General features: G+C 33.1%; 6 protein-coding genes and 2 pseudogenes across 12 annotated transcripts; 3 read left to right on the top strand and 5 right to left on the bottom strand.

Annotated features, from left to right (window-relative positions):
* Positions 1 to 12,567: 12,567 nt before the first annotated feature.
* On the bottom strand, positions 12,568 to 14,892 carry LOC110412958 (uncharacterized). The gene is made up of 2 exons (XM_021423623.1): positions 14,169 to 14,892; positions 12,568 to 13,036 (listed from the first exon to the last, which is right to left on the bottom strand). The coding sequence occupies exons 1-2, from the start codon at positions 14,814 to 14,816 to the stop codon at positions 12,878 to 12,880; spliced, it is 807 nt and encodes a 268-aa protein (XP_021279298.1). The 5' UTR covers positions 14,817 to 14,892; the 3' UTR covers positions 12,568 to 12,877.
* A 933-nt stretch (positions 14,893 to 15,825) lies between these two features.
* On the top strand, positions 15,826 to 18,153 carry LOC110412325 (uncharacterized). The gene is made up of 2 exons (XM_021422858.2): positions 15,826 to 16,560; positions 17,780 to 18,153. The coding sequence occupies exons 1-2, from the start codon at positions 15,913 to 15,915 to the stop codon at positions 17,936 to 17,938; spliced, it is 807 nt and encodes a 268-aa protein (XP_021278533.1). The 5' UTR covers positions 15,826 to 15,912; the 3' UTR covers positions 17,939 to 18,153.
* Positions 18,154 to 18,524: 371 nt separating this feature from the next.
* On the top strand, positions 18,525 to 19,429 carry LOC110412326 (Photosystem II 5 kD protein). Its single transcript, XM_021422859.2, has one exon. It carries the CDS (start codon positions 18,976 to 18,978, stop codon positions 19,297 to 19,299), a length of 324 nt encoding a protein of 107 aa, XP_021278534.1. The 5' UTR covers positions 18,525 to 18,975; the 3' UTR covers positions 19,300 to 19,429.
* Positions 19,430 to 20,157: 728 nt separating this feature from the next.
* Positions 20,158 to 25,097, bottom strand: SIR (sulfite reductase). Its single transcript, XM_021423528.2, has 8 exons — positions 24,747 to 25,097; positions 23,471 to 24,256; positions 23,077 to 23,373; positions 22,670 to 22,867; positions 21,458 to 21,592; positions 21,042 to 21,158; positions 20,798 to 20,956; positions 20,158 to 20,630 (listed from the first exon to the last, which is right to left on the bottom strand). The coding sequence occupies exons 1-8, from the start codon at positions 24,915 to 24,917 to the stop codon at positions 20,424 to 20,426; spliced, it is 2,070 nt and encodes a 689-aa protein (XP_021279203.1). The 5' UTR covers positions 24,918 to 25,097; the 3' UTR covers positions 20,158 to 20,423.
* Positions 25,098 to 33,988: 8,891 nt separating this feature from the next.
* On the bottom strand, positions 33,989 to 49,068 carry LOC110411935 (uncharacterized). 6 transcript variants are annotated; one of them, XM_089782823.1, is made up of 2 exons: positions 48,301 to 49,068; positions 33,989 to 37,580 (listed from the first exon to the last, which is right to left on the bottom strand). In XM_089782823.1, the coding sequence occupies exon 2, from the start codon at positions 37,549 to 37,551 to the stop codon at positions 35,560 to 35,562; it is 1,992 nt and encodes a 663-aa protein (XP_089638949.1). In that variant the 5' UTR covers positions 37,552 to 37,580; positions 48,301 to 49,068; the 3' UTR covers positions 33,989 to 35,559. The 6 variants fall into 6 exon arrangements, 4 of the variants coding, with proteins under 4 accessions (XP_089638949.1, XP_021277976.1, XP_089638948.1 ...); XM_021422301.2 differs by lacking the exon at positions 48,301 to 49,068 and adding an exon at positions 44,654 to 44,713; XR_016350971.1 differs by lacking the exon at positions 48,301 to 49,068 and having other exon boundaries at positions 33,990 to 34,916; positions 34,994 to 39,846.
* Positions 41,171 to 44,635, top strand: LOC110411937 (uncharacterized; annotated as a pseudogene). The gene is made up of 5 exons (XR_016350992.1): positions 41,171 to 41,185; positions 41,324 to 41,384; positions 41,478 to 41,597; positions 41,980 to 43,522; positions 43,610 to 44,635. The product of XR_016350992.1 is annotated as an uncharacterized LOC110411937 (transcript).
* Positions 49,069 to 49,210: 142 nt separating the features above from the next.
* LOC110411936 (calcium-dependent protein kinase 8) lies at positions 49,211 to 54,801 on the bottom strand. The gene is made up of 10 exons (XM_021422304.2): positions 54,661 to 54,801; positions 54,006 to 54,089; positions 53,044 to 53,607; positions 52,235 to 52,358; positions 51,898 to 52,041; positions 51,520 to 51,672; positions 51,315 to 51,430; positions 50,991 to 51,158; positions 50,334 to 50,564; positions 49,211 to 49,685 (listed from the first exon to the last, which is right to left on the bottom strand). The coding sequence occupies exons 3-10, from the start codon at positions 53,557 to 53,559 to the stop codon at positions 49,539 to 49,541; spliced, it is 1,599 nt and encodes a 532-aa protein (XP_021277979.1). The 5' UTR covers positions 53,560 to 53,607; positions 54,006 to 54,089; positions 54,661 to 54,801; the 3' UTR covers positions 49,211 to 49,538.
* A 6,490-nt stretch (positions 54,802 to 61,291) lies between these two features.
* Positions 61,292 to 61,854, bottom strand: LOC149527439 (F-box protein CPR1-like; annotated as a pseudogene).
* Positions 61,855 to 72,089: the final 10,235 nt, after the last annotated feature.

The raw sequence follows: 72,089 nt of genomic DNA, 5'->3' as shown, positions 1-72,089 counted from the left end.
TAACATAAATTAGTATAATATAATGTAAAGCATATTTTCACTTGAATTCTTCATTTTAGAACATCCCCAACCCATATCTTCTTTCCTTTTTCTTTATTTCTTAATTATTTTTCCTTTTTTAAAAATAAGTTTTTTACATTAAAATTGAAAATGAAAAGTATACTTCTTAGAAAAAAATAGTAATAATCACATAAAAAGAGTAAACGATAAACAAAGACTCCAAGTGAATGTTTATTAAATGATAATAACTATAAAATATGGTTTAGAAGTAAAGGACAAACTTGTCGTTTATCGTAGGAGTCGAAGCTATTGTCTTTTCTCCATTCTCGAATTATTCTTCCGAATCAAGTTGTTCAGTTGTATTCGAAATACAAAGATATAAAAAGAGTGGTTTGACCAATTCAAAATGTATTGTTTTAATTAGTTTAATAGTTTGCAGGATCAAGTGACTCAAATCTAACTCATTTCCGATTTAATGTCTCCTCACATTTTTCTTTTTCATTTTTCTTTTTTGGAAAAAGATATAGTACTTGTAAGTCCACAACCGCTTTCACCATGTTGAGATTAATAATTCCCAAATACTATAACATGATATGGGATTAAAATTGGTAGAATATGATAGAATAAAAAAATAATTATTATATAGTTTATTTCATAAGAATGAAATAATTAATTATTTCGTAGGAATACAATAAATAAGGGATAGTTATAATATAGTTTGGCTTATGGAAATAGAATAAATCAGAAATTGTTATCATAATTTATTCTAATATTTAATTGGCAATAATAATTTTAAGAATAATCAAAGAATAAGTAATAAATTATAAAAATACCTTTTATTGTAATATATGATTGTTTTATTTTTTATTTTTATTTTTATTATTAAAATATTAAAACATTAAAAATTTATACTTAAAATTTTAAATATGAATTTTTTATAATTTATAATTAAAATTTAATTTAATTTTAAAATATTAATTTTTAGCTTTTTTATTTTTTTTTTCATTCTAGTATTTTCATTTTTTTTTTATTTTTTCCTTATCACCAATCAGCCATTGGAAATGTGGTTGATGTTATGGAGCTTCGATTTGGCGCTCCTTGTGGTCGAATATGGTGGGGATCACGAATAAACGCTTCTTGTAGCCAGCATCAATGCTGCTGTTGCCAAACCTAGTCACCCTCCATTGAGGGACTTTAAAGAGAGAATGAGAAAGGTAGAAGATGCGTACAGAGAGAAAGAAATTGTGAAAAATGAAAACAAAAATCTATTATATATAATGGTAATTTTTAACTTTATTTAAGAATAATTGTGTCCAACAAAATTTTTGACTTATTTCCACACCTTTGGAAAAGTTATTACTGAGGTTCCCTTGATAATGACTATTTAGGTTTATGTAGGAATGAAAATGACCATTCCTGTAAAACAAACAAATTATTAAAGAGAACTTAAAAATTATTAAAGAAATTATAAGTGTTTATAAATCGCGTTAAACTCAAGTGATACTCTTAAAATTTTGTCAAAAACTCAACCCAATCCACTCAATTAAATTCCTTTAATAATATTAACAATTTTTTACTAATATTTAATATTTTAAATATATTTTAAAATTAAATAAAATAAAAATTTATATTAATATAATAATATCTCTAGTCGAGTCAAATCTTAAAAATTTTACTAAGTCTTGGCTCAAGTCAAGATAGGCACATGACCTATTAAGCTGGCTTATCTATAGACAAGTCTAATTCAAAATAATTTTGATCTTTTTTAATGTCATTGTTTCTAAGTATATTTTTTTTGTATAAATATCTAAGTATACCTTAACTTTTAACTATTTACTAAATACCTCAACGGTTGGTGAAGACATAATACACCATACTGCTTTAATCTTGAAAAAAGCTATGGACACTTGGGAAATGGTAGCAAAGCTCGAATAATTCTGTCAAGGAAGTAAGGACTCGTTGACAAAAAAATTTTTAGTGTGAAAGGAGAAGAGGCAAAGGTCGAGGCCAAGTTAAGTGTTGAAGTTAGCTTCATTAGTTTAGGGGTAAGTTTATATTATTTACATGATTTTACCTACATTGAATGTTAAAAGTCTTGACAAAGGAGAAGAAAATAGAGTGATTAGAAACTTGATGGCCAAAGCCAAGTCGAATTTGGTGTTCCTCTAAGATATTATAGATAGTTAATTTTGATTATTACTTATTTTCTTTAAGAGTTATTTTACAAAGTGCTATACATAGAATAATGAGAACAATTTAAACAAGTAAAGCATTACTTTACGCAAAACAACTAATATAAGCAAAACAACTAATTCGTTTAGAATAACCACTTCCTGCAGATGACAGTGAAAGTAACTCAAAAAAAGTGGTAAGGTTCATGAGTTATTTTCATCTTAAAATGTTTCGAAGCGTATGGTTTAGTGGCTCAAAGGTGGAGGTAATTAAAAGGTTTTTGTTTTAACTGTTTCCTGAAATACAAATTTTTCCACTTTTTACTTTGTTCTCGTGTACCTGTTCACATATACATTCTTCTTTTATACTTATTTACATACAACTTATTCTCTTATACCTATTCATATGCAACTTCTTCTTTTGTGCCTTTTCATGTATACCTTTTTTGTTACCTTCTACTTGAGAACAAGTCTTATTATACCTAATTACTATAACGATCACATAATGGGTTTCTAACTGCTACTCAACATTAATTCTTATTAATGGTTACTCAACATTAAAACTCTTTTTAATAATGTCATTCATTACGTATATTAAAGCTTTTTTTGTAACTGCCATTTTTGGCACTATATACAAAACTTTCACAATTCATTCAAGATGTTCTCTTCCTTCCAAAGCTAACACATTTTTTTTAGAGCTTCTCTTTCGAATTCTCTTCTACTTCCTAACTCTCTTCTTATTTTCTTCCACTTGCCACAACACTTAGTACTTTAAGAACTACTTCGATCTTTTTCTTCGTCACCTCCGACACAACTTTTTACTTGTTTGCAATTCTTACTCTCCCTATCACAAAAATCCTTTTTAGAGTTTGACGACTCCGTTGGGGAAGAGTGACTACATTAAGTAAAACTCTTACTACCACAACTTTGTATTACCAAAAGAGGTGGAAAGTTCCACTAGAAACCAAGATATGTCTGTTCCCACCTACATCTAAAAGCTGATAAAAATGATCCAAGTTTCTTAAGAGAGAATGCAAACATTAGATGAAACAATAAATGGATGTTGGAGACCATATCTCAACTTGCATCTTCTTTTGCCACCATTTCTCAAGCTCAACCTGTACACCTTAATGGAGTTGAGAATGCACTTGATGGATCCACTCCCTTAGTTGTAAACACAAATAAAAATGGATAAAATGGAGAAAATGCAACTAATGTTATAAGTATTGGAAACCCTAATCCGATCAACTCCACTATTGCTATTACACTAGTAGCTACCTTTACTGCATTAATCCCACCTGTTCCTACCTATGGCTTTGAGACAATGGAAGAGCTCCAAAAGTTACTAGGTCAAAAGAATAAGAGCTTGAACTTTTTTGAATTTAATCTTAAGTTTCCATATCCAACAAGAGTAACCATTAAGGCATATCCTAAGGATTACCTTAGTTTTAATTTTAAGCAATTCAATGGCAAGACTGGTGATACGCGAGAGCACGTTATGAAGTTAATGGAAACACTCGAAGTAGTGGGATTGGATGATGACTTGAAGTTGAAAGAGTTCTCTACATCTCTTACTAAAAAAACGTATACATGGTATGTTAATCTCACCCCTGGTTCTATTGAATCTTGAAATCAAAGGTGCAAGATGTTTGGGAAGAAGTTCTTCTCCACTCAAAAGAATGTTACTCTTGTTGATTTAGGAAAAGAATATCAAAAGTCTGGAGAAAACCTTATAGAGTACATCTAACACTTTAGAGAAAGGGTGTTAGACATAAAAGAGTCTCATGAAGAGAAAAAATTGGTGAAAGTTTGCATTCAAAGGATGTTCCATGAGTATAGGCTACACTTAAAGAACTTATTCTTTCAACCTTTGCCACCTTGGTGGAAGCTGCATAAAGAACCAATAATACTGTTCTTAGACAAAAGAGTTACTAGCTTTGCTAGATGGAATATCGTAACAATGAATGCTATTCAAGGAAGAGGTAGAAAACCAAGAGTTTATTTACAATCAAATTTATGTCCTAGAAAGGATAATTAAGGAGAAAGCCATATGATGAAGACAATTCTTCTCCACCATTTTTAGTTTTGCTAGATGGAGTGACAGCACTTCTTCATGAATGTATGAAGGATGGATAGGTGAACTAGCCTTATATTAAACGACTGCTAACAACTGAAGAGAATTCTAACCTAAGATATTGTAACTTTCACCGAACAGTTGGTCATTCATTTCTTAAATGTAGAAACTAATGCAGAATATTTCAGAATAAAATGGAAGCAGGGAAAGTTACTAATTGGGAACAATAAAGTCCAAAACAACTCACTTGTCGCTCATGTATGATAATTCTATGACTTTTACTATTCATCACTTTATATATTGAAATTTGACATTTGAAAAGAAAAGAAATTCATATTCAGCCGCTAGCTTTATCGTTTATACTTTGGATATAATTATATTATACTATTACTTGCAAGCTTTATCACTTATTCTTTAGCCATAGTTCATCATTCTTATTTTAGTCGAAAGCTTTGATTATAAGTCATCATTCATATTTTTGCCATTAACTTTATCGTTCATAATTTGGCTATAATGATGGTATGCTATTGGCTGTAAGCTTTATCACTCATTTTTTGGCCCTAGCTTATTGCTCAAAAATTGGTCCCAGTTTTTACACTTATTTAAAGTGTTGAACTAATCTCTTTCACATCAGGTTAAGAGTTAACCTCCTTGATGTAAAGTGAAGATTCCTCTTTGGCCATATATAGTAATATGAATTGTGAGCATGTAACATTTATATAAATGGCATTACTCTGAATAGTCTACAAAGCTAATAAAAGACTAACCAATTATAGAGTTACATAAAGAAGAGTCATTATTTTGATCTAATTATTCTTGAGAAGAGCTGCTATCAAAGAAAGCATCTAATTCTCTTCGCAACTCTTACTTAAAATTCTTCAGTAAAACAATCTTTACTGCAATCTCTCTCAACGTATTTAATTATTCTTGAGAAGAACAGCTATTAAAGGAAATATCTAATCACCTTCGCAGCTCAATACTTCAATATAACAATCTTTGTTGTAATCCTTCTTAACTTCAATCTTAGCGTTGCTAGCATCATATATGAATTGTAGCATCAGTTCCCATTTTTGGAGAAGTATTTGCTCATGGAATATTAGCAATCACAACTCAGCCTTCGAATTGTTCTATTATATATGTGTTAAACAAGGGCTAGAAGCACTACTAGTAAATAGAAATCTAAATATGAACAGTCATATAAGCGTAACTCTTAAGTTTAACCAAGAGTACGTAGATCCTCTCTAAAAAAAATAATGAAACATAAGAAGAAAAGTAACTAGGAGAAAAAGGCTCATGCAGTTATCACACTCAAATTAATACACTACTCTATATGAAATATGAGGAACTTCACCAATTTTGTAAACACCATGCCAAAATGACATAAGTCCTCATAAGCAATATGATTATCTTTATTTCTTTATGTATATTATTACAAATTTGACATAGACCTACATATTTTTAAAATGTGTCAAAAAATTATTAGTCACTTTTTTATAGCATTTTTATGCATTAACATTACAAAGAATGCATACAACAACAAAGATTACATTTTTATATTACTATGAACATGTTATTAAAAGATAAAATAGTTGTAGTTTTTATTACATAAAGAAATATGTTATCTAAAGAAACATCAAAATTTATTATAATTTTTATTACCATTTTTAATGTTTTTGTATTGTTATTTATTTATTAAAAAATGTAATATAAAAAATTTAAAAAATACAAATAAAAAATTGTAATTATATGCCGTGAGCTTCACTCAAAATAGCTGTGGCAAACTTCAATTCAACATGCCGTGAGCTTCAAATCAAAAGGGCTTTCTTCTAAAGTTTTCTTTCTAAAAGCAAGACAAAGCCTCAATTTCCAAAAGCTTTCTTTTAAAAGCAAGTTAGACAAAATTCTTGTTTTGAGAAGAATATAATTATTGTTCCAAAATATAGCTTTCTTTTAAAGGAATAAAAGTACCATTCCAAGAAGAGTTATTCTTCTTTTGCTTATCAAAATAACTTTCTTTTAAAAGATAGATACTCTTTGCTCTATCTTCTTTTTAATTTTTTATTTTGATGTGTTCTTCTTTTAAATGAAACAATTTGTTTGTCTACTTGAACTTATATATATATATATATATATATATATATCATTTAATAAAAAAATTCCATCTCATTCATGAAAAATTTCTTGTTTCACATTTTAAGTTTGTTTTAAAATAAAATTTATGCAGAGGGCAACCAACAAGAGAAATACAAATTTTTTTTAAAGGCAAGAAAAATACAAGTTTACTATTTAAGCATTACTTCCCAAAGCGTTAAAGCCTAAGGCATTATAGCCCAAAGTGTTACAACACAAAGTTTCATAGTATAAGGTGTTACTATATAAAGTGCTACAGCACAATACGTTACATTGCAAAATTCAAAACACAACTTCTCCTTTGAACAATGCATAAGAACTTCTTAAATAAAAATTCCGATGTAGGGGGCAAAATGTAGATAGTTGATTTTGGTTATTACTTATTCTCTTTAAGATTTGTTTTACAACATAGTGTTATACATAGAATAATAAGAACAATTAGAACAAGTGAAGCATTACTTCATGTGGAACAATTGGAATAAGCGAAGCACTACTTCACGTAGAATAATTAACACAAGTAGAACAATTACTTCGTACAAAATAACCACTTCACATAAATGACAATGAAAGCAACTCGAAATAATTGAGAGGATTCATAGGTTACTTTTATCTTGGAATGTTCTGAAAAGTTTGGTTTAGCAACTCAAATGTGGAGGTAGTTAAAAGGTATTATTTTTAACTTGTTTTCTGAAGTACAAGTGTTTCCCTCTCTTACCTTGTTCTCATGTACCTACTCACGTACACCTTCTTTTCTTATACTTGTTCATGTATAGCTTCTTCTCTTATATCTATTCACATATAATTTCTTCTCTTGTGCCTTTTCATGTCTACCTCTTCTCTATTACCTTTTACTCGAGAATAAGTCTTATTACACTTAATTACTTTAATGGTCATGTAATGAGATTTCTATATTACTCGACATTATTTTTTAGTAACAGTTACCTAACATTAACGCTCTTCTTAATGATGTCATTCATTACATGCATTAAAGCTTTTTCTTGTAATCGTCACTTTCGACATTATATAGAGAGCTTGCACAATTCATTTGAAACTTTCTCTTCCTTCCAAAGTTAACAAAATCTCCTCTAGAGCTTTTCTTTCTAATTCTCATCCACTCCCTAATTCTCTTCTTATTCTCTTTCACCTACCATGACATTTAGTACTTCAAGAATTGCCCCGATCTTCCTCTTTGCCATCTCCATCACATCTCTTTACTTGTTTGTAATACTTTCTCTCCCTATCACAAGAACCACCTTATAGAAACTAAACTGAAAAATTAGGTGGACAGTAAAATAGTGGGTGCGTCGAGGAGTTTGATTAGATTATGGTAGAAATCATTCTTTAACATGGAGACTTGTATCGTAAAGCAACACTATATCCTAATTACAGCTTCGATGAGAAAAGGGAATAAAAGGTGTGGTTTTGATAATATTTATCCACCCAACGATAAAGCTAGGAAGAAAGAACTGCAGGATGAACTAGTATAGGTGATCAAAGGAATGGACATTCTAAAGTGTTTAGGGGAGATTTTAATGTGAAGTATTTGGACAAAAAGGTGTGATGGACAAATAATTGGTGGATTTTTTATTAGTTTGTGCAATTCATCAATGAATTGGGGTTGATGGGTTTACCATGGTAGAAAGTACATATGAAGCACAATAAAGTGGAGGTTACTTTTAATAGACTTAACAGATTTCTTATGATACAAAGTTCATGGAAAGGAATCATGATTTGATTCAAAAGTGTATTTTGAACTCACTATTTGATCATAACCTAATTGTTTTCGGCAAATGAGAGGTTGATTAGGGTTTGATACTGTTGAGATTTTTTAACCATTGGCTTGATGGGAAAAGTTTCCAAAAGTTGATCAAGAAAGTATAAGAAGTATATAGGAGTAGGTGGGCCACAACAAGCAGGCATTTGGTAGAGATTAAGGTCCCTAAAACCAACAATAAAAAGTTGACAGCAAGAGACTTTTAGCGCTATCAAAGAAAAAGTGTCAAACTCAGAGGAGGAGCTCCAAGAGAAACTCATCATCTTCCAAGGTGGGAATGCGAATGCAACACTAAGCTAAAGGTTGTAAGAATGAAGACTGAAATTTGATCTTTGTACAGAGTAGAGGAAAGATCTTAGAAATGTAAGTCAAGAGTCAAATGGTTCTTTGAAGGGGATAGGTATACAAAATTTTTTCATGCGATGTCATCAGTAATAAGGCAAGGAAACTTTATTGAAAGAATTTCAATTCAAGGGAGAGTAATTGAAAATCCAATAGTACTTAAAGAAGGAGGTGGCCAAATACTTCGACCCTTTATAATCACAAGTCGGTGGCGAAGCTTGAAGAGCAATATATTGAGCTATTGGAAAAACCTTTCTTAGAAGTCAAGGTATGGGATGTGGTAGCAAGTTGCGATGATAACAAGGCACAAAGGCCAAACAATTTAAACATGAACTTCTTAAAAAAACCAATGGGTCGATAGAAAGGTGATGCTATGGCCATTTTTATGAGTTTTCTTATGCCATCAGGATTTGATAATTCTTGCTTCCTTCATTTTGTTTATCCCAAAATATGCTAGTCTAAGAGCTTTGAATGAATAAAGGTTAGTTAGTTTCATGAGCAATGTTTATAAGACTGTATCTTCTATCTAAGGTCCTAGCAAGTCGGCTAAAGAAAGAAATTGAGAAAGTAATAGGCCAGAACCATTTCGCCTTCACTAAAGGCAAACAGATTGTGGCTAACACTCTGATTGTTAATGAAACTATTGATCATCTTCGAAAGGATAATGAAGGTAAGATTTTTTTAAAGGTGGATTTTAAAATGGCTTACGACAGTAGATATTGAGACTTTTTCGATTTTGTTATGTATAAGATGAAGTTTGGCAATCAATGACGAAGGTGGATGAGGGCATGTATCTCTTTAGCCTCGATTTCAGTACTTGTCAAGAGCACACCTACTAGGCAACTCAAATTGAGAAGAGAGCTAAGACAAGGGTGCCCCTTGTCACCATTTCTGTTCATCCTAGTGGTGGAAGCCTTTTAGGACTTTAATGAACAAAGTTGTGGACATTGGGTTGTGCAAGAGTATCAACATTGGAAACAAGAAGTTTGTCGTCTTTCACCTTCGGTATGTGTTTCTACTAGCATTGCCCTCATGCTGCGTGAGTGTCTTTTGATTCTGCTTGCTGTTGTGGGCTTTTTGATGGTTTATGTGTAAGTTGAGTTGCTTCCTGAATGAAAATTAGAGGCCGTCGTTGTGGTAATTGAGCCTTCATGCTGCTAGGTGAATTATCGTTGTAAACAGTTGTAGTATTCCCATATGATGCTTGCTGTTATCCACGCACCATCAATTCAGAGGTGTTGTGCTGTTGATGTAATATTCATATGCCGCGTTTAGTGCATCACCTAACTTGGTGTATGCTAATTTTCTTACACATCAATGAAACTCTTATGCTATTCAAGAACAAAAAAAAAAAAAGACCCTTTTAACTATCTATGAATAAAACAGTAATTACTATAAATGTTTTGTTTTGTTAAATTAATATAATTTCATCAAATAATAAAATATATATAACATTCATCAAACAATAAAAAATTTGATATAACATAATTCTATCACACTAATTAAAAATATAAATTTATAAAAATACATTGACATGATAAATCGTATTTTGATTAATTTTATTTATAACGAAGGTGGTGAAAAGAGTCTATATATAATTAATCGATTTACAAGATTTTCTGGACAAATTACCAAGTTAATAATCTTTATAAAAGTCAATAGTTTAAGTTTTAGTATGTTATGAATAAATATATATATATATATAGTAGAATTTTATTAATAAATTGTTGACATTGAAAATCAAGTCAATAATTTGAATATTAGATGTTATAAAGTAAATAATAGGAAGGAGATACATTGTTTCTTCCCTGAATTTCGTCTCCGAATAGTAGCTAGCAGGGAAGATTGTCAAACCACTCCTCCTGTCTCCTCCCTAACCCAATCCTTGGAATCTTTCGGGATCACATCTAAAGATGGGGCTTGTGAACTGACTTGGAAACAAGAAAACAAGACAGTGGTGATGTGGAGACTGCTGATACTCACGTGGATTCTGAGGTATGCAAGAGTTGCAAGCTCCAAGGCGCAGAGCTCCAGTTGAGGTCACTTATGTAACAGAGTTGCCGTTAAATAAGTTACAAAGCATTATTGTTGTTGTTGTTGTTATTATTATTATTATTATTATTATTATTATTATTATTATTATTATTATTATTGAATTGAAAAAAAAATATTTAAATTTTATTTTTTAAATAAAAAATTATTTATTAATTAATAAATTAAATATTTCGATGTATTATTATTATTATTATTATTTGGAGTTAAGTTCAATTGATGCCTGAATTTTCCCCTGTCCTCTCTTCTCTGGTTAGGCATTCAATGTTGTTGGATTATTCTCATGGGCATGGGGCATGGGTCAGTCGTCCTTTTTCCTTTACTTATAGCCATTTTTCCTGAACAATCATACGAAGAAGGTACAATCAAACCATGTGAATATTATTCAATCAATTTTAGCCATGTTGATATTACGTACGTGCTCATATAGTACAGTAATGTGAGCAGGATTTTAGAGAGTATATCCAAATTTGAATTTGATTTTTTTTTTTTCTTCAGCGGTTTCAACCTCTTTTATCTCAATTGTAATTATTTTAAATCTTATATAATTGATAATTGTATTAAAATTTTATAATTAAATTCAATTACGGGAGTTTTTTATTGACGGCGTAACATATCAATCTGAATTCTTTTAATCACTTAGTACACATTATGCAAAAAAAAAATGTCTAATAAAATATATTAAAAATTATTTTTTAAAATCTAAAATTTTTTAATTATTATTTAATTAAAATAAAAATATAATTTCTTAAATTGATTGATATGCTCCACATGGCCATGGTAAATATTGTAAAACTTAAACACCGTTTTCAATGGTCTTAAATCTAGTTTTAATGAAAGTACAGGACAAGGACTAAATTAGAATAAAAAGATTAAATTGGGATCGTTGAAAGACTAAAATCAAACTACCATTATAAGACTAACAGTGACTAGAAGAGTCAGCCAGCCTCATCTTGCTCCCACAAGCCTTCTCTATTTTAAAGTTATTGATCCCATCACCCATTTAATTATTATTCTATATTTAAAATTAAGACTTAATAAAAAAAACTATACAACCTTTATTAATAAAATAAGTTAAATCGGGGTCAAACTGAGCTACACTATGCCTAAACCCTGCCAATGGACTATAGCGGGCCAAGCCCACCTGCATAGGAGTATACCTATTCAAATTGATATTCTTTTTTAATTTAAGTTTTGAATAATATTTCTTAATTATACAATGGAGAGACGAAGAGAGTCGTTTACAGTAATTCGATCTTTCAAATTTGCTTTCTATTAATAATTTGGATTATGAAATTGCATTCGATGCTACTATTAGGAATTGTGATGAAATCCCTTTGGTGCTAAAATTTGCTCCTCCTTATGCATGCATGTGTGTTAAGCGTATGCTAATTTTGAAATTAAAATTTTATAATTTTATTTTTCATTTTCAAATAAAAATTACAATCACAATAAGATAATTATATATATTTATATCACATAGTAACATCAATAAATTAACAAATCAAACAAAATCAATATACTGCATAATTGACACATAATAAGAGTTAATAAAATATAAAATATCAAATTCAAAACATGTAGCAGTATTAGTATGTATGCTTTGTAGTATAAACTTATGCAATCATAATTAGTGATGTACTTACTTTATTTTTGTGAATTTGAAAAGAAAAATATTAGAACCTGAATCACCTAAGAATGCCCAATATTGGTGTTGTGAATAGGAATACCACCACAGCCTTACATCTCAAGCCCCATGTTGGTTTTCTTCGTATGGGCTTAACAGAGAAATCATGTTAACAACATTTCAATTACTGTCTGTAAGTATCATCCTTGTACTGTTCCCTAACATCTCATCATCTTGACTTATTACTCTTTGAATTATTTCATTTCAATCTTTCCGTTACATTATTTTATTCATTCATGTTACATCATAAACATTACCTCTATTTTAACAAAAAACCAAACGCAAATAAAATACAATTTTGAAACGACAAAATCCAAATAAAACAATTAGACCAGAATGAAATCGAAATAGCACAGGTGAAATTATCCCACCATTTAATCATAAATTCAATCCAGCAAGCTGGCATAATGCATGAATGCATGAATTCACAAGCAGCACATAAAAGTAAAAGACTTTGAAGAAACTCATGAAACCACAATCCTATAAAGAAAAACAAAACTTCAGAACAAGTACTGAATATCTCATGACAAACCCATACAAGCAAAAAGTTGAAGATACCGTCCTCTTACCAACATAAAAAGAACCTCATTTACTACACCCTAAGCATTAAAGTGTCCTCTTAATGATATCTCTCTTTCATCTCTGCATCATACATCCACCCTCTCCACATCTTCAAGTACAAGGGGCTTCACTGCCTTTCCCAACAGATCAGTGTACTCCTGGAATGGAGACCTTGTGAAACGAGTCTCTTTCCAGAAATCAGGAGTCAAGAATCCGTATGTTTTCAGAAGACACTCAAAGGTAGCCTGCATTTACATTTGCAATAATAAAACAATAATCAGATATCAACACTAACTGAATAACCATCTCTAAAAATCATACAAGCAAATAAATCAGCTATCTAGCATGAAAGCACACTAATTTACCAATAACCAATAACAACTATTTTCAGGCATTAGTACGCGACAATATGCAATAATATCATAGGGATAGCACAAAAAAAAAATCCACAAATTCAACACCAACTACATAGTTGCCCTGTCACCCAAAGAGTATAAAATCTACAAGCATATGTTTAGGTGAGTTCTTAACAAACACATAACACAGTTTGCATCAAGCCAAAACACTAAGCAAACATAATAAAAGCATAAATCACCAAACCGTAAAGCATCCCAAGTTTATTAGTGTGGTTGGAAATATTAGCCTAGCATTGTTGTCAAGGATGGAATAATGGCTAATCCAAAAAACCAAAACCACCATCACAGAACATCAATTGTGTCCATGTGGACAAGTAGTGTTATCCACATCAAAACCATACCTTCCACTGGCTATAATTCATAAACTATATTATTTTTAAACTAAAAATATAAGAATGATATACTACTTAAAGAATTAAAATCCAGCTAATAACATCTTACCTACTAAATTAATTTACTACCCTCAAAAATACCTTTGATAAAACCCAAGAAAAAAGAATCATAAATTCAATTACTCCAACCGGATCAATAAGAGGCAAATTGAAGCCAAGAGTAGCACAGTCAAACAATATTTATACAGAATAAAAATATACTTTCATCAAACCAGTACTAAAAACCAATATCATGATACTAAAATGTATACATAAAATCATGAATAAGTAAAATTCAAAACATGAGAAGAACCATAATGCATCGGTAACCACTTAATAGAAATCACAATTTCTATCCACTTGATTCCTCTTCATTCATGTTAACAGCTCAGATCAACAATCTATTTCAAACAAATCAACTATGCTTCAATAAATCACATCAAACAAGCAAAGAGCAAACAATCCCAAAGTTTGGAAACTAAAACATTAACATACTTATTAAACAACCAGTTTCCAAATAGATCTAAGCAAATCCGCAACCAGTCTTAAATAACAAAACCCAACAAATAATTCTAACGAACAGTAAATACCTTGACAAAGTTACCAAGAGTCTTAGTAGAACCCCTAGAGGAAGTAAAAACATCTTCAATACCAGCAAACTGAAGCACCTTCTTGGGCACCCTAGCAGCCACAATCCCCGCACCTCTAGGAGCCGGGACCATCCTAACAGTAACGGACCCACATTTCCCAGTAACCTTGCACGGTACCGTGTGAGGTTTCCCGATCTTATTACCCCAATAGCCTCTCCTCACCGGTATCACAGACAACTTAGCTAATATAATAGCCCCTCTTATAGCCGTAGCCACTTCTTTGCTACACTTCACTCCCAATCCCACGTGTCCATTTCCATCGCCAACGACGACGAAGGCCTTGAAGCGCGTGCGCTGGCCGGCCCTTGTCTGTTTCTGGACCGGAGTGATCTTCATGACCTCGTCTTTCAGCGAGGGGCCAACCAGCTGGTCGACGATTTGGTACTCTTTGATGGGGAGAGAGTGGAGGTATATTTGTTCGAGAGATGTAATTTTTCCGGCTTTGACTAAACGGCCGAGCTTTGTAACCGGCACCCACTTCTCTTCTTCGTCTTTGCGGCCGCGGCGTCTGCCTCTTGGGCCACGGTCGGATCTGCCGCCGAATCCACGCCTGAAAGCGCCGCGTTCTCCTCCGCCTCTCTCTGCCATATTGTTTGGGGCGTAAAAGAGAAAGGGCTTTTGGGTTAGAGATGAGATGAGAGAATGGGAGTGGCGAGGGCTAGGGTTTTATATGTTCGAGGGGAAGTTTAGGGTTTCTTTTGTGGGGGAAGGGTCAAGGATTGGATATTTCCAAATGGGCTTTTAAGTTAAACCCACTGCCTCTTAAGACTAACCTTACTACTATCACGGAGGCTCTTTGCATGGGAGCCCAAATTGACTTTTGACCTCATATCACTGCCATTTACCAAGTACCAAGGGATCCAAACTATAACCCAAAACCCTTGCAAATGGACTTTACCTGCCTTCTTCTACTTTGGCTTAATGGGCCAAGCTGCCCAGGACTTAGCTTCTGAAAATAATATTTCTTTTAAAGCAAAAGTTTTCTAAGAAAATATGAAATAATAAAAGGAGCAAAACATTTTAATGTGAAACTCATTTTATGTTTTCCTTGCTTCTTTCTTTTTCTAAATCTCTTTTATTCACTATCATTTTTTTTCTCTCAACAGAACATTATTGACTATTTTCTTTCAATTCTTTGGAATACTATAAAATCATAAGAGTAAATTAGATAATAATTTAAAGTATTATCTTCTATTGTATAATAAAAAAATTATATGCATCAAATAATAATTTAAAATAAGTAATTTTATGAAATTATGGCAAAAATATCATTTACTCGAATATTTTTTATTTATTTATATTAAATTAATACATTTTGTGGGATATGTAAAATTTTAAAGTTAACATTGGAGTATTTGATTTAATAAATTAATAAAATACTAATTAAGCTATTTTAGCATTGCAAATGGTGAATGTGTAATATTAGCATATAAACCCATGCTTTTTTCTTGTGATATTTTTACTTAACTCTTTTTTTTTTTAAATTGTCGATGCACCATACCATATAGCATAGCCTATACACAATTCTTCCCATCTATAAACCTAACCCCGCAAAACCCTAACTTTCAATCCGACTCCCGCATATAAAGCCCTAACCTTAGCCGCTCTTCTTTTCTACTCCCTTCTCCGTCAGGAAGACTCCCTCTCACTGGTACTCTCTCCATTTCTCAAACCCTAACAAAAAATGGCAGAAAGAGGCGGAGGAGAACGCGGCGCCTTCAGGCGTGGCTTCGGCGGCAGATCCGACCGTGGTCCTAGAGGCAGGCGCCGCGGCCGCAAGGACGAAGAAGAGAAATGGGTACCCGTGACAAAACTCGGCCGTTTAGTCAAAGCAGGCAAAATCACATCCCTGGAGCAAATCTACCTCCACTCTCTCCCCATCAAAGAGTACCAAATCGTCGACCAACTCGTTGGCCCTTCCCTAAAAGACGAGGTCATGAAGATCACTCCTGTCCAGAAACAAACACGTGCCGGTCAGCGCACGCGTTTTAAGGCTTTCGTCGTTGTTGGCGATGGAAATGGACACGTGGGATTGGGAGTGAAGTGTAGCAAAGAAGTTGCGACGGCTATAAGAGGGGCTATTATATTAGCTAAGTTGTCTGTGATACCGGTGAGGAGAGGCTATTGGGGTAATAAGATCGGGAAACCTCACACAGTACCGTGCAAGGTTACTGGGAAATGTGGGTCCGTTACTGTTAGGATGGTCCCGGCTCCCAGAGGTGCGGGGATTGTGGCTGCTAGGGTGCCCAAGAAGGTGCTTCAGTTTGCTGGGATTGAGGATGTTTTTACTTCATCCAGGGGTTCGACTAAGACTCTTGGTAACTTTGTCAAGGTATTGGCTTTTTTTAATAGAAATTTTTACTCGTTTGGTTTTGTTGCTATATAAGATTGGCTTTGGATTTGTTTAGCTCCATTTGGAAATGGATGGTTACTTGCGCAGGTAATTTTTTTTTTTTACTTTCCTAATCCTTCTATGTTTTTTTTTGTGAAAAGCCTAATCCTTCTATGTTGATCATTGAAATGATGATTTTTTGTTAAGTATTAGGTTTGTTTGCTTTTTTTAATGAGTTATTGTATGCTTGAAGTTATTTGCATTACACTTGGGATGTAGGCTATTGACATGTAGCTGGATGTGCTTCATTATTTGGATATAAATCTTGTTGATTGTGCTGATGAATTCCCGGATACTGTTACGTTCCTTTTAAATTTGGGAAATGGATTATTGATAAGTAGTTGGGTGTTTTGTGGGTGTCGTTTTTTCCATGACATTTTGATACTGATTTAATAGAAGCATATTTCATGATTAATTATTATGCTTCAGTTGTGGTGTTATTGTCTTGAATTTGCCTCCCTGTGATTGTAATGAATTGCTTAAGGCTTCTTTTGGTATGACAGAAATCCGTAATTGATGTATTGGGAATTTTGTGGATCTTGTGTGACTTGAATATTTTAATTCTGGAAGACTTTTGTTTCTCTGGTGGTATAAATGTTCAATAATTGTTTTTGTATGTGGACATGGATACATGTCAATGTTTGTAAAAAATGACCTTTTGTCCTGAATTTAGCTTTCTGTGATTCTAATGGAGTTGTGTTGAAGGTATTACAATGTATTCTACTTGTGTCATGATCAAAGTTGATGGTTTTAGATGTATTTCAGTTTTTCTGTTTTAATTAATATTGCCACCTTGATTTCAATGACAACCAATATTCTCTACCACCTATCTGTTAAATCTGGGATGTTTGACATTTTCATGCTATATGCTGCCTATATCTTTGTCTAGTGTTTTGACTGGGTGAAGATGTACTTGTAGATTTTGTATTCGTTGGTGACATGCCACCTCTGTATTTGATGGAAGTGTGGGTTTTTTTTTTATATATGTTTGTGACTATTACGTATTGTGCCAACCTCTTATTCTTGAAATCATTTGTTCTTGATTATTGAAAAATTAACATGCTTTTGTGTTAGAGCTGTTTATTTGCTGTATGATTTGTTTTAAAGGAGCAATTCCTTATAGCTGATCATCTTTTGCTCTTGGAAATGTCAATTGCAGGCCACCTTTGAGTGTCTTCTGAAAACTTATGGTTTCTTGACACCTGATTTCTGGAAAGAGACACGCTTCACAAGGTCTCCTTTCCAGGAGTATACAGATCTGTTGGGAAAGCCTGTGAAGCCTCTTGTACTTGAAGATGCAGAGAGGGTGGATGTATGATGGTGATATGAGTTATTGATAAGTCATGGCTTTAGTGCCTAGGATAGTAATATGAAGTTCTTTTTGTCCGCTATGACAATTGCAATGATTACTGTTTTGCTTATTTGGTTGTCATCAGAAATTCAGTACTTGTTCAGCAACTTAAGTTTTGTTTTGCTTCAATCTGGATTCTGTATAAGCTTATGGTTACATGAGTTTTAAAGTTTTTATTCTTATGTGTTGGCTTGTGCATTTGTGCATTATACTAGCGAGGAATTTGTCATGAGATCAATTAATCAAGAAATAGATAAGATTGTTGATCTTAAAGATTAGAACAAAAATGAAAGAAAAGAAGCCCAATCTTGTGGGGCATGCAGGCGTTAGACCTGTGGTTGCCTAACTGCATGCCAGTTGCGTATGGTGCTTATGTTCATTGATGTAGGGCTGAGATGTTCAGTAGCTCCCTAAGGAAATTTTTACTTAACAGGGTATCTGAAGAATAAAAGAAATTGACGCATGGTTTTGGTTTAGTTTGATGTTTTAGAGGCTTACATTAGGTGAAAGACTTCGCTGCTCTATCACCATCTGTTTCGCTTGTCACCCTTGTTGATTCAAGTTATAGGGTGCTATTTTTAACTATATAGCGTATATTCTTGGATATATGCGTATTTTGTTTTGTTTAAAGTTACAATTTAACGTTTTCTCAAAATTTGCTATGAAACCTGTAGAGGAACCGGAACGTTCAATCAAACTCGTGCGAGCTTCACAATTTGTCACTGAGGGTAAGACAAAATCAACAAAAGCAATAGAGGCTTGGGCATCCACTACAACGCAAGAGTTGGCTTAAACACAGCCTTTGGCCAAGATAAACCCACACGTGGCAACGACCCATTCGTCCCAGCATTTCTCCGGATAAGGAAATGGATGATGGGTTACTAACAGCATGCCCTTCTCATGCCATTTCCACGTCTAACCAATAATAATAATCAATTCCAGCTTTCTGAATCAATTGTGAAACAGAAACTTGCAGAAAATAGCAGAGTACCCCTGCTGCAGACATGGCTTCAATGAGCATGACAGCTTCTCTCCTGCCGAGCTCCAGCTCAACTTTGACCAGACTTCCTTCGACAACTGCCCGCAGAGGGGTGATTGTGGCTAAGGCCTCAGGAGCTGCTGAAGGAGAGAAGGGGAGCATGGAACTGAAGCAAGAGAGCAACAATGGGAGGAGGGAGCTGGTTTTTGCAGCCGCAGCTGCTGCTGCTTGCTCCATTGCAAACGTTGCCATGGGTGCGGGAGAGCCAAAGGCTGGGACACCAGAAGCTAAGAAAAAGTATGCTCCTATTTGTGTGACGATGCCTACAGCTCGTGTGTGTCACAAGTGAGCATCTGATGTTTTTCTAAGATTTAATGTTGATTTTAATTGAGATTCATGTAAAAGCTTGCATCTTTTTATTGGAGAATCCTTGTTATGTTTCTCTTCTTCTCCTTGTACACATGTTCACCAGTTAGTCATGAGTCTAATCTATATAATATATAATATTTCTAGCTTAAACTTCAACTACATTGGGTTGGAATTAATATGTCAAAGAATGTGAAGAACCATCAATCCGAGCCCATACTTAGAGATCGGGAAGAAACTCTAGCTCCAGGTTAAGATTTAATTAGTAATAATTTACAAAGTCAATGATTTGGAATTCGGAAATGTGGTCAATCACTGCCAAATGAAAATAGAGGCAGCCATGCATGTAGTATTGGGACATTTGTTTATATTATTTGGATTTAGGATAACCTTGATGACTACTCTTAAACCTTAATCACTGCTGTGGGCACAACAATCCAAATATGAGCAACCCACTTCCTCAAAACTACTGTCTGCTTCTTTGTGGGGTTTCTTAATTGAAACAGACTTCAGTTTTGGTAATAATTTGCTTCTTTTTTATTTATTTTTGATGATAGTAACGCGTGAGTTTCTTGGTAACTTTATGAACAAGTTATGATACTTTCGCCCCTCAAGTAGGCTATTTTAGTAACTATAACCATTCAGTCAACGACGTTACCAACATTGGGTCCTTGAATGTAAATTACAAGCAAATCTCGAGGACTTATGTGGAAATTTCAGTCAAATAAATTTTAATATTTATAATTCATGAGACTGACTTCAAAGGCGTCTCGATTCTCTAAAACCAATTGATAATCCATTGGCGAGGTTTAGACCATCAAATCTCAATAACAAATATCTATAACTAGAATACTGGGGATTATAATTTTTATTAAAGTAAATAGGATGAACACTACATTACCTAACAACTCAACACAATAGGAGAGAATAGAGAACCCAGATCCTGTATAAAGCTGAAACAATTGCAAAACTTGAAACCAAAATGATTTCAAAAAACCAAAACTCTATCCATTCCAGATGTTACCGAATTGTAATAAATCCAGAAGAGACACCTACAATTTGTTCAGTAGGCAATGCAGCAGCAGCAGCAGCAATATCTCAAATGACTCATTCACTTTTCCCATTTTGCTGGGCAGCAACAAAATTGCGAATGACTTCTATTGCTAGCTGATGAGCACTCTTGCTCTGCAGCTTTGCAAGCTCGTCCATGGCTTCATATGTCTCCTTATCAGCAAAAAGCTTCAGGTTATACCTTGCTGGTGCTTTCTCTGGACCTTCCCATTTGTCCACCAGCTCTTGAAGTTTTTCAAATCCCTAGAGACAAATCAACATCCTCATCAGTTGCTGGACCATGAGTTCAATTCCTCATAAAAGATTTTTTCAGAGGAATGCAGATAAAAATTTAGATACTACTAGATTATTTCCCCACTACTGCCCAAAGAGAATAAGAATGGAAACATGCTAGTTGTTCGAGTACTTACCATGCGGGTTGTGAAGTCGCCAAATGATTCTTTGGGTTGTCTTTTTCGTTTCCAGTAGTAGAACAAAGGTTCAAAAACTTTTTCAAGGTCCTGAACCTTGACTTTATTCATAAAACTTCTCGCTAATTGGGTTTGATTGGGTGTCCCTCCGAGCCAAATCTATTTTTAACATGAAAGCAGAATCACCACGTTATCCTACTAAATCGTTAAGATAAAAAGGTATCAAAGCGAATGACTGAACTACCTGATAGCTGTTGGGACCATCACCAACCAGTCCAAGCTCAGCCATGTATGGTCTAGCACAACCATTGGGGCAGCCAGTTATTCTTACCACTACAGATTCATTGTACTTGAGACCAACCTGAAATTAGGCAGTCCTTATCTGTTTATTAGCGTTCCAAACCCTATTTAAATGAATTCAGCTAATAGATATGTAGGAGAATTTGCACAATTGACCAGACTACAAAAATTCACACACAGAAGTGACAGTAAAAATTTGAAAATAAAATAAAGGCCGTGCACAGTACATCATCAAAACCATCATGAAGAAGTTATATTTCAACTTGCAAAGGAGGTGAGAATTTAGCCGACTGTCATGCTAATGTAGGTGTTAGACCAGTCTTGTTGGTGGATAAGGGCCCATATATGTGGTAAACATACCTTCTCAAAGACAGCTCGGACCCGCTTGAGGATGTCAGGTATGCCACGTTCAGCTTCAGTTATTGCCAATGGGCAAAGTGGGAAAGCTGGGCATGCCATAGCAGTCAAGTTCAGGGGATCCACATATCTAGGATGCTGTTCACAGCAAGAACTAGTCAGCTGTTCATCTAATTTAAAGTAAAATATAACATAATAAAAGAGAGTAAGGTAAGCAAATTCTGGGATGAAGATTGAGAAGCAAAGGAAACACTTCTTAACTAACCTTATAACATTATGACAAATCAAGGAAAATATAAAAATAAAAAAGGAAAAACAACCTAAATATTAATTCCAAAGTGCAAACTACATCGATAGCAAGTTCCTGAAAAAGTTATTAACAGACTACAAAGCCATCATTCCATGGTTTAACTAGGTGAATCCCGTGTTTCACACAAAATGAGAATTTCTTGAGCAATTGATATAATTAGGCAACCTGAACAGACATCTTAAATATTAGGATTTTGTTTGATAAATCCAATCCTGCATTGTGGTTTTGTAACTAAAGTTTAGAGATAATAATGAATAATGTCCTTTTAGCTTTACTTTTGAGGGTTAAAGTGATCTTACTCTTACATGCACCTAATTGTTTAGCAATGATTTAGCAATAAGCTACTGATCATATAAGAACGTTATCCTTAGGTCAAACAAATATGTTCAACACATTATAACTAACTGATAGCAGGCACTCACAAGATGCTAATATTCCCATATTTACTTAGAAATTTAAGCTGTCATCGCACTCTTACTATGGCTATGACTTCTACTCAGCCAGCATCCTACTTGATCCACCTTTAAGTTTCTTAACTTGAAAGGGAAAAAGAAACTGAAAAATATACAAACTGCAGATTCATAATTTCTGTCCAATCTTTTTGGTGGTATTCTATACAATCCAGTGGCATAACTGGTTCTAGTGATTCCATATAATCCGACCAACTTGTCTAGCTACTAACATGCCACAAAATAATGTAATTTTCAAGTACACTACCCATGCCAGTAACTAATTCTTAAAATAATCTGAATCATATGTCATATTGGCAACCACCCTTAACAAAATAGGTAGGGTAGATATTCTTAACAATTTGATTAAGATGCTCAACGCTAAAACTTTTGCAGACATGGTAGACATCAGGTTCAGAAAAGATATGTAATTACAGCAAGACACGAATATCTTACCAGCAGGCCAGCCTGAGCAAGAACTGTAGTAATTGGACGCCTCCATGCACGACAAATGTCACACAAAATAATGTTTTGGTTTGGGGTTATTCGGACATTTAAATTATACTTCTCTATTACTTCCCTCAATGTCTTCTTCATTTTACCTCCAACACGACCATTATCTACATGGAGCCCGCAAAATAAAGCACCATCACCCTGCCAAAATTCTTAACCAGTCAGAAAAGTGACCAAGAAGGTCGAACTGGATTATAGGCTAAGGATCATGTCTGAGTTGAAAACAATCTGATCCAAGCATAAAATCCCAAGATTACAAGAAAATGACTAATTAGACAATTCGAGAGTTAACAACCATGGGCTCAAACCAAAGACAATATACATGATATCTCCAAATTAAAAACACAAACCTGCTCATGCCATCCCAAGTAACTCTTAAATTCCCACTCAGGCAACTCAAGGAAAGGCTCAAATTTCTTTCCATAATATTGCTCAACAACACTTCTAAACTTTTCAATCCCCCAGGAGCTGATCAAATATTTCATTCTACTATATTTACGGTCATCTCTTCTGCCATGATCTCGTTGTGTAGCAACAATGGCTTTAATAGCATACAAAATGTCCTCCTTTGGCACATAACCCAGTGGTTCTGCCAATCGTGGGAAAGTGGCCTCCAGCCTGTGTGTTCTTCCCATGCCACCACCAACCTGCACCAGCAATTACAATAAATAGATGCTTTTAAGTATAAAAGTATGTAAGAAAAAGGGCAAAAGATATATTTCTTCAGTCATGTGGTAGTCTTACATATATGTTGAAACCCTGAGGCTCCCCATTTTCATCAGAAACTACCACAACCCCAATATCATTTGTGAGAATATCCACCGAGTTATCAGTTGGCACAGTAACAGCAATCTTAAACTTCCTCGGCAAGAACTGAGTTCCATATATTGGCTCAGGTGAATCAGGGAAATTCGTTCCATGAGAATTATCATTCCTGGCCTTCACTACTTCTGGAGGTTCAGATGTCAAGAATCTCTCCCCATCAACCCACACATCATAATAAAAGCCCGACTGAGGAGTTAACAGCGCCGCAATGTTGTCAGCAGTTTCCTGTGCAAACAGGTACCCTTTGGTCAAGAAAGGGGCAGCAGGAGCAAGCACGTTCCTATTGAGATCCCCACACGCACCAAGAGTCGAACCCATGTTTTTAATAATCGTGCTCATTACGGTCTTGAGGTTCTTCTTCAAAACACCATGGAGCTGAAACGTTTGTCTTGTTGTCAAACGAAGTGTTCCGATACCAAACTGGTCAGCAAGATCATCCATGGTCAAGTAGAGTTGGTTCGGGACTTTCCCACCAGGGTTTTTAGTTCGAAGCATGAATGAATAAGACCTTGTACCGCGCTCATCTCTATTATACTGTTGATAACTTCCATGGAACTTAATTAATTGTGTTGCAGCCTCGTTGATATTGGGTGTATCCGTCAATATCTCCTCATTAAGAGGGTATCTAATGAAATTGCTTTGTTCTTTGAATATTTCAACTTTACTTCGCTTTGTCTCTGTCGTAGTAGTCTCAGGCTTCACTGGCTGCAAAGGGTTTCAACAAGTTACTTGAAAGAAACAATTTAAACAAAAATTTTGGCATTTTAGGTTAGAAAAGACAAAAAATACTAAAATTATTTCAGCATAAATATATACATTAACCGAATCTCATTTCACTGAGGAAAACATGCATCATTTTTTTTCTTTTTTCTTTAAGACGGAAAATATGATACGCATTCAAATAATTAAAATTGAAAGAGAAAGAAAAAGGAAAAAAAAAGTCTCAATTGATCATTTGAAGCTAGAATCTGGAGAGAGAATAAAGCCATAAACAATGGAATGTAATTTCTGATTTTTTTTAGAAAAAAAGGAATCTTTTTTATTAAGAAAAAGCTGAGAGAAAAGAAAGTGAAAACGCATATAAGTCACGCAAAGTTTAAAAATTTCTAACACTTTCTTATCTCCCAAACAACAATAAACATTCAAAATGAAATTAAAAAACTTTCTGAAAAGAGAGGGGAAAAGTAAAACCGACCGTGGATACAGCTCTAATAAGAGAAGGACTGGAGAATTGAGCCGGAAACACGCGAAGATTCCTCGTCAAAGCGAGCGAATGCGAAGACTTCAACCCTCTAAAGCTCTGCACTCGAATCTTCGGATCGTTCGATATCACGGAACTCGCGGCAGTTCCAAACGACGTCGCCATGGCTTCAAACGAAAGCCAAATACTAACCTCTCTTTTTTTCAACTAGGGTTTTTCAACCTTCTTTTTGAACGCAGGACTAGAACAAGGCAGGGGTGGAGCGACAGCGAAGAAGAAAGCAGAGCGTTTGATGGAGAAATGGATTTTATTTGTGTGAAGTGTGATGAACAGCAGAAAATTAAAAAAAAAAAAAAAAGAGAGAGAGAAGAGAGTGTGTGCTAACCGGCGCTATTTTGGCTAAGGTGCGCCATCACGTGCCTGACACGGGACCTTTTTTTGCGGGAACCTGGACTTTAATAACAGGCCCACGCGCAATTTTCCACGGGACATCATGTTGTGGATAGTTGGCATTGGTTAAATTAAGTTAAAATTAAAATTAAAATTTTTAATATTTCTTAATAATATATAAATTAAAAAATACTACGAACCATTATTACTATCTTAACCATGAATTAAATACTAACATGATCTTTTTATTAAAAATTTTATTTGAGTTTTAAAAGTAATTTTCAGTTTAAATCCAACAAATTCTTTTTTTTATTTGAATTAATATAAAAGAGTTTATTTTGAGTAGTTGTATTATATTTTTTTTATCCAAATTTGAGTATAAGAAATATAGTCTTAAGCTTCAGGTTGGAATACATTAGATTGAATACGTACACAAGAAATAACGCGTAACGAAAATGGCATAAGAAAGCGCGTGAAGAGTAGTGGACAAAGATACGAAAGTAAATTTGGATTGTTGTCGTACATTGAACTTGGACGGAATTACGTTTACCCATTGCAAGGTTGGTAACAGGGAATGGCTGCGGAGGGGATGTAAAAAATGGGTAACAAAAGTTGGACGGCTATGTTGGGAAAGTCAAGTTGCCTTTATTATGGCAATTGTTTATTGGGCAGCAGAAAGAAAGGCCCATATAGAAATTTGCGTTGCTGACCTGACCGCATAAAACCAATCAACCTCTGACCGTTGATGGCGAGCAAGGTCTTTTCCGGAACTCCCTCCGTCAACAGATTTGGACCCATTTTACGCTGCTACCGTTCTTTTATGATTCATGCTCTAATTGCTTTAGATTAATATTTTAGGAAGGTTTCCACGACATGGATCACGTCATAAAGAAACAATTTACGTATTGAATTTTTGCATGGAAGTTTTTCTTCGTCTTAATCACATTTTTTTAATTAAAAATTTAAGTTCATAATAAATTATATTAGAATCAAACTTAGCTCTTTATTGAAATGTAATTGTTTATGTAAGATATCAAGATCGAGATAATTCGATTGAGATGGATCCTTTTTATTTATGAGTGAAGAAGTAAATATAATGAAAATGTTATATAATTGGGTGAAGAAGAATATTATAGATTTTAGGTTAAAAAAATTGAGATGTGTCTTAAATTTATAAATAAGACTTTTTTTTTACTAATTAAATATATTTTTTAATTAAAAATATGAGATTTTGACATGTAATCCTAACCACTTATCCATTTACTCCCATCAAATAATTAAACTTTAGGATCAAGTTTTGGATTGATTATAAATTGATGATAATTTGAAAATTATAGAATTGGAACTCATAAAAAGTATTTTTTTTAAAAAAATGTAAACATTAAGCCAAAGAGTTTGCTTCAAAAAAAATACAGTACGTTACTTAAATAGTTTATATCTAATACAAATAATAAAATATCAACGGTATTAAAACAAAATTTTACTTAAAAATAATAAAACATAACAATAAATGAACAAATTAATGATAATATAAATTGTAATCAGAAGTGGACGCATATGTTACATGTAAAAGTATTGTATTCATGATCTAAGGTCAAGCTCAAGCTCGACCTGCTCATTGAAATTAAATTTATTCCATAGGACATGATAAAATAAATAAGTTTAAAGAGTACAAAATAGATATACTAAATAAATGTAGAAAGAATTTATACAGTACAAACATTCCTGGCTAATAATCTATGGCCTCCGTTTCATTAAAAATATAAAAAGAATTTGATACCATAAATACTATATGAATATTAAATCTTAATCAATTCTTTAATGACACTTAAATATTAAAAAAATTAAGTTTATTTGTAATATAATTAACAACACCGTAATCAAGAATGATAATAGTTTTGTAATATCCGGTAAACAAATGAAAAAATAATAAAACAAGTGAAACTAGAAAAAATTTAAAACGTGATTTCACTATTTTTAAAGATAATTTTCGTTCTTATGAAGTACGAAATTTGGTGTAAAAGAACTATAGCGGTTATCCTTCAAGATTCAACAAATTCTTCTTAATTAGTTTGACAAATTAGCAAGATACTAGGAACAAGAGAAAAATTAATAATAAGAAAGAACCCATCAAATTAAGGAAGTAAGGGAAGTAGAGAAAAGGATGACAAGAAAGCTAAGCAGAGAAAATGTGAGAATTAAGGTGTGTTGAGAATGAATGTGAATATTGGTATTTATAGAGTAGGAGCGATGAGAGAATCAAGATAAAATATTTTATAATATTATAAAAATAAAGTTATAAAATATTTTGAAAGATTAGTTAAAATGAACGTTACAAAATATTCTAAAAGACCAATAAAACTACTAAGGTACAAAATATCTCTTGAGCTTAGCCCACATGCACACTTGTGCACGGGGGGAAATCCACACTTTCTCAAGGTTTGGTCCAATTTCGTGTACATGCGAGACTAATTTCTTTTTTTGCTTATAACAAGCTCATAATGGGTTTACTTATATAAAAGACTTAATATTTTTGGTACTTAGGCAATGTGAGATTGAAGCCTTATAAAATATCACTATTTTTCTAACAATTTCTCACATATTTCATTAGGTTTCATGATAGTAAGTTTTGACTGGGTCTTAATCTCACTCGAGTGTAATGCATCAAGATTGGTGTTTTTTGAGCTATAAACCAGGCCTAGAAAGAATAGAACATAAATCACAGAATTTTAATAAAATTTATAATTTATATGAATTAAAATTCTTTACATGAAATATGATTTTCATCAAACAATTACACCTCCACAATTTCTGCTATTCAATGCAGTTTTGCATGAATAAGCTATATGCATGCCTGGTTATTCATAAGTACTTTAGAGAATTTGCTACAATTCTCATAAGAACAGCCCCACTCCACATTTATATAGAGTGATTCCATCAAGTGTATATTATATTTTAATACATTACCCATAAGGGATATGAAATTCATTAAGAGTTTAACTGAACCTCTCTTGTATTGCAGTTTTACACTATTCACACACTATGAGAGAGACAATAATTTTAATAGTATATTAATTTATCAACAAATAGCTTGAATTTATCCATGTGAACCTAATTCATGGGATCTCCATTCACATAGATTAAGTTACCATTATTTATTGATTTTCTCAATTAACTTAAGTCTTATTTGCCTCAATATATCATTAATTAATTTTCTTGTTAGGGATTTAGTCAAAGGATTGGCCAAATTCAGCTTTGACTTCACATAATTAATGAACAAAATTCTATCTCAAAGTAGCTGCTTTACTTACATCATGTCTCAAATGAATGTGTTTATTTTTACCATTGAAAGTTTTATTCTTTACAATGGCTATTGGCGCTTGGTAATCATAATGCATAGACACAGAAGGTGTTGGTTTCATTTCCAATGAAATATCAGTTACGAGGTTTCTTAATCACTCAGCCTCATTGTCAGCCAACTGTAAAGCAACAAATTCTAATTCTATGGTAGATTTACCTATTATTGTTTGTTTATTTGATTTCCAAATAATAACACCTCCACCAAGGATGAATACATAACTACGTGTGGATTTTATCTCATTTGAATCTGAGATCTTGTGAACATCATTATACCCTTCTAATACAGTGAGAAATTCATTATATAAAATACTATTGTTTATGGTATCTCTCAAAAATTTCATTACTCTGCCCAAGGCAGTCTAAAGATCTCAATTGGGACTTTATGTATATCTGTTCAGTCTACACATTACATAAACTATATCAAGTCAAGTATAATTTATCAAATGCATCAGATTCCTAATAATATAAGTATACACAGGCTAAACCACGTTATCACCGCTAATTTTCTTTAATTGGGTATTACCATCATAAGAAGTACTCATAGGTGTAACATTGATAATACCCAAATTTAGCCTCTCAACATAATACTCTTGTGTTAGTATTAAGCCACTATCATATCTTATGATCTTAGGATCCAAAATAATATTGGTTTCTCCTAAATCTTTTATATCAAAACCAAACGTAAAACAATATCATACATAACCATAATCCATCATATATCATATCATATCTAGAGGAATATATAAACATATATTCAATTTATGGATTACATGACCAGCACTATGATTCCACCATCCAAGATCCACATATCATTCTTACCTAGCTAGTTTTACCATTACAATGTTGCATCCAATCTTAAGTGACATGGTCATATCTTATTTTCCTTTGACTTCATGCATGCTCATAACCTCAAAATCAGTTAATAATCCATACTTACAAGGACATATTTATTCTAATTAATCATTCACAATTTTCAACCAATTCGACTTACATGCCATACTTTACTAGATATTAGTCACTAGACCTGTCAAAATGGGGTCGGCTCATTTTTTATTAAATATGAGGTGAGTTGGGTTGAAAATTTTTTGCCCATATTTGAACCGGGCCTAAATGGGCCAGCCCCATTGCGTCAAAAAATAATTTTTATTAATTTAATAATTTATATATTTAATTATGAAAAATCAATAATTTAGTTACCAATTGTATTGTTTTTTATATATTTCAATGTCTTTAATCTTCACTTGTCAAATTAAAAATTTTAATTTAAATTAAAACTTATTATCTCTTTTTCTTTTATGGTAATGAATATTAGATGATAAATTGATAATAATTCAAACCTTGAGACATCATTGCTGTCTAAACAAGATTTAAATGTTTTACTTGAGAATGAAGATTGAGGAGGATATAAATGAGTCTTGAAATTTTTATTATTTGGTTATATACTTATGTTTATGAGATAGTAGTTTGTGTTAAGGATTTAAATTTTATTATGTAATTTATTTATTTTTTTATATTTGGTGTAATTTAATTATTGGTAACATGTTTTTATTATTCAATTTATGAATTAAATCATAGAACAATTTTATTAATAAAAAAATTATCAAGTAAAATTATAAAAATTAAATTAATTTTTTTTAAAAAAAATAAAAATGGACTGACCCAACCCAACTCATGAGCTAACAAGGGGTGGGTTGGGTTGAGGTTTTAATGGTCCATATACAAAATGAGTTGGCCCGGCCCAACCCATATTTTTTTAGCCCACAAGGGTTGGGGCCGGGCTGAATCGGGCCAGCCCATATTGACAGCTCTACTAGTCACCATTATCAAACATAACCAAATTATCAATTTCAAGCATGTTCACGATCATATTTTCAGCCATACATCAATATATTTAACATCACATTTCAATCATAATGACTCATCAAACAAGGCTTATTTTTTTTTTTTAAAATTGACACTTGTTTCCATGCAATTACATACTAATATAATAGTTAAGTATATAAATATAATAAACATAACATTTGAAGCATATTTTTAATCTATACACAATCCACACATAAAGAATTCACATACGGATCAGCATAGAACACTCAACAATTGCATATTTTCGAAATCACATTTCATGCATTTACTAAAACATGCAAGTTAAAATCAAAATTTCATGTTGACAACCACAAGAGAAATATTGAGTCCAAAGAAAAAAAAAACTATTTACTAGTATCTAATCATTGTTACCCCAATTAGATCCCTATGAATGAAAAAACGCACAAACATGTCTCTATCACATTCCTTACCTTAGACAAGGAAGTAAGTGTAAAAGAATTATAAAATAATTACTAGTATTGAAGGTTAGACATAAAGTCTACCAATGCTCATTGTATAATACGTAATGCCTAGTTGCATGTTTTTTTTTTTATATGTGGATATACAATTTCATCAAGTTAGAAAACTAAATATTCATTCTGCAAAATGAGTTAGTTCACTTTCCCAAGAAACTACATTTAGGATACGTTTGGTTCACAGACAGAATAGAAGAGAAATAAAATCATTGTTCTGTAAGAATAGAATAAGGGAGGAATAAGTTTTATATAGTTTAGTTCATAGGAATAGAATGAAATAAAAATTATTATTATAATTTATTCCAATGATTGATTGACAGGAATAGTTTTAGAAATAATTAAGGAATAAGTGGTAAATGATGAAAATACCTTTTATTAAAATTAAAGAATTTATTTTGTTAAAAGATAAAAATATTCTAAGTAATAAAATCAAAATACCTTTTACTATAATTAAATAATATTTTCACCAAAATACAAACACATTTTTATTATAATTTAATAATATTTAAAATTAAAAGACAAAATATATTCTTCATTAAATTTAAATAATTCTGAATAATATTCTTTATTACATATAATAATATTAAATAATATTCTTTATAATATTTATTATGGTTAAATAATATTAATATATTAGATAATATTTAAATATTTTCAATTCCCTTTTTGTTTTGAAAATGAAGTAAAAAATTTTATGTTTGTGTGCTTTAGAGAGAAGATTGAAGAAGAGAGAAAAAAAATAAGTTTAATATTATTTTATAAAATAATTTTTAAATTATAAAAAATATATATTTGTCTAATCAAATTCTTTTCTTATTCATAACAAGCCTTGGCTATTCAAGCCTCTCTTGGAATGACTATTCCTTTGAACCCAATCCTTTTAACCCAATGCAATTTTATCTAAGGAATGAGAATAGGGGAGAAATGAGTATTTCATTCCTCCCAACCAAGCATGCCCTTATTTTATTCCAATCCTTTTTTATTTTGAAAAACCAAAATGGTTGTAACCTCTAAGTTACACAGCTGACACTTATATAATTTAAAAGATTTACATTAATACTATTATACAAAATTTACTTTAGATAGCTCAAAATTAAGCAAATTATACTTTTCTCTATGATGAAAAGGAAAAGCTTAATATTTTGCAAAATTAAAATAGTTTTGTCATTCTTTAATCCAAGAAAAAGTTAATTTTTGTTTTCAATCATTGAAGAAGTTGAATATTCAAATATCTAACTAGTGAATGCTTCACCTACCCAAGGTGGAGCTAGGCAACAACATTAGTTTCAACAAGAAAAAATATAGTGCGAAGAAAATTAAGAATCTCATATGCATGATGACAAAGATAATGGTAAATTTTATCTTAATTTCGAGGCTTTGTTATCATTAGAACTAGAATCAATACGATCACATCATAAAAATTTAACACTAAGACTTATAATTCAATACGACTCATATAAGACTATAAGACGGCAAACATACAATAAGACCCGGTGCTAAATTGTCACTAAAATTTTATCTTTAACTTAAACTTGTCAACAAGCCATGGAGTACATGCAAAATTCATTGCATTATTGTGACATGTCAAATTAAACATGGACTTAAATCAAATAAATTAATTTAAGTCTAGAAAGCACAACTTGATTGAGTTTATGTAGCCTTTTCACCCATGCATTCTCCTTTATATTTCCGTGAAGGCAAAGGCCAACTACTTCTTTCATCAATTTGAATATTATCCTTAAGATTGTTGTAACAATTGATAAACAAATGAAAAAATAATAAAACAAATGAAAATGAAAAAAAGTTTGAGGCTAAGATTGTTGTAACGTCTGATAATTTTTTCTTTTTGAAAATACGAAACTCGATGCAAAAAGAATGTAACAATTATCCTCCAGGATTCAATAGACTCTTTTTGATTAGTTTACACAAAATATCAGAAATATTAATAACAACAAAAAAACTAATAACAAAAAAGAATCCAGCAAAATAAGGTGAGGGAAGTAAAGAAGAGATAATAGCAAGGCTGGAATTTATAAAAATGAGTGACTAAGAGAATCAAGAGAAAATCAAGATAAAATATTCTGTCACATTATAAAAATAATGTTATAAAATATTCTAGAAAACAAAGCAAAATGAACGTTACAAAATATAAGTAAAAGGATTGAATTTGATTCAATCAAAGAGTAATGAATGTTACAGAATACAAGTAAAAGGATTAAATTTGATTCAATTAAAGAGTAATTTTTATAACTTTATAAAATATTCTAAAAGATTAGGTAAAATGAACGTTATAAAATATAAGTAAAAAGATAACGTTATAAAACATTCTAAAAAATCAGATAAAATGATTGTTACAGAATATAGGTAAAAGGATTGAATTTATTTCAATCAAAGACTAATTTTTATAACTTTATAAAATATTTTGGAAGACTAGGTAAAATGAATGTTACAGAATATAAGTAAAAGGATTGAATTTGATTCAATCGAAAACTAACTTTTATAACTTTATAAAATATTCTGAAAGATTAGGATAAATCAACATTACAGAATATAGGTACAAAGATTGAATCCGATTCAATCAAAGACTAATTCTTTCTTTATCACTGTAAAAGGACTGAGTCAAGTTAAGGTAAAAAAAAAAACTATTAAGGTATAAATATCATTTGGGTTTAACTCACGGGCATTTTTATGCACAACAAAAAATTGCACACTTTTTCATGACTTGGTTTTATTTTGTGTATGCGCGAGTTTAATTTTTTTTCATACTTACAACAAACTCATAATGAATTTACTAATATAAATCACTTAACATCTTTTGTAACTAAATAATGTAAGATGAAGTTTTATAAAATATCACTATTTTTCTAACAAATAGGATAGTGGCAACACGCAACAATATCAAACACTTTTTTTGATTCCCACCCAAACCCTTTTTAAACATATCAGCAGTACCAACCTGAACCAGACAGGCTGAGGACCACCGCTTTAATGGAAAAAGGGCGCTTGGCCGCTTTTTCCAATGGGCCCTTTGCTCCTTGATTTTTATATTTTGGCTGCTACCAGCAATTATCATTCTCTACTAAAAAAAAAGTGAGCTTACAGGGTGAAATATATATATATATATATATATATATATATAAAGCAAATGCCAAAAGGGTGAGAAATCCCATGAAGAAATGTTAGACCACCTGGAATTGTTTCAGATTCCAGATTGACTGAGTGCTGCAATTTGTCATCGCAGAAAATTTCTTCCACGTTTAAAGGTCAGGTGAGAAAACTCTGGCAATTCATTGAGTTTTGGTTCGGAGTTACCTTTTGAGTACACCAACACAATGCTTTGAATAGGACAGTGCCCCTTCAATGAGTGAAAGGACAAGGAAGATTCTGTGGGGCTTTTGGTGGGACTTGTATCCCACTGGAAAGCAGGAGCGGGCATAGAAGAGGTACCACTCAGTTTTGTTGGCTATAAATTAAACTGATAACTTCATTGCTGAAGATGCAACCCACATCCTAAATTCCTCAGAAAAATCAATATGATTTTAGCAGGCTAACAGCTGCTGAGAGAATTGCCATTAACCCACCAGATCAAACGTTTCAGAAACATCTATCAATAATTGTTATAACAGCTTTGGAGAGAATACCCATTCACCCATTACATCTAACAAGATACCAACAGAGGTCATGGGTAATAAGAGCGCTGAAATCATTCAACATATAAACCTCATTCATGAAGTAACATAGTTAATATAGAACATGCACCAGGTAATGACTGGTGAAGATAGTATGGTTTCATCTTTTCTCGAACAGACAAAAATAACCATATTTTTTTCCCAAGAAGCTACTCGACTTTGGTATTGTCTTGTTGTTCTACCCATTTCTGTGTCTTAACTTCAGAATTACCAAGTTAGCCTACCCGTTTCTTTGTCTCCCTATCAAGTCACCATCTCTATGCACATCTCAGCTAAGCCTCCTATTTCCATGAGAAGTTGCTGGCTTGCCAACATTGCTGAATCTTGATAATCCAGTGTTCATGGCATCCAAAAACCCCTTCATATGTCTGTCAATATATATTTACCTGCAAAAATTAAACAATACAAATTTTCAAAATTGACATTGGATGAAACGTGTAGGTTGATTTACCAAAATACGTACAAGATAATTGCAGAATAGTGACCTGTGGTCAAGATACTAGGGAAATCATTAGCAATCCCTACCAAAGACAAGAACTCATAAGCATTAATGGTCAATACAAAAATCTTGATTTATTTTACTTCTCCAAGGGAATAATTAGATATTCGCATTTTAGTGGCCTGAAGGATTATCTTATTTCATCAAAATCTTTATGAATAACATAACATAGATGTTTGCAGAGGAAGAAAAAGGCAGAAAAGATAGAAAGAAATTCTTTTATAACACATTCACATATGTAATTGCATTAACAGCTGATACACAAACCAATTACAAGTGCAAACACAACTTTGTTCTCAGAATCAATTACCACCTGCAGAAAGAGAATCAGTTAGGAACATATAAGTCTTTTCTACGGAGTCCAAATAACACAAGTAGAATTTGAAGATGTGCGATGAACAAAGTAAATGACACATGCTTAAAGAAAAACAATGCCAAGCCAAAGGATATAGATGCCCACCTACTTCAATAACCTTTAGGCCTAAAAAACACACGTACTTTGTTTAAACTGCAGATTGTCCAGGACTACTTCAGCTTGCAGCACCATTATTGCTTTGGCTTTCCTTGCTAGAATAGCTTTCATTTCTCACACTGATGAAGTCCGTGCCTTCTTTGGATTCTTTATCAGATTCACTATTCTCCAATTTGACTTTTGCCTGCAAAACATTTGGCTTTGGTTCTTCTGGACTTACAATAGGCTGCAGACAGTAAGATGATTCACAGGGCTTCATGCTCTCAGCTTCCAGGATAGATTCTGTCTCACGGTTAGTATTCGTGCTGTCAATATGTTCAAATCTTTGAACACTGGTGATCCCGGTTATTAATTCATCTTCACCCTTGTTAATGGAAGCAGCAAATTCCATTTGATGAGCAGCCAGGACCTCCCTCTCATCTTTGACATCATGAGGGTTTAAGAACAGACTAGGAATGACAGCTTGTTCAGCTGTTCTATTTTCTGTCTTTGTCAGGTTTTCCACCTCATTAGCTGCATTTCTACTGACATCACCAGGTCCTTTAGCAGTTTTGTTCTTTGAAGTGAGATCCAGTGTAGTAAATGAAGCGTCATTTGATGTTTCATCTCCTTCACTTGCTTTCTTTCCAAGTGTTTCACTGCTAATGTTCTGAAGATTAACTTCCATTGCCTCACTGTTGATATCAATATCCATTTCTGTGGTCTTTACTTCATCACACTGAACATGAGACTTCATATCTGCCTCCAGCTTCTCCAAAACATTGCCAAATTCTCTAGTTAAAGCTTTGTTGACCCTCATCCTTTTAGCTCTAGGCATAAGTCTTTTCCTTGAACCCTTTGGCTTTTTTGCTAATTCTGCGATGCTGATATTTAAGGAGTCATCTTCCACAGCTTTCCCGCTTTCTTTAATCCTACTGTTGTCTGATCCCACACTCCAGAACTCAGAATGAGACTTACCTACAGTTGTTTCTGCTTTAAACTCCTCAGCAGCTTCTTTGACAACTTCTGAAATGAAATTAGATTCATCTTCTTCAGGACTTGCCTGACCAGGTTTTTCCATGTCACTGGCCTTATTAGTTACTACTTCACCAACTTTCTCTGGGATCACAGCCACATTGGAGACCAAATCCTCCATGGTAACTTCAGTGCCCTTCTTGTATGTTTTGCGGCTTGTCCTTTTGCCCTCTTTCTTTGCTCCTTTTTTCTTCGTGGACTCTGAACTCTTTGTCATTGTTTTTGCACTAGTAAGATCTGTTGAGTTCTGTTTCATCACAGCTTCTCTAACATTGCCACTATCCAATCCATCAGCTTTTCCAGCAGAATGGGGTTCACTTTTCAACTTTAAATTGTCAGTTGGCATTACCTCAAGTTCAAAACGTTCTTTCCTTAAGTCCAACACCTCTTTATCACCATCTTCATACAGAATCCTATGCAGCCTATTCTTGTTATCAAAAGCAACAATGCGTCCAATGAACCATCTGCGTGAACCTGACCAGTAGATCTTGACTCTTTTACCAACTACAAATTCATTGTCACTCTCCTCCAGATTAACCATGCGGAAAGCAGGTACCTCTTTCCTAGGACGAAGCCTAGACAAACTTTTCTCTGAAGATGAGAAATATGCATGAACTATTTCTCCATCTGCACCCCTCTTCTGCTTCATTGGAGTGTCTGTGTTCTTGTTGTCATCTTTCTGGACAGTGTTGTCTACCTCTACCTGTCCATTGCCGATGGGAGCCCCTTCACTGGTCTGACTCTCCTCCTGTTTAGAGCACTCTGCCTTGGAATTTCCTTTCATAGTTATCATTTCTGTACTTTCTTTTCCCTTAAAATTTTCAATACAATTTTCTGTCAAGCTTTCTTTTGCTCTGTATCTAACACTGTTAGATCTTCCTCTAACAAGCTTCATCATCATTTCTTTCGGCAGACTCCCTATAATTAGGTCATCATCCCTGGCTATCTCATTTGGTTTGCCTCTGCCACTGCTTGCCCTAGAATACACAAGTCCATATATTTTCTTATTGGCCCTTTCTGCTACCTTATCAGCCATCTTGAGAAACAGAATATCAAACCTGAAAACTTACAAAATTGAAGTGTTGTTGAGACATATTCAGAAAGGAAACCAGAAGGAAAATGAAGGGTGCAAAATAATGAATTTAGAAGATAGTCCCAACTCAAAGTAACATACAACATGTTCAATCTCTTGATCTCATCCACAGCCATAAATGCTTGTTTAAGTTATTTAGTGTTGCAAGAACTTCTCCTCAACCCAGACCTCTTGCATGACTTGGAATTCTAGAATATTTGTCAATCAAATTACAAGGGTTCCTAGTAAAATACAAAATTATTCGTTCCCTCAAGACAATTGCCCAAAGTAAGAGTTCTTTCTGAAATGAGCCTTGTTTTAGTCATGAGGAACCATCAACCATCCATAACTGACCTGACAGAATTTGAAAATAATTGAACCACACACACCTTTAATTTTTCTCAACCCTATGGCAGTGAAGAAAGGACCCTAGGTATGATGGATTAAGCAATGTTTTAGAGGCTACAAGTAAAATGGCTGCAGAGATGACCTAAGTTATAAGGGATGCTCCTTGATCTTAAAAATTTCCAAAAGGAGTTTTTGTAAGTGTTTATATTGAGTTATACATGTTAATGGGAGATATATGCTGTTGCTGATATTCTTACAGGTGTGGCAATGGATGAAATGGAATTGTTTTAGGCCCTATGCAGAACAGCTTCCTGCTAAAGCTTTAATGAAGCATGGAAAAATATTTTGCAATGCTCACAATTTAGATGGTTGAGTATTGAAATGCTCACGCATTGCATAGAAATTAAGCAATATGTATTAAACTTGAAATGATTCAAGAAATTCCCTAAAACTCAACACTGAACATTTTATGTGGTATCATCACCTAGTTCATCAAATTCACAACCATCGAACTCCAGGGATTCCATTAGGCTGGACTAATCCTCTGAAGTTTGTTGGATGAGAACACACCAGTTAAGCAGGTAGAAACAGTGAAACAAAAGCAGTCACATCAAGCCTATTAAGAGTAAAGTTCTTAAGATTTCTGAGTTTAAGTCAAACGGAACTCCTGAGGTCCAATAATCATCACAACATTCTAAATGGTCAGGGAAAAGGTTTGTCAAATTGCATAGTGTGTAGCTAGTCCATTATTCTCTTCAACCTCTCTAAACCCTACGGAAGAAGGCATTGAAGTTTTGGAACTCTTTGCTAGTCAAATTTGCAGGATGCTACTTGGGGGCTTGTGTCAGATGACAGTTAGTAGTTTGAATGTGTAAAATTGCTTGTGCAATAACAATTGAGGTGAAAGAATTCAAGAAGAAAAAGAAGACACACACAAGATAGCTTAGACAAGATAGCTCTGATTCAAAGCTTGAAACCTTTGCCTTTGTGGTCTGGTAAGAAAGATACTAGTTTTTTTTAAGGGAAAAAGAAACTTTTTTATGAACAAAAAGATGAACTTAATCAAGACACATAAGTACCTACACTCTACTTATTTATCTATTTTTCACATTAGAAGCCTTCATTATCAGAATTGATGATTAGAACTACATAAACATAGAGCTAAGTCATGTACAATCGCGAGAATTAAGAAAAGGTGGTGAAATTAAAGCAGTCCAAACAAGGCATTCGGTGTCAATTCTTTTTTTGAAACGATAAGAACTTTTAAGAGGAATATAAAAGTGATAAGCAAATAAATCCAGGACCAAGACCAGACGACTGATACTGGAAACCCCAGATTCATCAGAAAAGACCTTTTTATCTTGAATAAAATGAGTTGAAGACTTTCAAGAGAGGCTTGAAACCAACATTATCAAAAAATTGAATCCTTAAGGCAAAAAAACCCCCAATGGCAAGAAATGCTTCATAATTAAAACTTAAAAATGAAAATAAAAACCAAATGTCACATAAAACCCCTTCATAAACGAAGAACCTGGCTATAGTCAAATGGTGATCAGATAATTTTATAGCAGAAAGAAGGTGAAAACTAGGGTACTTTCAAGGGAATTATTAAGATGGCTTTGTTATAACTGTTTTCCTTTCAGGAACTTAGCAGTTTTTGGGGATCAGAATCGCTTGAAAGAGGAATTTTCACAGAAAAGCACATAAAGACTTAACCTTTAGCCAAAAACAAAAACCCCAGAGGCCCAGTTTTAACAAAAGAACCTCCAATCCAAAGAATTGATACAACTGCTGAACTGAAAACCATAACCTTTACCTAGATTAGAAAAATTGAAAACTTTGACATGCAAAAATCAGGAAATGCAGATAGATAAGAAATGTAGCCAATAAAATGTATAAACGAAAGGAAGGGAACAAGAGGCAAGGCACCTAACCTTGAATTGCAGTCACACAAAAGCTTTGGCTTTGCAAACTATGAACAACCCCAAAAGCTTTCTCAACTGAAACCCTCAAAAACACAAAAGGATCTATAAAACCCTCTCTTCTTTACACAGTGAGAAACAAGAATACCCAAAAGGCCAAAACTGCTTCTTGGCGAGCAAGAGAGGGAAAATAAAAACAAAAGAAGAAAAGACAGGACAAGCCTGAGTGTCAGTTTAAGTAAGCTAGAATGTGCCAGGTGAGGTTTGTTGGTAAGTTACAAGCGCTGCGTCTGCTTTGTTGGGCTTTCTATAATGTAAGCATTGGATAGGCACAAACAACACACTCAAAGCCATGTCAGCTTTGAAAAGTGGCGGGAATGCTGTTGGGTTGTGACACGTGGCTAACTGTGCTTGGCTTTCTGTTGCAACTCGCAACTCAGCACTCAGCAGCATTTACTTGTACCCTCTGTCTTTAGTTGTAAAATCCAGCTTCACTTCTAGTGCGGTGATTATGCAAGTAAGATGCCTTCTTAGCACTCTTTTCTTTTTTCTACATGTTTTCTAGCTTCTACATATTTTCAAAGGAGAAAGGAAAATTGATAAAAAAAGAAAGAAAGAAACTTTTAATCATCAAAATCTGTGTTTTTCTAATGAAAACAATGTTTGTCTCACTACACATCATTAATATGTTAATCTAATTATAATATTTTATTTATGAATTACTTGATTTATTCATAAATTGATAATCCCATCCCTAAATATGTTTTTAGGCACTAACTAAAAACAATTTTATATAATAAAATATACCAAAAATTAGATTATTACTACTCAAGATGCCAAATAGTTGGAATTCAAAAAGGAAAACATAAAAATAAATAGTAATTTGCATTAAAATAAATAAATAATATAACTTAGAAACCCATAGATAATAAACAACAATTTTATATGCATTTATTTAGGAATTGGGGTGCAACACCATATCATTTTTACTTTAAAGGGCACGTTTCCCCTGGCTTAAGTCTTAACTTGTAAGCTGTACAACTCCGCAGTCCACACTCACGGGATGGAGGACTACTGGAGAAGTGCATGACAGTTGACACACAACACAAAACCAACCCACAGCCAGCCACGTGTCATATCCCATTAGATTTCCCGCCCCCTTTTGAAGCCTAACAACTCGGAAGAAATCACAGAACTCTATCAAGGGTTGTGATTCCTTGAAAAGATTATTTGTGACGGCATTCCAGCCAGAGTTTATGGGTGAATTTCAATGCTGTCCTGCAAATGTGCTATCCAATTCCTAAATGCTATCTATGGTTGTTGGGCATGTAGGTAGTTTTCTAAGCTTTGATGCATATGGGTTTCTATTTTTCTTGTTTTAAAGTTTTTGTTATTTGCACTTATGGATTCCTCCTGACATTTTGATTTTTATGTGCATTTATTTGTTTGGGTCTTTGTTTCTACAGATTTCACCTTTTTCCATTCGTTCTGGTTTGTTTGGTAGTTTACAAACTATGAAGAACCAAGGTATCAGCTTTTTCCTGTTTCACTTGTGAGCTTTCTTAAATGCATTAATTATATCATCTGATGTATGAGTTTTCTTCTATACTGGAATATTAGGTCATCTTCTGCAGCCATGTTGCTTTCAAGCACTAAAAACTTCTTGCACCTATGATCTTTTCTTCACTGTGATAGGGTTGAGAGATGATATAGAGGTTGTAGTTCAACCTTTTCATTCTTGTAAGTTACTGACAGTCGATGGTTCCTCATCAATCATACAAGGCTCCATTTCATTAAGAATTCTTACTTTGGGAAATTATCTTAAGTAGAATTTTGCATTTAACTAGGAAACCTTGTAATTTCCAGAATTTCAGGTCATGCAAAAGCTCTGGCTTAAGGAGAAATTCTTGCAACACCGACTTAAATAAGTACTTATGGTTGTAGATGAGATCAAGAGTTTGAACATGTTTTGTGCTACTATGATTTGGGGCTATTCTTCTAACTCTTCCCTTATTTAGCACTCTTGTTTTTCTTCTGGGTTCCTTTCTGGATATATCTTGACTAAACTTGAATTCCACAAGTATTTAGGTTAGATATTCTGCTTCTCAAGATGGCTGATAAGGCATTAACAGGAAAGCCAATAGAAAGATTTATGGACTTGTGTTGTAGCGAAACTACTGGCAGATGGCACCAAATGACATAGCCAAGGATACTGACCTGATTATAGGGAGTCTGACAAAAGAAAGGATGAGGAAGGTTGTTAGGGGGAGATCTAGGGAAGGTAAATATAGAGGAACAGAAAGCTTGTCAGAAAATTGTACTGATAATTTTAAGGGAAAAGAAAGTACTGAACAGATGACTATGAAAGGTAACTCCAAGACAGAGTGCTCTAAGCAGGAGGAGAGTCAGACTGGTGAAGGGGTTCCCATTGGCAATGGACAGACAGAGGTAGACAACACTGTCCAGAAAGAGGACAACAAGAACATAGACACTCCAATGATGCAAAAGAGGGGTGCAGATGGAGAAATAGTTTGTGCGTATTTCTCATCTTCATAGAAAAGTTAGTCTAGGCTTCATCCTAGGAAAGAGGTTCCTGCTTTCCGCATGGTTAAGCTGGAGGAGAATGACAATGAATTTGTAGTTGGCAAAAGAGGCAAGGTCTACTGGTCAGGTTCACGCAGATGGTTCACAGGACGCATTGTTGCTTTTGATAACAAGAATTGGCTGCATAGGATTCTGTATGAAGATGGTGACAAAGAGGTGTTGGACTTAAGGAAAGAATGGTTTGAACTCAAGGTAATGCCAACTGACAGTTTCAAGTTGAAAAGGGAGCTGTGTTCTGAAAGAAAAGTTGGTAGTTTAGATTCTGCCAACAGTAGGAATATGTGATGAAAGAGAACTCAAGAAATGTTAATGGTGCAGCAGTGACAAATGCTAATTTCTTTTCAGAAAATGCTAAGAGAGCTACTGAAGAATTTGAAGCAGAAGTTACCGTAGTGAAGTCTCATTCTGACTTCTGGAGCATGGGATCAGACAACTGTGACATTAAAGAAAGAGGGAAAGCTGTGAAAGATGACTTCCTGAAGATTATCATTGCTGAATTAGCAAAAAGGCTGAAGAGTTAAAGGAAAAAACTTATGCAAAAGGCTCTAAGAATGAGGACCTCTAAGTCTTTGAGCAGGAACGATAGCAATTGTGGGGTGAAGCAGCCTGCAGATATGTAGGCTCACATGCATCATGATGAAGTGAAGACAACCAAACTGGATTTTGATAGCAACAACGAAGATAACCAGGAAACTAAATTACCAGAGGAAGAGTAGAAAGAATGAAGCTCTTGCTAAGGAAGCAACTGAAATAGAAGGAGTGTCAAATGCAGCTCAAACTACCCAGTTCAATTTCTTGGCAAAGAACAGAACTGCTCCAGAAGCATGTAAGATTAGTGGAGATGCGGCTACTGAGGTAGAAAAAACTCATGAAACAGTAACAGATGAAGAAGATTATATTACTTCTCTCTTTCTCAAACCATCACAATGTGAAAGATGAAAAGAGAAGCTGGCTGCACATGTAGACTTTGCTGTTTAACTTGAAAAAGATGAAGAGGAGCTATTGAGTGGAAGAAGCAATATGGTAACTAATGAATCTGTTATGTGGAAGAACCTGGTGGGGTAAGTTTTTAAAAACGTTATGAGTCTTTTTTTCATTTTCTTATTTACAAAAAATACCTAAAGAAGCTACTAAAAATTTTGAAACAGAAGCCATAAGGATGCACTAAGAAGGTGAAATTGTAGAAAGGAGCTGTTTCTTCAGAAGAAGAAATGAAGATGAGAGATCATGCCAATGTCTTGATGGGAACAAGAGTCTGATTTGTCAAACCCAAATGAAGAAAGGTAGGTAAGGCAAAAGCAGCAACAAGAAGCAAAGGCAAACTCGTCAAAACGGAATGAACAGTTAAGAAAAGGTGAGTATTTGTTCCATTTCGTCAAGGATGTATGACTGCTAATGAATTAAAATAAAACGAAGTATATTTCTTGCTTGCTTTTTTGAAATGAGAGCTTAGTTTGGTTCAGTCTTTTATTATAGTTAATATCACACACAACTTCATCAACTGATGCTAAGAATTCTCTTTGTCTCTCTCTCTTCCTTCCTCGGAGATAACCAACCTCAGAACAAAATGCATTTACAGTTACTTTGAATCTCCTAGGACCTTTTCTACGTTCCAAATGTATTAATTTAGCTTCTTTTCTAGGTAGCTTTCTTGCCAACTTCTTGACTTGGAACCATTTTCTGGCACCAAATTTCAACATAAAAATTGTTAATCATTCCATAAAAAGGACTTATGCAAAGGCTAAAAGCAAGAATAAATCCTTACAACTGTTGATAGATTATACCTAAAGCCAGATTAAGTGATTCCTTAGGGTTGAGTTGAGATTATACTTGCTAAATTAGAGATGCTTTTAGAATATTTTGCGAACCCTAACTTGACTGCTACTGTATAGGCTGCAATTTCTCCGCTGGTGCTATGCAGTTATACCATGTTATTTTGTTTTCTACCACGGAGAGCATGTAGCTAAAAATATATTAAATTAGGGGCTTTCTACAATATGTCACAGGTTTGACTTAAATGTACATAAATCATCCTGATAAAAGAAATCATTAGAGCTTTTTACAAAATTAGATTGAAGGCAACATGAAAAGATGAAAAGTCGAATTCATGCATATGAGATATCAATTCAGTTAAAACAATTAAGCTTTAAATAAACTTGAAAATCATTATAAATGCACCATTTGGAACTTACAGGAAGATCTGAATTTGATAGAACAGAGATGGCAATGTCTAACCTTTTCGTCCTTCACTGCAAAACACTTAATAGAAACCTTTGCCATGTCTAAAACTGCAATCTAGGAATTCTTTTTTTTTTTTCCCCTGTTTACTAATGAACAAATCAGTTCTGATGTTGTAATTTATTGTTTAAGTTCTTTCAAACACTAGTCCAGATTCCAGAGTGCTAGCCTGTCAGTGGCAGATCCTGGTTTCAATTTTATCATAAAATTGATTGTCTTTATTTAACTATGAAATGGTTACCAAGAAGCAATAATATAGTTTACAAGACTACAGAAACACAGAACACATGTAATTAATTTTGCCAATCTGTACCTTGTTTTCTTATGACCACTACATGACTCAACTTTTTTTTCATATCAAAGTTTAATCTCAGTCAACAGAAACACACAAAACATGTAATTAATTTTGACAATCTGTACCTTGTTTTCTTATGACCACTACATGACTCAACTTTTTTATCATATCAAAGTTTAATTTCAGTCAATGTTGAAAATTGCTAGTTATATGCCTGAAATGTTAGAAAGTGTCAATGTGATGTTTTGGCTATCAAAGTTATAAATCAGAAATCACCATTACAGACCACATAATTTAGAGGACTTGAACCTGCATGTGTGCATCAGTTTTCACACTTTGCGAGTGTACTTTAATCTGTGGAGTCTACTGGTTGATTGGATGAAATGATACAATCACTTTCACGGGACTTTAATTGATCATCACAGAAGACCTATAAATGCAAAAAGGAAGTAGAATGAATAGTTGATTGTCTAAAAAATAATAATAATTGACAAAATTGTCCAACAAATATGAAGAGATTAATTACAATCAATAGCTGAGCAGCTTTCAACCGATTGGATCATGTACGGAGAAAAGAAATCAAGCAAATCAAATGCTGCAAAAAGAAATTGTAATATATCAGGTGGAGGGTTGATCTAATATAAAGAATTATAAAAATCTCTCAATTAAATATATAATCTAATCCAAAATCAAATCTATCAACTGGAAGGATAATCAAATCCAAAATCAAAAGAATATACTTCCAGGTATTCACTAATCATGATGGAAGAGAAGAGAAATTCTGATGAAGGTTAGTTCTATGGAAACAACAGAAAAAGTGTGACATCTCATCTCCTTAGTAGGAAGGGAAGAAAAGATGGGGAGAGGAACTCACCAAGAATGCTAGGCGATACCAATCATGATGGAAAAGTACTGATAAAGGACTATAAAGAGAGGAGAAATTCTCATAAACGTTAATACTATGGAAACAACAAAAAAAGTGTGGCATCTCATCTCCTTAGTAGAAAGGAAGAAAAGATGGGGAGAGGAACTCACCAAGAATGCTAGGCGATACCAAGTTGTTCTTCTAAATTTAAGAGAGTGGTCTAGGAGACCATCTGGGGTAGGTTAAACCATTGAGGTTTCTTCTCTTTATGGTAACAAAGTAAAGATATACATTACATGTAAGTTTTTCTTATTTGTTACTTGTGACCTTACGTTACACAATGGGCAGTAAGTTCATTGGTGATATAGCAGTCGTATATTTCACGCTCTAAATTCATTGGGTGAAATGACAGTGGAATATGCAACAGCTAAGTTCATTGGTCGAATATCAGTAACGCATGTCTTGCGCTAAGGTTACCAGTGAAATAGAGTGCTATACAGGGTGCGCCCACTGTCATTTCATACCACTGTATACAGCTAATGCTCCATGTCTTATCCTTTTGTACAGCTAGACTCCTTAAACTTGTTAAGTTTTATCTGAAATTTAATCATCTGTATAAGGAATCTCAGGTATATAACATACAAAGCTAACGCTCAATGCCGGTATAAACCAATTACTTATGTATGGGATGATGAACCTGGCCTGTGAACTAGCTATGTTCAATGTTCTAAACATTTTCACTCTCACCATGACATGCTGGTTGCATGTCTGTTTTCAGAAAGTAACAATTTTCAGGATTCTCAAGTTAAATCCGTAGTCCATTGTGAATGTTTGTGGCTTTGTTTTGAATTGTTATCAGTTGATGGACAAATCTGTTTGATAAGGGTAAGATTTAGCATTATATAAATAAATCTATAGACATAAAATCAATGATTTTTATTAATCTCTGTTCTTTTAAATTGCTTTCTGGTGGGGGGTGGTTTGCAAATAAGCAATTCAAATGCAAGATCATAAATTGATTGATGAAATTTCATAACAAAATCAATTTGATTGCAGTTTATGGAAGAAAATTAAATGCTATAAACCAGTGCAGATATATTAGAAGATATTACAATGGCAACAAATATGATGCTTACAGTTTACAGAATCTGCATTAAATGATTTTCAGAAACTGTGTGAAGATAATTCATAAGAAATTATTTTGTTTGCCTCCTACTGATTGTTGAAGGGCTTTTTACCATTATTTATACAACAATTATTATTTCATTACTGTAGCATAAAGTTCGTGATTAATGGAATAGCTATCATTCACACAAAAGCATAGTTAAATAGCCAAAAATGATAAAAATTGAAGGGAAAACCTCTGTGAGAAAATCAGAAAAGTTTTCCCTTTTTATATTGTAAAGGTTCCATTAATATAAATATAAATCCATTGGCACTATATAAAACAGATGAAATACTGAATGCAACGATCTCTCTTGTTTTAAAACAAGAGGAAGAAATCAAATTAGCTAACAAAATTCGTTACCTCATAAGAGTTTCAGCAATAGAAGTTATGCAAATTTGCAATATGTACATCTTTTTGACAGTTAAGTTAGGGGTCAGGGGATTTTGAACTTGAGAGCTCACTTTCTAAGGTGAGGCGTGGCTATCATTAATCTATAACAGTTTTAGCTGAACAACATAGATAATTTAGCCTCAGGAGAGAGAGAGAGAGATTTGTTGTGGTAGGCATTTACTAGGTTGTAGATAGTGAAAAGAATAACTAATTGTGCATGTAGTTGCTTATGCATTGAATGTATCAATGGCGCATTCCTATTCTCTTTTCCTCAGCAGGTAATGCGGAGCTATAGTGCTGATGTAGGCTTTTCTTGCTCATATGCTATATATCTTACCTTATTCTATGCTTGCTATTTAGCACAATCTAATACTGGATTGGAAGTTTTGATGCTTCAAAGTGTTAAGTCTTGGTTGAAACTGGAATTCAATGGGTCAAAACGTTGATATGCCAAACTGAAACATATAGCATCAAATTATCTAGTGTGCAAAATATTCATGAAAACATTTCACATTGTAATGTGTAATGTGTTTATAAGCTTAATTTTTGTCAAAATTTGGAGGTTGAAGATGCCAAATATGAGTAGAATCTATGTTTGGTGGGCACACAAGGAATGCAATCCAATCTTTAGAACCTGGCTTATGATCAATTTTTAGTTTTGCAGATTGCTTGCTTTCTGAATGGTGATTAGAGGGGAACAGCTGTGCATGTCTCTAAAGAGTGCTGTCAGCTGACATGGTCTGCATACTGTCCTTTGAGTAAAGCATTTGATTAGATGATGTGCAGGATTATATCCTTATGCAATGTCTGGTAGTTAGTACTCGAGTCACTCTTGAGTTATAGAAATTATGTACCTAATGACCAGTGTGAAATTTGCACTTACCTGCATGAGGTTCAGCAATTGAGGTTGCAAGCAGACCCGCAGGTTTTTGAACTAGTACTCTAAGCAATCTAGCGCTGGTTAACAGGACATTTTGAACCGAAGTGTCCCGAGGAGCCTGCTAGAACCGGACATGACTTTCTTTGAAATCCATCCTACCCTGCTTTAACGTGTCTGGTCAGGTTGGTTTTGGGTCAAAGTGAGCCTGAGCTGCTGCCCTGCAGAGCCACATGTTCAATGTAGGAGTTTATTAGTTTTTGAGATAAGCAGGGAAGGTAGCACATTGAATTTGTAAAATCCTAACATATCAACCAGAAGGCCAACTAATTATAACAGCAAGTTAAAACGTTTCCAGAGGTTGCTTCATTGTTTAAAGTTGTGTCAGGCAGGTGATAAGTTCCCTGACCAATGGGAATGGAAAACTTCATTGTCACAGTGCCCCGATGTTTGGGAACTTCATATTATATTGGCTGACCGCAACGTCAGCTAATGCTAGCGACTGAGAACAAAGAAAGTAGCTTGGAATACATTGAGCGTTCTAGGAATAAATCTCATCACCAACCCATTCATAGATGGCAATTGGCTGCTGCCGTTGGAGTAAAATGCAGGCAACTGATAACGGAGAAAAGAGGGAGTGAAAAAGGAAGGAAATCCATAGCATAAGCCGCCATTTTTGTAGTAACTTGCAACTTTCTCTAGACCACAGGGTCAGGAAACATGAACATTGAGCAATCAATAAATGATTCTGCATTTTAAGGTATGATTTAGACGATAGTAAAATAAAGCAGAGCAGGCCCCGTTCAAAGTCCTCAATCACCTAAAAGGCTGAGGGTGGAGTGGTTCTATCTTTTTGGCTTTTGACAGCACATGATGAAAGCAATTGAGACATACAAATTGAATGCCAGACAAACACTTTCTAACCAAAAACACCTTTAAAAGCCTGATTGCCATATTTACAATCACAAATTGTGGGCTAGAATAACCAACACTTTTTCCTTTTCCTCTTCCTTCTGCAACTAACTCATCACAAACAAATTCCGAACACAGCTATTTAAAGGACACTATAACCACACCATTCTAAGCCTACCTATCTCAGAGGTTCCACGTGAAAAATTAAATTGAAAGAAAGAAAGAAATTGGCAATAATATTTATCAACCAAACAAAAATCAAGGAAATTCTCTATTTTTTCCATAGCAACATTTGTTTCTTTTTTGTGATTCTTCTTCATTCCACTTAATACTCAATTGGCTAATTGCAAGGAACCATCCCTCATCAACTTCAAGCTTAGACTGTTAAATCTTTCCCGTGAATATTGTCTCGATGCCTTTCTCCAATCGGTACCAGCCTTCATCATTGCAACAAACTCCTCATAACTTATGCGCCCATCCTGCAACATAAAAGTAGAAGCTTTGACTTCCAATTACACAGCTTCCATCCAAGCGCTAAACACAAGACATGCAGGATTTGCACATATGTAAAGTAAAAGATGGACAAAAATAGCCATTTTTATATCTCAATAAAATAATCTATAGCAGAAAGGCCATGGATGAGGCAATGAGGCGCGATAAACTAGAATGATTGCAGAAGAGAAGTGGCATTGATAAGATGAATACATCATACTCTCCAGATTGTTAATGAAAGCAAAGTGGGGTGGTTGTTTAAGGTTTCAACTACAACAAATAAAACAGATGTACAATTATCACATTTTCAGAATTAGGTTTCCACTACTGATAAGACGCAGACGTTACAATTATCTGCCAATGCAAAGAACAAGCAAAAAACAGATAAACAATAGTGAATAAAACATTATTCCGTCATGCAAAGGAAACCAAAATCAGAATCAATAGTGATAGAAAATATATATGGCTTAAAATAAGATATTTGAGAAATGACTTTAATTTGCTCTTAGCTACAGTCTATAAGATGAGCCCTTGCCATGGATATTTTGAGGAAATATTGTCAAGATGAAGCTTTTTTAAGTTCAAATAGGAGCCACAATTACTGAACATAAAATTACAGTTGCGGCAGTACTCACCTTGTCAGTGTCAACATCATGCATAATGGCATTGATAACTTCCTCACTACTGGTGTCAACTTCATCATTTAAGGCATCTCTCAGATCTTCTATCTCTAAATAACCACTTTTATTTAGATCAAAGAAAGCAAAAGCTTTATGCAAGTGCTCATCATTGGCCATTTTCTTGAGGTGAACTGAAACTGCTACAAACTCTCCATAATTAAGAGTTCCATCACCATCAACATCAGCCTGTTAAAACAGGTTGCAGTTATTAAATTAATGAAACCGGAAATTCTGAATAGGAAACATTAGTCATAGAAATATGGTCAGACTCTGGAAACTGACTTTCTCCCTCTTCACGATTTAGGAGTGAAGGATCAGAATATAGAGTTTATGCAAATGTCTCCCAAAAGGAGAAGAATTGACTAGGAGGATAGAAGTAGAGAATAATGAAGCTTAACTTTTCTTTTTTATACCCCCTCCCCCACCTCAAATTTCATATTCTCTTTGGTTTTTCTTGAGTGAGAAAACATTGTCAAATTAGTTACAGACTTCAAATGTTTAAACACAATATAAAACTTAAAATAAGGGGTTGCATTAGTCATATCATTAGTTCTTAGATTTGAAGGGATCAAAAACAAAATAAATTTTGGGGTCAGGCACAAATAATCTTACAGCTTCCATTAGGATCTGCAAATCTGCATCAGGAACTTGTTGACCAAGCTTTTGCAACCCCATCCTAAGCTCCTCAAGGTTTATTTTGCCTTGTTTTCGAGTGTCCATCATTTCAAACGCCTCTTTTATGCCAGCTACTTCCTCCAGTGACAAATGCTCAGCAATCACCTGCCAAATCAAGAAAACTCCAAATTACGGTCACTACAAAGTAGAAACTAGAGATGTATACAGCCAATAACGAACCAGTTCCTAGGTAGCCCCAAAAAATTGTATCATGTAACTGAAAAGTAGATATACTATAAGTGGAGATATTTGAATTAATACCCTTAGAGCTCTCTTCTTCAGCTTGTTCATCACAGAAAATTGTTTGAGTCTAGCTTTCACAGTCTCACCCAGCGGAACATTGGGAGCTTTCTTGGCATTTTGTAACCATGGATGTTCTGCATACAATAGTTTGGATGATTTTTTATAGAAGGGCAATACATATCAACATACATAAAGCACGCCAGATAAATGTACAGAAGGTTACCAAGCACTTCCTGAGCAGAAAGACGCTGCTTTGGATCAGGGTTAAGCATTTTCCTTACAAGGTCCTTTGCGTTATCAGAAACCTTTGGCCATGGGTCCCTCTTAAAGTCAATAACAGAGCGAATAATTGCCTGTGCCACACCCTGCTCAGTCTCTGCATGAAAACATGATACTTGTTATTTATATCTATTTTTCTAAAAAATATAAGAGTAGATGGAGAAAAGTTTAAACAGTTTAAAAAGAAAACTTTTTCTTGATGTCTCCCTTATCTTTGCCCGCAGGCTCTGGAAGCAAATCTCTACCACTATCTAGAACTCTAACTTCAGAGAGTCAAATGAACAAAAGAAAATGGTTAACCCTTGAAAATTGAAAGACCAACCTGCCCAGAATGGTGGGACACCACAAAGTAAAATATAGAGGATAACTCCAGCACTCCAAACATCAACCTCTGGGCCATAATTACGTTTAAGAACCTCTGGAGCCATATAATATGGACTACCGACGATCTCATTAAAACGCTCACCTGTTAAAAAGGGCATTATTGAGGCAAAACTGAGCTGCTTGAAATAGTTTTAAAAAGGAGACAACTAAAGCAGTCTGAACTTAATTGCCATCAAAGATGGAAAAGGGGAAAAACACTATTAATTGCCATCAAAGATGGAAAAAAGGAAAAACACTTCTAAAGCTTAAATAGTCAAATACTTAATATGCAATACCAGGTTTGAAGAAGACTGACAACCCAAAATCAATTGCCTTCAATGGGGCAGTTTCCTTCTTATTTGCAAACAAAAAATTCTCTGGTTTGAGATCACGATGCATGACTCCATGTTTATGACACATCTGCAATACAAAATGCATACAGCGTACAAGGTTATTTATCTTCATGCTAAATGGAAGCACCATCGTCCAGATAAAGAAAAGAGAGAACAATTGCATGGAGGTATATACACAGTGAGATGTGAAGAGAAACAACATTGAACCCCAAACGTTAAAGATTTCAATTTTTTCAAGAAAACTCCAAAGTCCAGGCAGCAACAGGTAAGGTACTTCAAAACATCCTTATTAGCTATCATGAGCTCATAGAGACATAATTATAGTATAATTTGTCTCACAAACAGCTTTTAGAAACATAAAGATAAACAATCCACCATGAATGCCTAAAGTTGTCAGATATGTGGATTTTATACCAAATGACAAAATCCAATCTACCAAACTGATTGTTAAGTGCACAGGAAATATCTGAAAAGGTGGGTCATACACCAAGCCAACAAAAATCCAACGAAGCAAATGGATTGAGTTTATCATATTGCTTCAAAAAGGTTCAAATCAATAAGAACATCTACTCATTTAACATTAACAAATATTTAAAACAAAACAGCAAGAACAGAAGTAGGACTCATGTAATGCTGAAACCAGTTTTATAGCGAACATATAAGGAATAACTGTGTGGAAATCATATATGACCATAAACATGAAATGCAAGACAGTGTCAATTCAACAACAGAAAGATCATTCAGAATTCAACCTGAACAACTTCGACAATCGTCCTCATAACCCCTGCAGCTGCCCGTTCAGTGTAGTGTCCCCTTGCAACAATCCTATCAAACAACTCTCCTCCCTCACACAGTTCCATCACAATGTGCACAGCATCATCATCCTCATAAGCATCCTTCAACGAAACAATATTAGGATGCTTAGGCAAATGCTTCATTATCTGTACCTCCCTCCTCACATCCTCGATATCCACTGCAGTCCTAAGTTTCTTCTTGGATATCGATTTACAAGCAAATTTATCACCTGAGTTCACATCAGTACACAAATACGTTACGCCGAATTCACCACGCCCCAGCTCACGGCCTAAATCATATTGAGCTGAAATGTCATGCCCAGTGGGTTCCTTCAAAACCCGTAACTTGAAAGTAGTAGCAGATCCATTAGGGACAGCATAATCATCACCAAAAAATGGATTAGCTTTGTTCTTGTTTTTCCCTTTTTTATTACTCTGAACTGGAGACCCAGGGGTAGCACAGCAATTTCCCATGAATAAAAAACACTCAAAAACAAGCAAAAGCTCTCAACTCCAAATTTCCTGAAATTTCATGAAAGAGCCCATAAGCAACACAGATAAAATAAGGAATCAAGGTCAAAAACTTGTGAGATAACCATGCAGTTAATAAGTCAAAATTAAAATCTTAGATCCACAACATCAAACAACTTTCAAGAAAAAAGGGTTTTTTTTGGCAAATATACAACAAAGGTAATCCCAAAAAATGAGGGAAAAAAAAAAAGAACAACTTCCCAGAAAGTTGGAAGATTTAAACTTTGAAAGGTATTTTTCAGACAGAAACAAACCAAAAAAGTGTCCAGAAACAAACCCCTCCAACAAGAAACAAAAATTACCCAGAAAATCTGTCTAAGCAATGGACCACCTTAAACAAAGACAACATATGTATTACAAATTAAAGGAAGATATTTAAACTAACCAACCTTTCAATTTCCTTTTGCAATTTGAGCACTGAGAAAAGAATCTGAGGAAAACCCACCAGGGTTTCGGAAATGAAACTTCTTTCACTGCAGAGAAAACGAAAAGTTTTTTTTTTTATATATATCTTGTGGGTACAATGTAAAAGGAAGACAATTCAATGTGTGAGAAAAAATGCTTAGAAAGATGATAAGAGAGAGAGAGAGAGAGAAGAGTCAAAGCTCTCTGCTTGCAAAGACTTCCTCTCTCTGAAACATCTCTCCCTGTTTTCTTATTTTTGTTAAAAGAAAAAAAAATCAAAATTTACTTTTTTTTTCTTTCTTTTCTCTCTTGATTCAACCATGGAAGAGAGAGAGATAGAACAAGAACCCTTCTGTCTTTTCCCCCCCTTTTTCCTATAATTATTTTCTTCCAAAAATTACCCAAACAAACCTCAAAATAAAAAAAAAAAGGTATAATAAAAATTTTTGTTTCTATTTTTGCTTTTCGTTATTTATTTTATTATTATTTCCAATTCATTAATAGAGCTTTCTAAATGTTTGCTAAACAAATAGAAATGCAAATAAAAGTACTTGAAAAGGTTTGAGCTGAAAACATTTTGTATTTTTGAAAAAAAAAATGAAAACAAGAAGAAGAAGATGGGTGAAGGGATACACTTACCAACCAAGTTGAAATTTAGAGGGTCATTAGAGATGATTAGAGCTTAAACCCACTTATAATTAGGGATGATTAGATCAAAAATCAAGACACTTTTATAATGCTACATTTAGATTAATCCAAACCCAAGAACATTGGTGAGGTCCAAAGCTGGTCAAAGTTTGACACCTCTGTTTGGACCTTTTTGTGCTCATGTTCATCTTCATGTTAGGGTTTCATTCTTTAATTATTGTGAAATGTATATAAATAAAAATTGAAGGATAATTGGAGTTGACAATTTTTTTCTCTTTTTGAAAATTTTTTATATAAGTTTGAAATTTAATTCATCATCATTCCAATGTTGTTTGCTTGTAACAGACTTTTCCTTTTAAGAGTCAAAAACCATTATTCTTCTTTTAACTCTAATTTTAATTTAGCAATAGTGAATATATACAAAGAAATTAGAAAAGAACACAACTTTCTCTTATATGAAAGCACCATTTTACCCTTTTGACTATTAATGAGGTTAGTCAGCAGTTAACTTCATCGGACCGCAGTACCATATCAATCTAACTCTTTTTTTTTCTCTCTTTTACAGGTAAACTCTTACAGAGTAAGAGAGGGTTTTTTGGAAGAGGAAAAGGGGGGCTTGGGTTTTTTTCTTTCTTTCTTTTATTAAAAATTAAAGCATAAAAACAAATAAAAATTAAAATATAAAAAAGGAGTTTAATATGTAAAAGAAAACAAAAGAAAGAAGTTAGGTTGAATAAAAATGAAGTTATGATTAGATAAAGTTAACTGTTAACTAACCCCATTAACAGTGAAGGGTTTGTCTTTGTTCTTTCCTAGTTCATTTTTTGAGAGAGGCTTGTGTATTTCTCCCAATTTAGTGCAAAAGTTACAAATGCTGTCTCCTCATCTAAAAAGCCTCAAACTCTCTCTCACCCATAATCAAAAAAAGTCAAAGAAGAAACAACAAAAGCCAAAAGTGGCTTGAGAATCATCAAATGTCATAAAACTCTAGTGGATGTCATGACAATTTTCTCTTGGATTCAATGACATAAATTAGGGGAAAATATGTAGTATACTACACATACCATGCTTGAAAGAGGTGATTATAATGGATCTCCACACCCACTTTTTTTTCTTTATAAATCCTAATGAATCATATTACAAATCCAAGTCTTAGATTCTCACAGTAAATTCTTTTGAGATTGGATATAGCATGGAAGAAAGTGGATTAGACAAATAGGAAGAAAATACTATAGAAAAAACATGCTACACAAGTTGTTCCTTTGTGGGTTTCACTGTCTACCCATGTACACAAAAAAAAAAAGAAGCAATTGTTATACAGAAAGAAGAAAAAACATAAACATAAATTATTTTTTATAGACAGTTTTTAGATACGATTATATTGAAATAGTATTTGAACCCTGTTAATTTGGCTATCCAAATCCTATCTAGAACCACTTACAAAAAATAATCCAAATTGCTTACTATTTAATGGATTGGAATCTACATTTTTAAATAAGATTGTACATATACTTATTATTTAGTCATTTAATTTTTTTTTCTATTTTAGATATATACTACCTTTTACATTTGGGTTCACTAAACGTGTAGAACGTTGATCCTTAGGCAATTTGACTTAACAATATTAGTAATTTATCATAATTAAAGGAACGGATTACCTAATCTATAAAGATGTGGTCCTTGCTTTGCCAGAGTGTGGATGGTAGAGAGATAGGACATCTGCTTTACTCCAGAAAAATGCTCTAGAAATCGGACGCTGGCTAATGCCAATGCAGTCCAAATAGGATTAATTTTTTGTTTATAACAAAATAAGATATAAGAGGAATATCATTCTTTTAATTAAAATTTGGGAAAGGATGTTCCAATTCTTGCACTATAAAGAGGTGTGGTCAGATTATGCCAAATGTTCAAAATCTTTCCAGCAAAGTTAGGCAGTTACGTTCAAGAATTTCCTCTTCATTAAATAGTAGGTGTGTGTATGAAACCGAATTTTCCTTATTCCCAAAAGAATATATGTTATTCTTCCAATTTTGGGTTTACACAGGCCAGCCCGACTAGCTAAAAGATCCCAATCCTTTGCTTTTTTGACTATGTAAAGGTTAGTACACCTCTTGTCCACATATTTTTAAGTAGGCCAACATCCCCCCAACCCAGCCTAAGTTGAATGGCTTCTTTAACCAGTTGGCAATCACTATTTATTATCTAATGGTCAGTCAAACTCAAAACAATCAAACATATGAGATCAGGTGTATATTCGGAGTTCAGACACATCATTAGCACTTGTATTTGTATGGTTGCAAGGAGACTAAAGAGGTCTCGGATGACAACTTATAATGGATATGTTACAGGCTTTGTCAAGCCTGCTGCTTCTCCACCCTGATGGGGGCAAAAGAAAAACAAAAAGAACAGAAATCCCAGCAGATATGTCATGTACTACATATGACATGGCTTAAAAGATTCAGAATGAGTAAGTAAGTTTTACAAATCCAAAACCAGAGGAAAAGAAATACACATAATCCAGAAGTTGAAATTGTTGGTAGCAAAGGAGATTGGGCAATAATCGAATACAGCAAAATGAATAGTTACTGGAAGACTAATTATCAACTCCCAGTATGATGCAAGTACTGAAAATGGAAACATGAATCTCTGCTTGTTGGATTAAGCTCAAATTTAACGTGGTTCGATGAGTTAATCATCTATATAAAGCATTTCAGGCTTGAAATTGAGGTACATATAAGACTTGATAAAAAATAGACATAACTACTGAACTGATGAGGCATGGATTGGCTTCAGGTCCAAGACATTGCTATTAGACTCTTAAGAATTCCACAGCCAAAAGATGGAACTAAGTGCAACTGGAATTTTTTTTAAAAATCATTTGAGTTCTCATTACAGTGTTGAACAAGTAAAACAAAGTGTTTAAGGTTCAAAATTATGGATTTGGAGATATAGCAGAGAGGACTGGCAACATTTCAGAAAGACAGACACAAAAGTTACAAGATCAACAAATAAGCAACAACCCTTTCCATAAGCTTAATAAAGAATTTGATGGGAATCAGCCCACTCATGCATATGCATAATAACTACTAATTGTTTTACCAAGTAGAAGAAAATTGTTTTAAATTAAGTAGCCAAGCAACTGGCTTTTGAGCTCTTCAACTTCTTCACTTGCTGCTATTGAAAGACATCTGAATTGGGTATATGTCTTCAAAAGTTTTGAAAAATTACAACTATCTTTAAATATTTACAAACAAAGCATTTAGAAAAGAATATAGGGCAACAGGCTGCTCCAAAAATAATCACAGCAGCGGCAAGAATAGGATATGCAAAAAAAAACCAGTAGCTCCTTTCCATAAAGGAATGGCTCACAAGGACTTAATCTGTCATTACATAAGATAAGAAGCAGGCAAAGGCAACCTTGGCAGAATGGAAGGCTAATCACCAGCAAGCATTATATAACAATAGCAGACACTGCAACTCCTCTCATGGGGTAGACAAAATCAGCAGCTCCTGCTCAATAGAAAAGGTTTTTTTCTTTATTTTTCGGGGAGGATATAAAATCAAGCTTTTGACTTTGAGTAAACATATAGAATTAACGTTTAGTTTTCTTTATTTTATTTGAATGGTTAATTTGTTTAATTTCTTGTTTTTTTTAAAACAAAGAAATAATGTTTTCTTTAAATATTATTATTACAGTTTTTATATTATATTATACATGTAATAATTTTTATTAAATATGTATTAGTTTTCTTTGAACTTATTATTAATGTTTTTATTCGCCAAGTACAGAAATAACATTTTCAAAAACAATAAATAAATTGATATATACTACCTTTTTGGAAAACCAAGAGGAATAAAAGCTAAACTTTCATTCCATTTGTTCATTACAGTAACTTGATTTTATTTCCTCCTCAAAAGAATAGTAGTAGGGCTTAAAATCTCTGTCTTATTACTAAAGTTTAAATAATAATAAATAAATAAAAATATAAGCACTAAAATAAGACACAAGAATCAAAGAATAATAAATTATTCAAATTCAAATTTGTTTACGATCAGAATTTTATAATATTATAGTTTATATAAATATACCATTAAATTTGATATAATTAAATCAGTGTATTAAAATACATATTATATATTCCAGACATGATTAGTTTTTGTTTATAACAAAAGCTTTCTTTATCACAATAAGATAAAAAAGCAATATAATTCTTTTAATCAAAATTGGGAAATCGTGCACTGTAGAGGGTTTACCATTACCATTACCATGCTACCAATTTATTTGTACTATTTATTATCAGTTATATTTGACATGTTACACATCCAAAAACAGGGGGAAACAAATAAACACATAATCCAGAAGTTGAAATAGTTGGTAGCAAAGGAGAATGGGGCAATCTAATAGAGCAAACTAAATTGTACTTAAAAAAAGACTAATTATCAACTCCCCAGTATGATGCAAGTACTGAAAAGGGAGACATGAATCTCTGCTTGTTGGATTAAACTCAATTTAACGTAGTTCATTGAGTTAATGATCTACATACAACATTTCAGGGTTGCATTGATATAGCAGAGAGGACTGGCAACATTTCAGGAAACAGACACAAAAGTTATGAGATCAACAACTACGCAAGAGCCCTTTCCATAAGCTTCTCTTTTGGTTAATTAAAGAGAGAAATGCATGCAAACTAAAGATTTTGAAGGGAATCAGCCCACTGATGCATATGCATAACTAGTACCAGTATCACCAAGTAGAAGAAAAACTTTTTAAATTAGGTTGCCAAGCAAATGGCTTGAATAAATTCATGTCTCTGCGAAAAAGAAATTTAGAAAAGAAAAGGTGTTTCCCTAAAGTACAAGCTAAGTGCTTCTTGAATTGATAAATGCAGATTGCTACATCAACCCAGATACTCCATTTATAGGCAGATCAACAATGTCAACAATAATGATCCCTCTTTCATTCTACGACTATCCCTATACATAATTTTTTGGTATAGTTTCAAACAATTTAGAATTCCAAATATAATTATGATTTAAATCAAGTCAAAGGAAGTTTAAATTCAACTTTTAAACAAGAAGAGATCACAGATGAGAACCCCTCAACCCTTAAAACCAAAGACATCCATGTTCCATAATATAATTCTGCATGGCACAAAGAATGAAAAATGAGGTCGTCAAGTACCAGATAATTACTTCCTTGAAGAGATGCACTACAATTTCATGCCATTCTATGGTAATGAATCACCAGCAAATATTGAAACTATCAAGAGATGATTTAGTTCATTGGTTGGTACATAACTTCCTACTTAGAAAGTAGAGTTTGAATTCCCTTTTTTTCAATTAAAAAAAATACTTAAATCATCAAAAAGCTCTATATTTATAGAGTTCATTAAGTCCAATCTACAAACATGCCATTGAAATACACATGTTCCAAATAACAAGACTTAATTGCATGGCATTTGCACGACGTTCACCAAAAGTTCTTATATCTACAGACATACCATTAAAGTACACATGTTTCAAATAACAAGACTCAATTGCACGGCGTTTGCACAATGTTCACCAAATTGTTCTTACAACTGGGAATGAAACATATAGAAATATATCAACTACCATCCAAAACACAAAATTTGTTTTAACATGTTGAATTGTTGATATGAAAGAACAAACCATACAAAAGAAACTACAGCTTCTTTTTTCTAATTTCCATACATGTTTCAAATAACAAGGCTCAATTGCATGGCATTTACACGACGTTCATCAAACTACAACTTCTTCTTTCCAATTTCCACATATGTTTCAAATAACAAGACTCAATTGCATGGTGTTCACCAAATTGTTCTTACATTTGGGCATGAAACATATAGACATATATCAACTACCATCCAAAACACAAAATCTGTTTTAACATGTTGAATTGTTGATATGAAAGAAAAAACCATATAAAAGCAACTACAGCTTTTTTTTTCCAAGTGTCAAATTGTCTATTGTGCAATTCCCTTTGATATGAAAAAGAAAACCATTTCAAGAAACAACTTTTTTTTTCCAATTTCCAACTTGTCTATTGTACAATCCCCTGTGATATGAAAGAGGAAACCATTCAAAGAAACTATAGCTTGTTTTTTTTCAATTTCCAAATTATCTATTGTGCAATCCCTTCCATTACTTGAGGATATAAAAATGGTAACAAGATATAGGACATAAATGCTTTAAAAATAGTGTTTATAAGCTATTGAACTAAATTCTAAACTTACAACATCTGACCTATCTTGCATTAATTGCACCAATACACTAAAACTACTTCAAAGCAAAAACCTAAGTTTGAAAAACATTTAATCACCTCATATCCTTCCTCCTTTCTTGCTTTTACTAGATGAAACCCCTACGATAAGAAATCATCTCTAACAAAACAAAAACCAATATATGAAAGTGATATGCTATCAAATTCTAGCTGAATTTTGAATCTGTATTTCTTATTGGATCCTAAACCACTTAAACTAAAAGTTAAGAAAGAAAACCAAAACTTAAATAATGTAAAATGTAAATTAAAATTCTTTTAATTAAGATCAGAAGTTGAAAAGAAATTAGATTGTATCATTTCTTTTTGTTTTATTGCTTCTTTTTAGGACCATTTTCTTTCTTTTTTATCATTACTAGTAACATTACCATTAAAAGAGATAAGGTTGCCAACCAACATATTCATTTCAAATGAACTTGGAGCTCCTCGAATCTTTACATTCTTAACTCTTTCCTTCTCCAATCATACTAGACAAACTTCTTCCCATCTTGGTTCAACAAAACTTGGTCACCACTTTTTGAATAGGCTAAAGGCAACACAAATTCAAAATCTGAATTATCTGATGTTGCTTCACAAATAACAACTTAATCCAAGATTCTTTCATCCATATTCTTTCATCATTCATATATCAACAACATGAACTTCTCAATAATTTTCATTCATACAAAGGCAAACTCCTAAGACTTGTACATTCATCTGAAACTTCTTATCTAAACAATCCAATAGTTGAACCACACTCTTATCTAAACAATCTAGTAATTGCACCGCACGGCATTCCTCGATTCCAAGATCTAAAGTAACAACAAAGCTCTTGCATGTAACTCAGGCTTTTTAAAAACCACACATTGCAAAGCATTGTTGGCAATAACCCAATATCCTCGCTTGTATTTAAGGGTCCATATTTTTTTATGTAAAATATTTTTTAGAAAATATTTTCAAGACTTATACTTGTTTGGAAGACCAAAAACTTATTTCAAATGTAAAAAATTTAACGAGTCAATGAAAAATGCATTACGCTTCTAAAAAGCGTAATACATTTTTAGAAAAAAACTCTTATGCTAAGTCTAGGAATATAAATTTGATAAATATTAGTATTTAACTTAAAATATTAAAAAATTAAAAATATATTAATATTTAACTTAAAAAAATTTTAAACTAAAATATTAATATTTAAATTATTGAATAGTATTAAAATTAAAAAATATTTTTTAATGAAACCATTCAATGTAATTAATTTTTTGTTTATAAATAAAAAAATCTTACTAATAATTATAATAAAAAAATATTTCAATGATTGTCATTTTATGAATACATATAAGTATAGATTTGGGATGTGTTACAGAACTAATAAATATTAATATTTTTATAATGAATACACATAAATATATGTTTTGGATGTTTTATATAATTGATAAATATTGATATTTTTATAGTATTATGGTAAAAAAGTGATAAGATTAAAAAAAATTTTGAAAATTAAAACTTACTTTAATTATAAACTAGAGTTAAGAATCATATGAATGATTGTATTGCACTAATGATTAAATAAAACACTCAAATACCAGCAAGCTTAACTCATATCTATACACATTCGTTAACCAGATATAAACAACTTAATTGCTGTTAATTATTTTTCATCCGAAAGAAAATAATTTATCCAAAGAAAACATAGGGTTTTATACAAAGCAGATGATGAAACTATTATTGGCAATAGGGGAGCAAAAATGGTCCATTCCCAAACGAATGTAAAATAGGTATGAAGCAAGTAGCAGGAATTACTACCAAGTTGACAAGCCATGAATCCATCTGGCTTCTACTATTTCAATCTTATGGTCAACAACAATGTGTAGCTTATACCTCAAAGCCTATAATTAACAAATATGGTTTTATAAGTTTGAAAAAGTCTAATTGAGGCAAAAATCAAAGATTAATTCATTGTTTGAAACCTCATGATTGAGGACAACATAACGAAATTGATAGAGAAGAGAGCAAGAAAAGACCTGGCCCCTAAGGGTGATAAAAAGAAGGATGCGATCTAGATGGAGGAGCCAAAACAGAGTATACAATGGCAGAGGATCAGTAATATCTAAAAGAGTGGAGCCAAAGATTCAAAGGGAGTAAAAATCATCCAAGAAGAGTCCAAAAATGTGCAGGTGATGACTTCTAATTGTTTTGATGCGATCTGAGAAGTGGAGAAGGAGAATCAAAAAAATCATGAAAAACAGTGGCGAACAAAGATGGTGAACAATGCCAATATCGCTATTGAAAATATTAAAAGCCTATCAAATGGTTGGTAAATTGAAGAAAATTTTGATGCCGCCCACCTACAAGGTGCACTTGAATTTTTGAAGGATAATTCATTTGTAGTGAAGGCTAGTTCAAATGTGGGATAGGAAGAAAAAAGTAGGTTTATAGCAAACAAATTTTAGTTGTCAACAGACGAAAGGTTAGGTGAAAACTTTGGCTCAGAGAGTGCATTAGCTGATAGTGTGCAGTTCACTAAAGACTAAGACTATGTTCAATGGGCTTTAAAAAATGCTTAGAATATCATGGTTCGGAAACAAAAGCTGAAGAAACATGCAAAGCAAGTAGTTTCTGTAATGAATGCTAACAGTGCTAGTGGATCCATGATACGACGTTTGAATAGGCCTACTGAATCAGAAAAAGAAAACTAGGAAGTGGAAATGAATGGGTTAAGGATTTCAGTTAACGAAGTAGTAGAAGTGAAGAACAATAGTGCTGAATGTTCGACTTGGCATCGATCAAAACCAGGTCAGGATAAGAGACTGACCAACAACGTGCAATCTCTCATGCATTCCCATGCAGCATTAGGGAATAGTTTAAAACCCTACCCATTCGTCTCTAGAAGGAGAAACTCATATAATGTCCTTTATTCCCCAATAACTCTAAATTTCTTGCATGATGATGATTTGGAGGTAAAAAAAAATGTACATGATAATGATTCTATCTCATTGAACCCTTCAATTCAGACTTACCCATGATAAATTCTTTAATTTGGAATATTCGAGGCATTGCTGGTAAAGTTGTGCAAAAAAGAATGAAGAAATTAAAAATGATGCATAATATCAAACTGCTAGTAGCATTAAAACCTATAGTGCATGTTAGTAACATGAAATTTGTTAAAAAGAGATTGAGATTTGATACGGGGATCACTAATTGTTCTCATAAAATTTGGTTTTTTTGTTTTAATGAAATCTGCTGTGAAGTTGTGATGGACCAGGTTCAATGTTTACATGTGAAGCTATCATTTCCTTGGCTTCCCTAACCTATGTATGCCTCTTTTATTTATGCTAAATGCACTCGGCTTGAACGACCGGAACTTTGGAATAGTCTCCAGTCTTTCTTAGCTGATATGCAGGCACCATGGTTAGTGGGTGTAAATTTTAACTCCATTATCAGTAGTGAGGAATGGTTGCATGGTGCAGCTCCCCATGATGGATCCATGGAAGACTTTGCTTCCACCTTGCTTGATTGTGGCCTTTTGGATGCAGGCTTTAAAGGCAGTAATTATACCTGGACTAACAACTGTTTGTTCCAACGTTTGGACAGAGTGGTGTATAACCAAGAATAGGATGAATGCTTTTCCTCTACACAAGTTCAACACATAAACTGCATAGGTCTAACCATTGCCCTCTTTTATTCTCTTGCTCTAATACAAATCAAAAAGGTCTTTCTACGTTCGCTTCTTGCATGTTTAGACAAAGCACCATGACTTTTTTCTTTTTGTAGAAAAAAGTTGGCAGACTCCTTTATAAGCTTCAAGAATTCTAGCATTTTGGCATAAACAACAACAGCTTAAACGAGACTTGAAATGGTGGAATAAGTAAATTTTTGGTGACATCTTTAAAAACCTTCGGTTAGCGAAAACAGAAGCAGAAGAAAAGGAACTGAGCTTTCAATAGGCTTCTTCAGTAATTAACAGTGATCTAATTCACAAAGCCTATGCTAAACTCAATCGCCAATTAAGTATTGAAGAGCTTTTTTGGCAACAAAAATCTAGCATCAAATGGTTAGTAGAAGGAGAATGTAACATAAAATTTTTTTCATATGAGGATGTAGAAAAAAAAAGTGAAAAATCATATTTTTTGGATTCAAGACCAGAATGGGACTGTCCTTGAAGTGCCCTATTTAATTCAAAATTCTGCCATTGATTTTTTCCAGAACTTATTGAAGGCAGAACATTGTGAAGTCTCTAGGTTTGATTCCTCTATTATTCCGCGTCTTATCTCCACCACTAATAATGAATTTTTATGTGCAGCCTTATCACTCAAGGAAGTTAAGAAAGTGGTTTTTAATATAAATAAAGACAGTGTTGCTGGCCCTGATGGTTTTTCATTCCTTTTTTTATCAACATTGCTGGGACGTAATCAAACATGACCTTTTTGAGGCAGTGCAGGATTTTTTCAATGGGGCCCCACTTCCACGTGGAATTACTTCAACAACACTAGTTTTGTTGCCTAAAAAACCGAATGCTTGTCAATGGAGTGATTTTCGTCCCATTAGTTTATGTATTGTCTTAAATAAGATAGTATCTAATCTTTTGGCTAATCGGTTGTCAAAAATTCTCTCATCCATAATTTCAGAAAATCAAAGTGGATTTCGTTAGTGGTCAGCTTATTAGTGACAATATCTTACTGGCACAAGAACTCATCGGCAAACTTGATTGTAAAATTAGAAGAGGTAATATGGTACTGAAATTGGATATGGCAAAAGCATATGATTGGGATTTCCTTTATTTAATGTTGGAGCATTTTGGCTTTAATGCACAATGGATAAGCATGAAAAAAAACATGTATTTCTAACTGTTGGTTCTCTTTACTCATCAATGGTTCCATGATGGGCTATTTCAAATCTGAAAAGGAGCTATGACAAGGGGATTCCATTCATCTTTTCTTATTCATATTGACGGCAAATACTTATTAAAGGGAATTAATCATTTATTCAGTCATTACACTTCCCTGCATTATCAATCTGGCTGCCCAATGATTATCAGTCACCTAGCCTTTGCCGATGATATAGTTACTTTTACTAATGGTTGCCATTCAACCTTGTAAAAAATTCTGAAATTCTTGTAGGAATATGAATAAATATCTGGACAACAAGTTAATCACTAGAAAAGTTACTTCATTACATATAATGGTTGTGAAACTTCTAGAAGGCATATCATATCCCTAGCCATGGGCTTTTAACATAAAACACTCCCTATTACATATCTTGGAGCTCCTTTGTATAAAAGATAAAAAATGGTAATCCTTTGTACCAGGATGGGAGAATAAGATTCTATCACCGATAGGGTGCATCACATTATTGAGAAATGTTTTATCCTTACTTCCAATTTAGTTATTACAAGTCTTTAAACCCCCGACAATTATGATTGAGAAGATAAAAAGGCTTTTTAATAGCTTCTTTTGGGGTAGTTCTACTACATATAAAAAGATTCATTAGGCAGCTTAGAATAAAGTCACTCTCCCAGGTTCGGAAGGCGGGCTTGATATCCAAAATTTGAAAGATGTGTTTGGGGCCTTCACAATGAAACTATGGTAGGGATTTCAAACTTGTAATAGCCTACGGACACAGTTTTTGAAAAAAAAAATATTGTATTCACATAGCTATCTCATTATGTTCAACCGAAACCCTTGATTCGTAAGTATGGAAACGAATGCTTGATGGTAAAACAATTACAATCCAACACACTCGGTGGAGGAAAATAGAGGGGAGCTTTTTTTCTAGCCTAATTGTTGGATGAGAGAACAACCTTTGGTAACTTCGCTTCATTCTTTTCAGGATGATATGTCTTTTGTTAATCATTTTTATAATGGTGATGTATGGGATGTTGATAAACTGAAATTGTTATTACCTACTGAACTAGTTGATGATATTTTGAAGATTCCTATTGATAGCTCACAAGATGATGTAGCTTATTGGACTCTAACACCCAATGGGGAGTTCTCTACCAAGAGTGCATGAGAGGTAGTTCAGTAACGGCAACCTCATACTACTATGGGCCTGCTTATTTGGCACAAAAGTATTCCATTACTGATTTCTTTTTTCTTATGGAGAGTAGTAAACAATTGGTTACCGGTGGAACTCCAAATGCAGAAAAAAGGTATTCACTTGGCTTCTAAATGCCTATGTTGCAACTATGAGGAATCTTTAATACATGTTCTATGTGAAAGTCCGGTGGCAAGATAGGTTTGGACTATCTTTGCAAATTCAGTTCAAAGTCATATCTCAAATCCTCAACATGTCTTTCAAATTATATGGGCATGGTATTATTCTGGTGATTATACTAAATAGGGTCATATTCGTGTTTTACTTTCATTATTTATATGCTGGTTTTTGTGGTTTGAAAGAAATGATGTGAAGCATAGGCACTTGGGTATGTACCCTGACAGAATTGTATAGAGGATCATAAAATTGCTAAGACAATTATTTAAAGGTTATCTCCTGAAATGATGGCAATGGAAAGGGGATTACCACATAACTGCTTTATGGGTTTTTAAATTTTCTACTAAACATTCTATACCTCCTCAAATTGTGCATTGGACCAAACCATCTATAAGTGAATATAAGTTGAACGTAGATTATAGTTCTAAAAATAAGCAGCAGGCTGCAAGTGGAGGGGTCTTTTGAGATCACACAGGTATGCTCATTTTTGGTTTCTTGAAAAAGATTGGTTCTTCTAAATCCTTACAGGCAGAGCTACAAGCACTGTTTAAGGGCTTGTTATTGTGCCAAGAGTGCAATATTAATAAGTTATGGATAGAGATGGATGCATTGGTGGTGATTCAGATAATCCAACAATCTCGAAAAGGGTCCCATGACATGCGATATTTATTAGAATCTATAAGGAAATGTTTGCAAAATATTTCTTATAGAATTTCACATATTTATCGAAAAAGTAATCAGATAGCAGACTTTTTGTCTAATTAAGGCTACAGTTATCAAGATCTTTGTGTATTTACTAAAGCACGAGGCAAACTATGTGATATTTTCAAGCTAAATAGATTAAATTTACCTTATGTTCATTTTAAATAAATATAAAGGAGTAATACTCCTTTTTTTTATTTTTTCATTTCCTTGTATTGTTAGTTTTTCTAAAATTCTTATAGATCCTTATACATAGGTAATGTATTTATCATTTCCACTAGAAATTATAGCAAAGATGGTAATCCCTATATTAGGAATTCTATTTTTTATTGCTCATGTAATTCTGGAGGTAAGGTTTCGGTCTCGCTCCTGCTATGCTTAATTTTTTTTTTTATTATTATTATTATTATTATTATTATTAATAAAACAATTACAGGGAACTTACAGCACAAAAAAAAAAATAACTCCATTAATGATAGCAGAAAACATTTTCCATAAGATAACCCAAACTATAAAAAATATTTTGACGGTTTATAAAAAAAATATTAAATTTTTTTATAAATTCATTGAAAAAAATTTTAATAAACTAATTATTTTTCAGTTCCCAAACGAAATCCTAAGATAAAAAAGAAAATCGTTAATCCTTCTCTAAGAATTAGTCCACAAGCTGTAAATCTTAACTTCAGAGTCAAAAGTGTCATAATTGCAACATCTGACCAACTTGTAGTCTTCAAAAATGAGATCATAGCTCAATCCATAACAATGAACAGGCAACATCTAGTACTTTCTCATTGAAGGGCCAATAAAGTTAATTCCTCTTCACCATTGAACAGAGCCAACAAGCCAATGCAACAACCTAATATTTCAATTCCTTTCCCTACATCGCATCGTCTCAATCAAGTGGATTTCGAGTGAGTCCAAATTGACAAAATAGTTGAGACACCTTATTTTGTACGATAATATTATTTTTTATTAATATAATTTATTTTATTTGTTTATTGACATTATGCTACTAAGTCAAGTTGATTTTAAGTCCAATTAAAATTGAACCATTTTGAGCTTTTGAAACCCAAAATCAATTTGGGTTTGATTTTAAATAGAATCTTTTGACTTTCAAGGCCAAAGGCCCTTAAACCAAAAAAATTAAAATTTTGAAAAATTTAAAAAATAAAAAAATCAAATCAAAAAGGGCATAATTGTCCAAAAATTTGAACAACCGAATTTTATAAGAAGCCTAAAATTCACAAGAAAAAAAGAGAAGAATTGAACAAAAAAAAAAGAAAAAAGCTAAAAAAGTCCTGTCTCCATAAATCTTCCCAATCCACTAGCCAAGCTCATGCCTTTTGTGTAGGAGCCCGATGAGCTTGGGTTAGATCCACATAAGACCACCTCAGGAACTCAAATTCTTTGGGCTTTACATTGAGACTAAAGAAAGGAATGTTTGGACTATATTGAATTTATTTAATATTGTTTTGTTTGTTAGCATTTACATTATGTTTAGTGGGTTGTTTATTTCCCTAAAAAATAATAATGAAAACAATGAAATGATAGTGAGATAATCGTTAAAAATATTTTCTTCATGTGGATGTGTGGATATGTGTATTTATTCATATACTTGAAAAATGGGAATAGTGAATTCTGAAACAAACAAAAGGAAATAAAATGCATGTGCATGATTATTTTATAAAATGTACTAGTTTATTACATAATGTAAACAATAGAACATAATGAAATGATTATTAAACAAATGTACGAAAATATAACAATAAACAACGTAAAATGTATTAAAAGATATGTAATAAAAATTATTAAATAATAAAAGATGTAATTAACTTATTTGAAGTGGGGAAAGCCATTGATCCCAAGTAAAATCGAGACCCCACCAATAGGAATGTGCAATGATCGGTTACAACTGGGCAACCGACCGCAATTGTCGGTTATGCCGACCGCAACTGTCGGTTATGCCAACCGCAACTGTCGGTTATGGTAACCGACGGTTACAACAGACGGTTGCAATGACAACCGTCGGTTGTTTCGATTGGCCTCGTCTGTCGATTGGCTCGATTGTCGAGAGAGACTCTTTCCTCCTAGAACCGATTGAATACCCGATGTTTTTTTTTTAGGGAGCAGAAAGATACAATTGCCCTTCATTAACATCCCTAAAGGTTAAAATTAGCCCTTACCTCTTATTTCCTCCCAACCTAAATTCCTGCTCGCGCCCCCCCTCCGCCCGCCCTTTCCTGCTTTCTGCCTCTCCCTCACTCCCTCTCTAACCTCTCGAAATCTGCAACCAGCCAGCCACCTTAAAAAATCGACCGAACCAAGACTCTTAAAAATTGACCGAAATCGACTTTACATTTTATGCGGTTTGATCAGTTATAATGTTGAAATTTTTTTATCAATTTTACCAAAAATCGAACCGAAATCGACCGAACAGAGCTATGCACACTCCTACCCACCAGAATAATAGAAGGATCCCGATTTTAATAACCTAACATAATTCCAACAATCACTCTAGATGATAAAGTTAATAAAATTTATTAATATATATGACAAAACATATAAAAATAGATAAAAATATGAGAAAAATAATAAGCAGATATTTGACAATCTAAGCCAAAGATGGAATTTCAGTCGATATGCAAAATATTGTTATAGTAAGATCAATTTTCCTAGGTGAAGGACTTATTTAGGACCTTACCAATATAATAGGAGAGTTTCAATCTTAAATCTTAATATTTTAATCTAAACAAATACTTTTTTAAAATATTATTAAAAAGACACTCAAGTATTTGACTCATTAATTTATGTATCTTCTGTATAAATAGCAGAATTTGAATCTTTTTTCTCTAAATTATAAAAATATTATTAAAAAAGGGATATCAATAAAAAATAAAAAGATATAGTAAAATAATAAATAATAATAATAATAAACATATGGTATAAATAATTATTAATATTGTAGTTTATAGGCAACCATGTATTATCATTGCATTTTTTAGATGTAGTATGCATCCATTTAGAAATATTTTGTATACAAGTTAAAGACTGATGATAAGACTTCTCAAGAAGCTTGCGAAGGCAAATTTGCTTAGGAAATACTCTAAGTGAAAGAATATTTTCGAGTCTAGCCAATATGATAGGAAGGCTCAAAGAATGTGTTTAATAAAAGGCCTTTGTTTGTATTAAGGATTGCATGCACGAAAAAAATCATTTTTTACCCATAAATAATTACTTCGATGATGGAATTTACTTAATAAACTTACAAAGGCGAGTTTTTCTAAATAATTCCTTAGGTAAAGAGAATATCTCCGAATCATACCCTTATGATGAGAGGATTCAGGAGATATTCTCAATAAAAGATTTTTATTTGACATTTATTGAGATTTATGTCATGTATTTCATAATTGCACCATGTGCATATCACATACGTGAAATCGAATAATCTACTTTAAGGTAGTAATTAAAAAATAAATAAATAATAATTAAAAAATATAAAAATAAAATTAAAAATTAAGATTTAAATAGAATAATACATTATTAAATAGTATTATTCATGGAATAAAAATCATGAGGTGTTAACTGTTTTTTATACGTGATTGTATTTTGAAACTCAATTTTAAAATTCATAAAATAAATTATTATTATTTAAATAAATTTAAAATTAATTTAAAATTTCGTTGAATAAAATGAATTTAACAGCTGATCAACAGCATTTAAATAAAAAAAATTAATGATACTCTTACATTTCATATTGGGTGGTCAAGTTTCCGTATCCGCATGTAACGACAAATGGAGGAAGCTCACACTGAGACCGAGTGAGAAGTTGGTGTTGGTGTTGAGGGAGTGTGAGAGGTGGTGCTTGACTCTTGAGGAAAAGTCTTTACTTTTGTGAGGCATCAAAATCTGGACTAAATGACCCAACTCTGGCCCATTTTATTTTATTCTTTTTAGCAATTATATTATTTTCATATTTTGTATTGACACAGTGATTACTCGTGAACTACCGTCAGCCCATCGATGGTCTCGGCGTGTGGAAACAGAAAGCCGTAACTTTTTTTAAAAAAATATATTATTTATAAAAATTTAAATAAATTTTTATTTTTTATTATATTTAATTAAAATTTTTATATTTTTATTTTAAATTAAATAAATTTTTATAATTAATAATTAATTAAATTAATAATACTTATAATTTATGTCACGTGACGTTGAAATGATAATTTATAAT

Source organism: Theobroma umbraticum, unplaced genomic scaffold (assembly GCF_002168275.2).
Source record: "Theobroma umbraticum cultivar Fairchild unplaced genomic scaffold, ASM216827v3 scaffold_95.0, whole genome shotgun sequence".
NCBI lineage: Eukaryota > Viridiplantae > Streptophyta > Magnoliopsida > Malvales > Malvaceae > Theobroma > Theobroma umbraticum.
The sequence above is the reverse complement of the archived record's forward strand: the minus strand, read 5'-3'. Positions and strand labels throughout refer to the sequence as shown.

Coding starts and splice junctions, on each gene's coding strand:
- SIR (XM_021423528.2), bottom strand. CDS start 24,917: ATGGCGACGTCGTTTGGAACTGCCGCGAGTTCCGTGATATCGAACGAT. Junction 24,257..24,746: donor TTATTAGAGCTGTATCCACG/GTCGGTTTTACT, acceptor AACCCTTTGCAG/CCAGTGAAGCCTGAGACTAC. Junction 23,374..23,470: donor CTCAGGGTTTCAACATATAT/GTAAGACTACCA, acceptor TTGCTGGTGCAG/GTTGGTGGTGGCATGGGAAG.
- LOC110412325 (XM_021422858.2), top strand. CDS start 15,913: ATGGCAGAAAGAGGCGGAGGAGAACGCGGCGCCTTCAGGCGTGGCTTC. Junction 16,561..17,779: donor CTCTTGGTAACTTTGTCAAG/GTATTGGCTTTT, acceptor TGTCAATTGCAG/GCCACCTTTGAGTGTCTTCT.
- LOC110411936 (XM_021422304.2), bottom strand. CDS start 53,559: ATGGGAAATTGCTGTGCTACCCCTGGGTCTCCAGTTCAGAGTAATAAA. Junction 51,431..51,519: donor TTCTGCTCAGGAAGTGCTTG/GTAACCTTCTGT, acceptor TATTGTATGCAG/AACATCCATGGTTACAAAAT. Junction 49,686..50,333: donor ATGATGTTGACACTGACAAG/GTGAGTACTGCC, acceptor TTTATGTTGCAG/GATGGGCGCATAAGTTATGA.
- LOC110411935 (XM_089782823.1), bottom strand. CDS start 37,551: ATGGCTGATAAGGTAGCAGAAAGGGCCAATAAGAAAATATATGGACTT.
- LOC110412326 (XM_021422859.2), top strand. CDS start 18,976: ATGGCTTCAATGAGCATGACAGCTTCTCTCCTGCCGAGCTCCAGCTCA.
- LOC110412958 (XM_021423623.1), bottom strand. CDS start 14,816: ATGGCAGAGAGAGGCGGAGGAGAACGCGGCGCTTTCAGGCGTGGATTC. Junction 13,037..14,168: donor CTCTTGGTAACTTTGTCAAG/GTATTTACTGTT, acceptor ATGTAAATGCAG/GCTACCTTTGAGTGTCTTCT.